Source organism: Chiloscyllium plagiosum, unplaced genomic scaffold (genome assembly GCF_037043375.1).
Source record: "Chiloscyllium plagiosum isolate Xiang-an unplaced genomic scaffold, Cpla_swu_hap1 HiC_scaffold_37, whole genome shotgun sequence".
NCBI classification, from domain to species: domain Eukaryota; kingdom Metazoa; phylum Chordata; class Chondrichthyes; order Orectolobiformes; family Hemiscylliidae; genus Chiloscyllium; species Chiloscyllium plagiosum.
Window position 1 is genome coordinate 49,403,167 of NW_028270175.1, and position 72,089 is coordinate 49,475,255.

Genomic DNA, 72,089 nt, shown 5'->3' on the forward strand with positions numbered 1-72,089 from the left:
ATTCAATCCCAGTTACTGACTGATGGTCATTCCCTGTCACAGATTGAGAATCAATTGCTGTCACTGACTGTGGGTCAATCCCTGTTATTGTCTGAGATTCAATCCCTGTCACAGACTGAGTTTGAATTCCAGTCTCTGACTGTGATTCAATCCCTGTCACTGACTGATTGTCAATCCATGACACTGTGTGAGGGTCAATCCCAGTCACTGACTGAGATTCAATTCCTGTCACTGACTGATTGTCAAGCCCTGTCACTGTCTGACGGACAATTCCTGTCACTGACTGAGGTTCAAACCAAGTCACTGTCTGAGATTCAATTCCTGTCACTGACTGAGGTTCAACCTCTGTCACTGTCTGAGGTTCAATTCCTGTCACAAATTGTGATTCAATCCCTGTCACAGAGTGAGATTCAATCCCTGTTACTGACTGAGATTCAATCCCTGGCACTGACTGAGATTCAACGCCTGTCACTGACTGTGATTAAATTCATGTCACTGAGGGAGATCAATGACTGGCACTGACTAAGATACAATCCCTGTCACTGACTGAGATTCAACCCCTGTGCCTGACTGATTGTCAATCCCTGTCACTGAATGAGAATTAATGCCTGTCACTGACTGAGATTCAATTCCTGTCACTGACTGAGATTCAATCCCTGTCAATGTTTGAGGTCAATCCCTGTCCCTGACTGAATCTCCATCACGGTCACTGACTGAGATTGACTGCCTGTCACTGACTGAGATTCAATCCCTGTCATTGACAGAGTTTAAATTACTGTCATTGACTGAGATTGGATCCCTGTCACTGACTGAGATTCAATCCCTGTCACTGACTGAGGTTCAATCCCTGTCACTGACTGAGATTCAATTCCTGTCACTGTCTGAGGGTCAATCCTAGTCACTGACTGATTGTCAATCCCTGTCACTGACTGAGGGTCAATCCCTGTCACTGACTGTGATTCAATGCCTGTCACTGACTGAGATTCAATGCCTGTCCCTGAATGAGATTCAATCCCTGTCACTGTCTGAGGGTCAATCCCTGTCACTGACTGAATCTCCATCCGGGTCCCTGACTGAGATTCAATGCCTGTCACTGACAGAGTTTAAATTGCTGTCACTGACTGAGATTCAATCCCTGTCACTGACGGAGTTTAAATTGCTGTCACTGACTGAAATTCAATCCCTGTAACTGACTGAGATTCAATACCTGTCGCTGACTGAGATTCAATCCCTGACATTGAATGAGATTCGATCTCGATCACTGACTGAGGTTCAATCCCTGTCACTGACTGAGATTCAATTCCTGTCACTGTCTGAGGGTCAATCCTTGTCACTGACTGATTGTCAATCCCTGTCACTGACTGAGGGTCATTCCCTGTCACTGACTGATTTTCAATCCCTGTCCCTGACTGAGATTCAATTCCTGTCACTGACTGATTTTCAATCCCTGTCACAGACTGAGTTTCAATTCCAGTCACTGACTGAGATTCAATCCCTGTAACTGACTGAGATTCAATGCCTGTCACTGACTGAGATTCAATTCCTGTCATTGACTGAGATTTAGTTGCTGTCACTGACTGAGATTCAATTCCTGTCACTGACTGAGGTTCAATTCCTGTCACTGACTGAGATTCAATCCCTGTCACTGACTGAGATTCAATCCCTGTCACAGACTGAGTTTCAATTCCAGTCACTGACTGAGATTCAATCCCTGTAACTGACTGATTGTCAATCCATGACACTGTGTGAGGGTCAATCCCAGTCACTGACTGAGATTCAATTCCTGTCATTGACTGAGATTCAATCCCTGTCACTGACTGAGATTCAATTCCTGTCACTGACTGAGGTTCAATTCCTGTCACTGACTGAGATTCAATCCCTGTCACTGACTGAGATTCAATCCCTGTCACAGACTGAGTTTCAATTCCAGTCTCTGACTGTGATTCAATCCCTGTCACTGACTGATTGTCAATCCATGACACTGTGTGAGGGTCAATCCCAGTCACTGACTGAGATTCAATTCCTGTCATTGACTGAGAATTAATTGCTGTCACTGACTGAGATTCAATTCCTGTCACTGACTGAGAATCAATCCCTGTCACTGACTGATTGTCAAGCCCTGTCACTGTCTGACGGACAATTCCTGTCACTGACTGAGGTTCAAACCCAGTCACTGTCTGAGATTCAATTCCTGTCACTGACTGAGGTTCAACCTCTGTCACTGTCTGAGGTTCAATTCCTGTCACAAATTGAGATTCAATCCCTGTCACAGAGTGAGATTCAATCCCTGTTACTGACTGAGATTCAATCCCTGGCACTGACTGAGATTCAACGCCTGTCACTGACTGTGATTAAATTAATGTCACTGAGGGAGATCAATCACTGGCACTGACTAAGATACAATCCCTGTCACTGACTGAGATTCAACCCCTGTGCCTGACTGATTGTCAATCCCTGTCACTGAATGAGAATTAATGCCTGTCACTGACTGAGATTCAATTCCTGTCACTGACTGAGATTCAATCCCTGTCACTGTTTGAGGTCAATCCCTGTCCCTGACTGAATCTCCATCCCGGTCACTGACTGAGATTGACTGCCTGTCACTGACTGAGATTCAATCCCTGTCATTGACAGAGTTTAAATTGCTGTCATTGACTGAGATTGGATCCCTGTCACTGACTGAGATTCAATCCCTGTCACTGACTGAGGTTCAATCCCTGTCACTGACTGAGATTCAATTCCTGTCACTGTCTGAGGGTCAATCCTAATCACTGACTGATTGTCAATCCCTGTCACTGACTGAGGGTCAATCCCTGTCACTGACTGTGATTCAATGCCTGTCATTGACTGAGATTCAATGCCTGTCCCTGAATGAGATTCAATCCCTGTCACTGTCTGAGGGTCAATCCCTGTCACTGACTGAATCTCCATCCGGGTCCCTGACTGAGATTCAATGCCTGTCACTGACAGAGTTTAAATTGCTGTCACTGACTGAGATTCAATCCCTGTCACTGACGGAGTTTAAATTGCTGTCACTGACTGAATTTCAATCCCTGTAACTGACTGAGATTCAATACCTGTCACTGACTGAGATTCAATCCCTGACATTGAATGAGATTCGATCTCGATCACTGACTGACTTTCAATCCCTGTCACTGACTGAGATTCAATTTCTGTCACTGACTGAGGTTCAATCCCTGTCACTGACTGATTTTCAATCCCTGTCACAGAATGAGTTTCAATTCCAGTCACTGACTGAGATTCAATCCCTGTAACTGACTGAGATTCAATGCCTGTAACTGACTGAGATTCAATTCCTGTCATTGACTGAGATTTAGTTGCTGTCACTGACTGAGATTCAATTCCTGTCACTGACTGAGGTTCAATCCCTGTCACTGGTCGAGATTCGATCCCTGTCACTGACGGAGGTTCAATCCCTGTCACTGACTGAGGCTCAATCCCTGTCACTGACTGAGGTTCAATCCCTGTCACTTAATGAGTCTCAATCCCTGTCACTGACTGGTGTTCAATCCCTGTCACTGGCTGAGATTCAATCCCTGTCACAGATTGAGGTTCAATCCCTGTCACTGACTGAGCCACAATCCATGTCACTGACTGAGGTTCAAACTCTGTCACTGAATATGATTCAATCCCTGCCACTGACTGATATTCAATCCCTGTCACTGACTGATGCTCAATTCCTGTCACTGACTGAGTTTCAATCGCTGTCACTGACTGAGGTTCAATCTGTGTCATTGACTGAGATTCAATATCTGTCACTGACTGAGGTTCAATCCCTGTCACTTACTGAGGCTCAATCCCTGTCACGAACTGAGGCTCGATCCCTGTCACTGACTGAGGTTCAATCTGTGTCACTGACTGAGATTCAATCCCAGCCACTGACTGATATTCAATCCCTGTCACTGACTGAGGCTTAATTCATGTCACTGACTGAGATTCAATCCCTATCACTGAATGAGGTTCAATCCCAGTCACTGATTTAGATTCAATCCATGTCACTGACTGAAATTTAATCCCAGTCACTGACTGAGGTTCAATCCCAGTCACTGATTTAGATTCAATTCCTGTCCCTGACGGAGGTTCAATTCCTGTCACTTACTGAGATTCAATCCCTGTCGCTGTCTGAGCCTCAATCCCCGTCACTGACTGAGGTTCAATCTCTGTCACTGAATATGATTCAATCCCTGCCATTGACTGACATTCAATCCCTGTCACTGGCTGAGGCTCAATTCCTGTCACTGACTGAGGTTCAATCACTGTCACTGACTGAGGTTCAAACTGTGTCACTGACTGAGATTCAATATCTGTCACTGACTGAGGTTCAATCCCTGTCACATACTGACGCTAAATCCCTGTCACTGACTGAGGCTCAATCCATGTCACTGACTGGGTTTCAATCCCTGTCACTGACAGAGGTTCAATCCCAGTCACTGATTTAGATTCAATTCATGTCACTGACTGAATTTCAACCCCAGTCAATGACTGAGGTTCAATCCCAGTCACTGATTTAGATTCAATTCCTGTCACTGACTGAGGCTCAATCCCTGTCACTGACTGAGATTCAATCCCTGTCATTGACTGAGGTTCAATCCCTGTCACTGATTGAGATTCAATTCCTGTCACAGACTGAGGTACAATCCCAGTCACTGGCTGAGATTCAATCCCTGTCACTGACTGAGTTTCAATCCCTGTCACTGATTGAGATTCAATCCCTGTCCCTGACTGTGGTTCAATCCCTGTCACTGACTGAGATTCAATTCCTGTCACTGGTTGAGATACAATCCCTGTCACTGACTGAGGTTCAATCCCTGTCACTAACTGAGGCTCAATCCCTGTCACTGACTGAGGCTCAATCCCTGTCACTGACTCAGTTTCGATCCCTGTCACTGACTGAGGCTCAATTCCTGTCACTGACTGAGATTCAATTCCTGTCACTGAATGAGATTCAATCCCTGTCACTGACTGAGGGTCAATCCCTGTCACTAATTGAGATTCAATCCGTTTCACTGACTGCGAGTCACTCCCTGTCACAGTCTGAGATTCAATCCCTGCCACTGACTGAGGTTCAATCCCTGCCACTGACTGATATTCAATCCCTGTCACTGACTGAGGCTCAATTCCTGTCACTGACTGAGGTTCAATCGCTGTCACTGACTGAGGTTCAATCTGTGTCTCTGACTGAGATTCAATCCCTGTCATTGACTGAGGCTCAATCCATGTCACTGACTGAGTTTCAATCCCTGTCTTGGACTGAGGTTCAATCCCTGTCACTGATGTAGTTTCAATCCCTGTCCGTGACTGAGGTTCAATCCCTGTCACTTACTGAGATTCAATCCCTGCCACTGGCTGAGATTCAATCCCTGTCACTGACTGAGTTTCAATCCCAGTCACTGATTGAGATTCAATCCCGGTCCCAGACTGTGGTTCAATCCCTGTCACTGACTGAGATTCAATTCCTGTCACTGACTGAGATACAATCCCTGTCACTGACTGAGGTTCAATCCCTGTCACTAACTGAGATGCAATTCCTACCATTTACAAAGATTCAATCCCTGGCATTGACTGAGGTTCACTTCTTGTCACTGATTGAGATTAATTCCCTGTCACTGACTGAGGCTCAATCCCTGTCACTGACTCAGTTTCGATCCCTGTCACTGACTGAGGCTCAATCCCTGTCACTGACTGAGATTCAATCCGTGTCACTAACTGAGATTCAACCCCTGTCAATGACTGAAGTTCAATCCCTGTCACTGACTGAGATTAAATTCCTGTCACTTACTGAGATTCAATTCCTGTCACTGACTGAGATACAATACCTTTCAATGACTCAGATTCAATCCCTGTCACTGACTAAGATTCAATCCCTGTCACTGAATGAGATTCAATCTCTGTCACTGACTGAGGCTCAATCCCTGTCACTGACTAAGGTTGAATCCCTGTCACTGATTGAGATTTAATTCCTGTCACTTACTGAGATTCAATTCCTGTCACTGACTGAGATTCAATTCCTGTCACTGACTGAGATACAATCCCTGTCACTGACTGAGGTTCAATCCCTGTCACTAACTGAGATGCAATTCCTACCATTTACAAAGATTCAATCCCTGGCATTGACTGAGGTTCACTTCTTGTCACTGATTGAGATTAAATCCCTGTCACTGACTGAGGCTCAATCCCTGTCACTGACTCAGTTTCGATCCCTGTCACTGACTGAGGCTCAATCCCTGTCACTGACTGAGATTCAATCCGTGTCACTAACTGAGATTCAACCCCTGTCAATGACTGAAGTTCAATCCCTGTCACTGACTGAGATTAAATTCCTGTCACTTACTGAGATTCAATTCCTGTCACTGACTGAGATACAATACCTTTCAATGACTCAGATTCAATCCCTGTCACTGACTAAGATTCAATCCCTGTCACTGAATGAGATTCAATCTCTGTCACTGACTGAGGCTCAATCCCTGTCACTGACTAAGGTTGAATCCCTGTCACTGATTGAGATTTAATTCCTGTCACTTACTGAGATTCAATTCCTGTCACTGACTGAGATTCAATTCCTGTCACTGACTGAGATACAATCCCTGTCACTGACTGAGGTTCAATCCCTGTCACTAACTGAGATGCAATTCCTACCATTTACAAAGATTCAATCCCTGGCATTGACTGAGGTTCACTTCTTGTCACTGATTGAGATTAAATCCCTGTCACTGACTGAGGCTCAATCCCTGTCACTGACTCAGTTTCGATCCCTGTCACTGACTGAGGCTCAATCCCTGTCACTGACTGAGATTCAATCCGTGTCACTAACTGAGATTCAACCCCTGTCACTGACTAAGATTCAATCCCTGTCACTGAATGAGATTCAATCTCTGTCACTGACTGAGGCTCAATCCCTGTCACTGACTAAGGTTGAATCCCTGTCACTGATTGAGATTTAATTCCTGTCACTTACTGAGATTCAATTCCTGTCACTGACTGAGATACAAGCCCTGTTACTGACTGAGATACAATCCCTGTCACTGACTGAGGTTCAATCCCTGTAACTGACTGAGATTCAATTCCTGTCACTGACTGAGTTTCAATCCCTGTTACTGACTGAGATTCAATCCCTGTCAATGAATGAGATTAAATCCCTGTTACTGACTGTGATTCAATCCCTTTCACTGTCTGAGGGTCAATCCCTGTCCCTGACTGAATCTCCATCCCGGTCACTGACTGAGGTTCAATGCCTGTCACTGACTGAGGGTCAATCCCTGTCACTGACTGAGATTCAATTCCTGTCACTGACTGAGATTCAATTACTGTCACTGAATGACATTCAATCTCTGTCACTGACTGAGGCTCAATCCCTGTCACTGACTGAGGTACAATCCCTGTCACTGAATGAGATTCAATCTATGTCACTGACTGAGGCTCAATCCCTGTTACTGAATGAGGCTCAATCCCTGTCACTGACTGAGATTCAATTCCTGTCACTGAATGAGATTCAATCCCTGTCACTGACTGAGGTTCAATCCCTGTCACTAATTGAGATGCAATTCCTACCACTGACTGAGATTCAATCCCTGGCACTGACTGAGAATCACTTCTTGACAATGATTGAGATTCAATCCCTTTCACTGACTGCGAGTCAATCACTGTCACAGTCTGAGATTCAATCCCTGTCACAGACTGAGGTTCAATCCCTGTCACTGACTGAACCTCAATCCATGTCACTGACTGAGATTCAATCTCTGTCACTGAATATGATTCAATCCCTGCCACTGACTGATATTCAATCCCTGTCACTGACTGAGGCTCAATTCCTGTCACTGACTGAGGTTCAATCGCTGTCACTGACTGAGGTTCAATTCCTGTCACTGACTGAGGTTCAATTGCTGTCACTGACTGAGGTTCAATATCCGTCACTGACTGAGGTTCAATCCCTGTCACTTACTGAGGCTCAATCCCTGTCACTGATTTAGTTTCAATCCATGTCACTGAGTGAGATTCAATCCCTGTCACTGACTGAGGTACAATCCCAGTCACTGATTTAGTTTCAATCCATGTCACTGACTGAAATTCAATCCCAGTCACTGACTGAGGTTCAATCCCAGTCACTGATTTAGATTCAATCCATGTCACTGACTGAAATTCAATCCCAGTCACTGACTGAGGTTTAATCCCAGTCACTGATTTAGATTCAATTCCTGTCACTGACGGAGGTTCAATCCCTGTAACTGACTGAGGTTAAATCCCTGTCACTTAGTGAGTCTCAATCCCTGTCACTGACTGAGGCTCAATTCCTGTCACTGACTGAGGTTCAATCGCTGTCACTGACTGAGGTTCAATCTGTGTCTCTGACTGAGGTTCAATCCCTGTCATTGACTGAGGCTCAATCCATGTCACTGACTGAGATTCAATCCCTGTCATTGACTGAGGTTCAATCCCAGTCACTGATTTAGTTTCAATCCCTGTCCGTGACTGCGGTTCAATCCCTATCACTTACTGAGATTCAATCCCTGCCACTGGCTGAGATTCATTCCCTGTCACTGACTGAGTTTCAATCCCAGTCACTGATTGAGATTCAATCCCTGTCCCAGACTCTGGTTCAATCCCTGTCACTGACTGAGATTCAATTCCTGTCACTGACTGAGATACAATCCCTGTCACTGTCTGAGATTCAATCCCTGTCACTGACTGAGATTCAATTCCTGTCACTGACTGAGATTCAATTACTGTCACTGAATGACATTCAATCTCTGTCACTGACTGAGGCTCAATCCCTGTCACTGACTGAGGTACAATCCCTGTCACTGAATGAGATTCAATCTATGTCACTGACTGAGGCTCAATCCCTGTTACTGAATGAGGCTCAATCCCTGTCACTGACTGAGATTCAATTCCTGTCACTGAATGAGATTCAATCCCTGTCACTGACTGAGGTTCAATCCCTGTCACTAATTGAGATGCAATTCCTACCACTGACTGAGATTCAATCCCTGGCACTGACTGAGAATCACTTCTTGACAATGATTGAGATTCAATCCCTTTCACTGACTGCGAGTCAATCACTGTCACAGTCTGAGATTCAATCCCTGTCACAGACTGAGGTTCAATCCCTGTCACTGACTGAACCTCAATCCATGTCACTGACTGAGATTCAATCTCTGTCACTGAATATGATTCAATCCCTGCCACTGACTGATATTCAATCCCTGTCACTGACTGAGGCTCAATTCCTGTCACTGACTGAGGTTCAATCGCTGTCACTGACTGAGGTTCAATTCCTGTCACTGACTGAGGTTCAATTGCTGTCACTGACTGAGGTTCAATATCCGTCACTGACTGAGGTTCAATCCCTGTCACTTACTGAGGCTCAATCCCTGTCACTGATTTAGTTTCAATCCATGTCACTGAGTGAGATTCAATCCCTGTCACTGACTGAGGTACAATCCCAGTCACTGATTTAGTTTCAATCCATGTCACTGACTGAAATTCAATCCCAGTCACTGACTGAGGTTCAATCCCAGTCACAGATTTAGATTCAATCCATGTCACTGACTGAAATTCAATCCCAGTCACTGACTGAGGTTTAATCCCAGTCACTGATTTAGATTCAATTCCTGTCACTGACGGAGGTTCAATCCCTGTAACTGACTGAGGTTAAATCCCTGTCACTTAGTGAGTCTCAATCCCTGTCACTGACTGAGGCTCAATTCCTGTCACTGACTGAGGTTCAATCGCTGTCACTGACTGAGGTTCAATCTGTGTCTCTGACTGAGGTTCAATCCCTGTCATTGACTGAGGCTCAATCCATGTCACTGACTGAGATTCAATCCCTGTCATTGACTGAGGTTCAATCCCAGTCACTGATTTAGTTTCAATCCCTGTCCGTGACTGCGGTTCAATCCCTATCACTTACTGAGATTCAATCCCTGCCACTGGCTGAGATTCATTCCCTGTCACTGACTGAGTTTCAATCCCAGTCACTGATTGAGATTCAATCCCTGTCCCAGACTCTGGTTCAATCCCTGTCACTGACTGAGATTCAATTCCTGTCACTGACTGAGATACAATCCCTGTCACTGTCTGAGATTCAATCCCTGTCACTGACTGAGATTCAATTCCTGTCACTGACTGAGATACAATCCCTGTCACTGTCTGAGATTCAATCCCTGTCACTGACTGAGATTCAATCCCGATCACTGACTAAGGTTCAATCCCTGTCACTGACTGAGATACAATCCCTGTCACTGTCTGAGATTCAATCCCTGTCCCAGACTCTGGTTCAATCCCTGTCACTGACTGAGATTCAATTCCTGTCACTGACTGAGATACAATTCCTGTCACTGTCTGAGATTCAATCCCTGTCACTGACTGAGATTCAATCCCGATCACTGACTAAGGTTCAATCCCTGTCACTGACTGACATACAATCCCTGTCACTGACTGAGATTCAATCGGCAGCGGCCGAGTAAAGGCGAACCCGGGAGACTACAGCTAAGGTAAAACAGTTTGTTTCAAATTTACTTACCTGTAGCGGGCAGCGGTGTTTTTTATTCTCTCTTCACAAAAAGAGCGGGAGCAGCAGAGGAAGTGACGGCAAGCAGAGGGGCAGCCGGGAAGGAGAACTGTGAGTATAAATACTCACCCTTTAATCACCAACGGTCATTTGAGTGGGAGCAGCGGAAGTGAGGTTGGAGCGCATAGCTGGGCGGGAAGGTAAGTGATTAGTATTTGAGTGGGTGTGGTTTGTTGCCTCCCGGGTGCTAGGGTCCGAGACGTCTCAGACCGTGTCTTCAGAATCCTTAAGGGGCAGGGTGTGCAGCCAGAAGTCGTGGTGCACATTGGTACCAACGACATAAGTAGGAAGAGGGGTGGGGAGGTCATTCAAGAGCCCAAGGAGTTAGGCTGGAAGCTAAAAGCTAGGACAGACAGAGTCGTCATCTCTGAGTTGTTGCCGGTGCCACGTGACAGTGAGGCAAAGAATAGGGAGAGAGTGCAGTTGAACACGTGGCTGCAAGGCTGGTGTAGGAGGGAGGGCTTCAGATATTTGGACAATTGGACTGCATTCTGGGGAAGGTGGGACCTGTACAAACAGGACGGGTTGCACCTGAACCAGAAGGGCACCAATATCCTGGGGGGTAGGTTTGCTAGCACTCTTCGGGGGGGTTTAAACTAATTTGGCAGGGGGATGGGATCCGGACTTGTAGTCCAGCAAGTAGGTTAGCTGTGTGTCAGGATGCCCAAGACTGTAGGGAGGCTGTGGAGAAGGTAGCACTGACAGGGACTACTAGCGGACACAGAGATGGGCTCAAGTGCGTATACATCAACGCAAGGAGTATCAGAAATAAGGTGGGTGAACTTAAGGCGTGGATCGGTACCTGGGACTACGATGTTGTGGCCATCACGGAAACGTGGATAGATGAGGGACAGGAATGGCTGTTGGAGGTTCCTGGTTACAGGTGTTTCAGTAAGATTAGGGAGGGTGGGAAAAAAGGAGGGGGGGTGGCATTGCTAATTAGAAATGGTATAACGGCTGCAGAAAGGAAGTTTGAGGGGGATCTGCCTCTGGAGGTAGTATGGGCTGAAGTCAGAAATAGGAAAGGTGCAGTCACCTTGTTGGGTGTTTACGATAGGCCCCCCAATAGCAGCAGAGATGTGGAGAAACAGATTGGGAAACAGATTTTGGAAAGGTGCAGAAGCCACAGGGTCGTAGTCATGGGCGACTTCAACTTCCCAAATATTGATTGGAAGCTCTTTAGATCAAGTAGATTGGATGGGGCGGTGTTTGTGCAGTGTGTCCAGGAAGCTTTTCTAACGCAGTATGTAGATTGTCCAACCAGAGGGGAGGCCATATTGGATTTGGTACTCGGTAATGAACCGGGACAAGTGATGGGCTTGTTAGTGGGTGAGCATTTTGGTGATGGTGACCACAATTCTGTGACTTTCACCTTGGTTATGGAGAGAGATAGGTGCGCACAACAAGGTAGATTTTATAATTGGGGGAAGGGAAATTACGATGCTGTAAGGCAGGATTTGAGGAGCATACGTTGGGAGCATAGGCTGTCAGGGAAGGATGTGGTGGAAATGTGGAACTTTTTCAAAGAGCAGATACGACGTGTCCATGATATGTATGTACCTATCAGGCAGGAAAGAAATGGTCGTGTGAAGGAGCCTTGGTTGACGAGAGAGGTTGAATGTCTGGTAAAGAGGAAGAAGGAGGCTTACATAAGGTTGAGGAAACAGGATTCAGACAGAGCAGTGGAGGGATACAGGATAGCCAGAAGGGACCTGAAGAAAGGGATTAGGAGAGCTAAGAGAGGGCATGAAAAATCGTTGGCGGATAGGATCAAGGATAACCCCAAGGCATTTTATGCGTATGTGAGAAACCAGAGAATGACGAGAACGAGGGTAGGTCCGATCAAGGACAGTAGTGGGAGACTGTGTATTGAGTCGGAAGAGATAGGAGAGGTCTTGAACAAGTACTTCTCTTCAGTATTTACGAACGAGAGGGACCGTATTGTAGAAGAGGAGAGTGTGAAATGGACTGGTAAGCTAGAAGAGATACCTGTTAGAAAGGAAGATGTGTTGGACATTTTGAACAACTTGAGGATAGACAAGTCCCCCGGGCCTGACGGGATATATCCTAGGATTATGTGGGAAGCTAGAGAGGAAATTGCAGTACCGTTGGCAATGATCTTCTCGTCTTCACTGGCAAAGGGGGTGGTACCAGGGGACTGGAGAGTAGCGAATGTTGTGCCCCTGTTCAAAAAAGGGAATAGGGATAACCCCGGGAATTACAGGCCTGTTAGTCTTACTTCGGTGGTAGGCAAAGTAATGGAAAGGGTACTGAGGGATAGGATTTATGAGTATCTGGAAAGACACTGCTTGATTAGGGACAGCCAGCACGGATTTGTGAAGGGTAGGTCTTGCCTTACAAGTCTTATTGAATTCTTCGAGGAGGTGACCAAGCATGTGGATGAGGGAAGAGCAGTGGATGTAGTGTACATGGATTTTAGTAAGGCATTTGATAAGGTTCCCCATGGTAGGCTTATGCGGAAAGTCAGGAGGCATGGGATAGAGGGAAATTTGGCCAATTGGATAGAAAACTGGCTAACCGGTCGAAGGCAGAGAGTGGTGGTAGATGGTAAATATTCAGCCTGGAGCCCAGTTACAAGTGGAGTTCCGCAGGGATCAGTTCTGGGTCCTCTGCTGTTTGTAATTTTTATTAATGACTTAGATGAGGGAGTCGAAGGGTGGGTCAGTAAATTTGCAGATGATACGAAGATAGGTGGAGTTGTGGACAGTGAGGAGGGCTGTTGTCGGCTGCAGAGGGACTTAGATATGATGCAGAGCTGGGCTGAGGAGTGGCAGATGGAGTTCAACCCTGCCAAGTGTGAGGTTGTCCATTTTGGAAGAACAAATAAGAATGCGGAATACAGGGTTAATGGTAGGGTTCTTAGTCAGGTGGAGGAACAGAGGGATCTTGGGGTCTATGTACATAGATCTTTGAAGGTTGCCACTCAGGTGGATAGAGTTTGTAAGAAGGCCTATGGAGTATTATCGTTCATTAGCAGAGGGATTGAATTCAAGAGTCGTGAAGTGATGTTGCAGCTGTACAGGACTTTGGTTAGGCCACAGTTGGAGTACTGTGTGCAGTTCTGGTCGCCTCACTATAGGAAAGATGTGGAAGCTTTGGAGAGGGTGCAGAGAAGATTTACCAGGATGTTGCCTGGAATGGAGAGGAAGTCGTACGAGGATAGGTTGAGAGTTCTCGGTCTTTTCTCGTTGGAACGGCGAAGGATGAGGGGTGACTTGATAGAGGTTTATAAGATGATCAGAGGAATAGATAGAGTAGACAGTCAGAAACTTTTTCCCCAGGTACAACAGAGTGTTACAAGGGGACATAAATTTAAGGTGAAGGGTGGAAGGTATAGGGGAGATGTCAGGGGTGGGTTCTTTACCCAGAGGGTGGTGGGGGCATGGAATGCGCTGCCTGTGGGAGTGGTGGAGTCGGAATCATTGGCGACCTTTAAGCGGCATTTGGATAGGTACATGGATGGGTACTTAATCTAGGTTAGAAGTTCGGCACAACATCGTGGGCCGAAGGGCCTGTTCTGTGCTGTATTGTTCAATGTTCTATGTTCTATGTTCTATAATCCCTGTCACTAACTGAGATGCAATTCCTACCATTTACTAAGATTCAATCCCTGGCATTGACTGAGGTTCAATCGCTGTCACTGACTGAGGTTCAATCTGTGTCTCTGACTGAGGTTCAATCCCTTTCATTGACTGAGGCTCAATCCCTGTCACTCACTCAGTTTCGATCCCTGTCACTGACTGAGGCTCAATCCCTGTCACTGACTGAGATTCAATCCGTGTCACTAACTGAGATTCAACCCCTGTCACTGACTGAAGTTCAATTCCTGTCACTGACTGAGATTCAATTCCTGTCACTGACTGAGATACAATACCTTTCAATGACTCAGATTCAATCCCTGTCACTGAATGAGATTCAATCTCTGTCACTGACTGAGGCTCAATCCCTGTCACTGACTAAGGTTGAATCCCTGTCACTGATTGAGATTTAATTCCTGTCACTAACTGAGATTCAATTCCTGTCACTGACTGAGATACAATCCCTGTCACTGACTGAGATACAATCCCTGTCACTGACGGAGGTTCAATCCCTGTTACTGACTGAGATTCAATCCCTTTCACTGTCTGAGGGTCAATCCCTGTCCCTGACTGAATCTCCATCCCGGTCACTGACTGAGATACAATGCCTGTCACTGACTGAGGGTCAATCCCTGTCACTGACTGCGGCTCAATCTCTGTCACTGACTGAGGTACAATCCCTGTCACTGAATGAGATTCAATCTATGTCACTGACTGAGGCTCAATCCCTGTCACTGAATGAGGCTCAATCCCTGTCACTGACTGAGATTCAATTCCTGTCACTGAATGAGATTCAATCCCTGTCACTGACTGACGTTCAATCCCTCTCACTGACAGAGATTCAATCCCTGTCACTGACTGAGATTCAATCCCTGGCACTGACTGAGAATCACTTCTTGACAATGATTGAGATTCAATCCCTTTCACTGACTGCGAGTCAATCACTGTCACAGTCTGAGATTCAATCCCTGTCACAGACTGAGGTTCAATCCCTGTCACTGACTGAACCTCAATCCATGTCACTGACTGAGGTTCAATCTCTGTCCCAGACTGTGGTTCAATGCCTGCCACTAACTGATATTCAATCCCTGTCACTGACTGAGGCTCAATTCCTGTCACTGACTGAGGTTCAATCGCTGTCACTGACTGAGGTTCAATCTGTGTCACTGACTGAGATTCAATAACTGTCACAGACTGACGTTCAATCCCTGTCACTTACGGAATCTCAATTCCTGTCACTGACTGAGGCTCAATCCATGTCACTGACTGAGATTCAATCCCTATCACTGACTGAGGATCAATCCCAGTCGCTGATTGAGATTCAATCCATGTCACTGACTGAAATTCAATCCCAGTCACTGACTGAGGTTCAATCCCAGTCACTGATTTAGATTCAATTCCTGTCACTGATGGAGGTTCGATCCCTGTAACTGACTGAGGTTAAATCCCTGTCACTTACTGAGTCTCAATCCCTGTCACTGACTGAGGCTCAATACCTGTCACTGACTGAGATTCAATCCCTGTCATTGACTGAGGTTCAATCCCAGTCACTGATTGAGATTCAATCCCTCTCCCTGACTGAGGTTCAATCCCTGTCACTGACTGAGATTCAATCTCTGGCACTGACTGAGAATCACTTCTGGTCACTGATTGAGATTCAATCCGTTTCACTGACTGCGAGTCAATCCCTGTCACAGTCTGAGATTCAATCCCTGTCACAGACTGAGGTTCAATCCCTGTCACTGACTGAGGTTCAATCTCTGTCACTGAATATGATTCAATCCCTGCCACTGACTGATATTCAATCCCTGTCACTGACTGAGGCTCAATTCCTGTTACTGACTGAGGTTCAATCGCTGTCCCTGACTGAGGTTCAATTCCTGTCACTCACTGAGTTTCAATCGCTGTCACTGACTGAGGTTCAATCTGTGTCACTGACTGAGATTCAATATCCGTCACTGACTGAAGTTCAATCACTGTCACTTACTGAGGTTCAATCCCTGTTATTGACTGAGGCTCAATCCCTGTCACTGATTTAGTTTCAATCCATGTCACTGACTGAGATTCAATCCCTGTCACTGACTGAGGTACAATCCCAGTCACTGATTTAGTTTCAATCCATGTCACTGACTGAAATTCAATCCCAGTCACTGACTGTGATTCAATCCCAGTCACTGTTTTTGATTCAATTCCAGTCACTAACGGAGGTTCAATCCTTGTCACTGACTGAGGTTAAATCCCTGTCACTTACTGAGATTCAATTCCTGTCACTAACTGAGATTCAATCCCTGTCACTAACTAAGATTCAATCCCTGTCACTGACTGAGGCTCAATCCATTTCACTGACTGAGATTAAATTCCTGTCACTGACAGAGATTCAATTCCTGTCACTGACTGAGATACAATCCTAGCCACTGACTGAGGTTCAATCCCTGTCACTGACTGAGATTCAACCCCTGTCACTGAATGAGTTTCAATCCCTGTCACTGACTGAGATTCAATCCCTGTCACTGAATGAGGCTCAATCCCTGTCACAGACTGAGATTCAACTCCTGTCACTGAATGAGATTTAATCCCTGTCACAGACTGAGATTTAATCCCTGTCACAGACTGAGATTCAATCCCTGTCACTGACTGAGATTAAATCCCTGTCACGAACTGAGATTCAATCCCTGTCACTGACTGAGATTCATTCCCTGTCACTGTCTGAGGGTCAATCCCAGTCACTGACTGAGATTCAATCCCTGTCACTAACGGAGATACAATCCCTGTCACTGACTGAGATTCAATCCCTGTCACGAACTGAGATTCAACCCCTGTCACTGACTGAGGTTCAATCCCTGTCACAGACTGAGATTCAATCACTGTCACTGACTGAGGTTTACTCCCTGTCACTGATTGAGATTCAATCCCTCTCCCTGACTGAGGTTCAATCCCAGTCACTGACTGAGATTCAATCTCTGGCACTGACTGAGAATCACGTCTTGTCACTGATTGAGATTCAATCCGTTTCACTGACTGCGAGTCAATCCCTGTCACTGACTGAGGTTCAATCTCTGCCACTGACTGAGATTCAATCCCTGTCACTGACTGAGGGTCAATCCCTTTCACTGGCTGAGATTCAATCCCTGTCACTGACTGAGATTCAATCCCTGTCACTGACTGAGATTCAATCCCTGTCACTGTCTGAGATTCAATCCCTGTCACGAACTGAGATTCAATCCCTGTCACTGACTGAGATTCATTCCCTGTCACTGTCTGAGGGTCAATCCCAGTCACTGACTGAGATTCAATCCCTGTCACTAACGGAGATACAATCCCTGTCACTGACTGAGATTCAATCCCAGTCACTGATTTAGATTCAATTCCTGTCACTGATGGAGGTTCGATCCCTGTAACTGACTGAGGTTAAATCCCTGTCACTTACTGAGTCTCAATCCCTGTCACTGACTGAGGCTCAATACCTGTCACTGACTGAGATTCAATCCCTGTCATTGACTGAGGTTCAATCCCAGTCACTGATTGAGATTCAATCCCTCTCCCTGACTGAGGTTCAATCCCTGTCACTGACTGAGATTCAATCTCTGGCACTGACTGAGAATCACTTCTGGTCACTGATTGAGATTCAATCCGTTTCGCTGACTGCGAGTCAATCCCTGTCACAGTCTGAGATTCAATCCCTGTCACAGACTGAGGTTCAATCCCTGTCACTGACTGAGGTTCAATCTCTGTCACTGAATATGATTCAATCCCTGCCACTGACTGATATTCAATCCCTGTCACTGACTGAGGCTCAATTCCTGTTACTGACTGAGGTTCAATCGCTGTCCCTGACTGAGGTTCAATTCCTGTCACTCACTGAGTTTCAATCGCTGTCACTGACTGAGGTTCAATCTGTGTCACTGACTGAGATTCAATATCCGTCACTGACTGAAGTTCAATCACTGTCACTTACTGAGGTTCAATCCCTGTTATTGACTGAGGCTCAATCCCTGTCACTGATTTAGTTTCAATCCATGTCACTGACTGAGATTCAATCCCTGTCACTGACTGAGGTACAATCCCAGTCACTGATTTAGTTTCAATCCATGTCACTGACTGAAATTCAATCCCAGTCACTGACTGTGATTCAATCCCAGTCACTGTTTTTGATTCAATTCCAGTCACTAACGGAGGTTCAATCCTTGTCACTGACTGAGGTTAAATCCCTGTCACTTACTGAGATTCAATTCCTGTCACTAACTGAGATTCAATCCCTGTCACTAACTAAGATTCAATCCCTGTCACTGACTGAGGCTCAATCCATTTCACTGACTGAGATTAAATTCCTGTCACTGACAGAGATTCAATTCCTGTCACTGACTGAGATACAATCCTAGCCACTGACTGAGGTTCAATCCCTGTCACTGACTGAGATTCAACCCCTGTCACTGAATGAGTTTCAATCCCTGTCACTGACTGAGATTCAATCCCTGTCACTGAATGAGGCTCAATCCCTGTCACAGACTGAGATTCAACTCCTGTCACTGAATGAGATTTAATCCCTGTCACAGACTGAGATTTAATCCCTGTCACAGACTGAGATTCAATCCCTGTCACTGACTGAGATTAAATCCCTGTCACGAACTGAGATTCAATCCCTGTCACTGACTGAGATTCATTCCCTGTCACTGTCTGAGGGTCAATCCCAGTCACTGACTGAGATTCAATCCCTGTCACTAACGGAGATACAATCCCTGTCACTGACTGAGATTCAATCCCTGTCACGAACTGAGATTCAACCCCTGTCACTGACTGAGGTTCAATCCCTGTCACAGACTGAGATTCAATCACTGTCACTGACTGAGGTTTACTCCCTGTCACTGATTGAGATTCAATCCCTCTCCCTGACTGAGGTTCAATCCCAGTCACTGACTGAGATTCAATCTCTGGCACTGACTGAGAATCACGTCTTGTCACTGATTGAGATTCAATCCGTTTCACTGACTGCGAGTCAATCCCTGTCACTGACTGAGGTTCAATCTCTGCCACTGACTGAGATTCAATCCCTGTCACTGACTGAGGGTCAATCCCTTTCACTGGCTGAGATTCAATCCCTGTCACTGACTGAGATTCAATCCCTGTCACTGACTGAGATTCAATCCCTGTCACTGTCTGAGATTCAACCCCTGTCACTGACTGAGGTTCAATCACTGTCACTGACTGAGGGTCAATCACTGTCACTGACTGAGGGTCAATCCCTGTCACTGACGGAGGATCAATCCCTGTCACTGACTGAGGCTCAATCCCTGTCACTGACTAAGGTTGAATCCCTGTCACTGATTGAGATTTAATTCCTGTCACTAACTGAGATTCAATTCCTGTCACTGACTGAGATACAATCCCTGTCACTGACTGAGATACAATCCCTGTCACTGACTGAGGTTCAATCCCTGTTACTGACTGAGATTCAATCCCTTTCACTGTCTGAGGGTCAATCCCTGTCCCTGACTGAATCTCCATCCCGGTCACTGACTGAGATACAATGCCTGTCACTGACTGAGGGTCAATCCCTGTCACTGACTGCGGCTCAATCCCTGTCACTGACTGAGGTACAATCCCTGTCACTGAATGAGATTCAATCTATGTCACTGACTGAGGCTCAATCCCTGTCACTGAATGAGGCTCAATCCCTGTCACTGACTGAGATTCAATTCCTGTCACTGAATGAGATTCAATCCCTGTCACTGACTGACGTTCAATCCCTCTCACTGACAGAGATTCAATCCCTGTCACTGATTGAACCTCAATCCATGTCACTGACTGAGGTTCAATCTCTGTCACTGACTGTGGTTCAATGCCTGCCACTAACTGATATTCAATCCCTGTCACTGACTGAGGCTCAATTCCTGTCACTGACTGAGGTTCAATCGCTGTCACTGACTGAGGTTCAATCTGTGTCACTGACTGAGATTCAATAACTGTCACAGACTGACGTTCAATCCCTGTCACTTACGGAATCTCAATTCCTGTCACTGACTGAGGCTCAATCCATGTCACTGACTGAGATTCAATCCCTATCACTGACTGAGGTTCAATCCCAGTCGCTGATTGAGATTCAATCCATGTCACTGACTGAAATTCAATCCCAGTCACTGACTGAGGTTCAATCCCAGTCACTGATTTAGATTCAATTCCTGTCACTGACGGAGGTTCGATCCCTGTAACTGACTGAGGTTAAATCCCTGTCACTTACTGAGTCTCAATCCCTGTCACTGACTGAGGCTCAATACCTGTCACTGACTGAGATTCAATCCCTGTCACTGACTGAGATTCAATCTCTGGCACTGACTGAGAATCACTTCTGGTCACTGATTGAGATTCAATCCGTTTCACTGACTGCGAGTCAATCCCTGTCACAGTCTGAGATTCAATCCCTGTCACAGACTGAGGTTCAATCCCTGTCACTGACTGAGGTTCAATCTCTGTCACTGAATATGATTCAATCCCTGCCACTGACTGATATTCAATCCCTGTCACTGACTGAGGCTCAATTCCTGTTACTGACTGAGGTTCAATCGCTGTCCCTGACTGAGGTTCAATTCCTGTCACTCACTGAGTTTCAATCGCTGTCACTGACTGAGGTTCAATCTGTGTCACTGACTGAGATTCAATATCCGTCACTGACTGAGGTTCAATCACTGTCACTTACTGAGGCTCAATCCCTGTTATTGACTGAGGCTCAATCCCTGTCACTGATTTAGTTTCAATCCATGTCACTGACTGAGATTCAATCCCTGTCACTGACTGAGGTACAATCCCAGTCACTGATTTAGTTTCAATCCATGTCACTGACTGAAATTCAATCCCAGTCACTGACTGTGATTCAATCCCAGTCACTGTTTTTGATTCAATTCCAGTCACTGACGGAGGTTCAATCCTTGTCACTGACTGAGGTTAAATCCCTGTCACTTACTGAGATTCAATCCCTGTCACTAACTGAGATTCAATCCCTGTCACTAACTAAGATTCAATCCCTGTCACTGACTGAGGCTCAATCCATTTCACTGACTGAGATTAAATTCCTGTCACTGACAGAGATTCAATTCCTGTCACTGACTGAGATTCAATCCCTGTCACTGACTGAGATTCAACCACTGTCACTGAATGAGTTTCAATCCCTGTCACTAACTGAGATTCAATCCCTGTCACTGAATGAGGCTCAATCCCTGTCACAGACTGAGATTCAACTCCTGTCACTGAATGAGATTTAATCCCTGTCACAGACTGAGATTTAATCCCTGTCACAGACTGAGATTCAATCCCTGTCACTGACTGAGATTCAATCCCTGTCACGAACTGAGATTCAACCCCTGTCACTGACTGAGGTTCAATCCCTGTCACAGACTGAGATTCAATCACTGTCACTGACTGAGGTTTACTCCCTGTCACTGATTGAGATTCAATCCCTCTCCCTGACTGAGATTCAATCCCTGTTACTGACTGAGATTCAATCTCTGGCACTGACTGAGAATCACTTCTTGTCACTGATTGAGATTCAATCCGTTTCACTGACTGCGAGTCAATCCCTGTCACTGACTGAGGTTCAATCCCTGTCACTGACTGAGATTCTATCCCTGTCACTGACTGAGGGTCAATCCCTTTCACTGGCTGAGATTCAATCCCTGTCACGAACTGAGATTCAATCCCTGTCACTGACTGAGATTCATTCCCTGTCACTCTCTGAGGGCCAATCGCAGTCACTGACTGAGATTCAATCCCTGTCACTAACGGAGATACAATCCCTGTCACTGACTGAGATTCAATCCCTGTCACTGACTGAGATTCAATCCCTGTCACTGTCTGAGATTCAACCCCTGTCACTGACTGAGGTTCAATCCCTGTCACTGACGGAGGATCAATCCCTGTCACTGACTGAGGTTCAATCCCTGTCACTGACTGAGATTCAATCCCTGTCACTGACTGAGGGTCAATCCCTGTCACTGGCTGAGATTCATTCCCTGTCACTGACTGAGGTTCAATCACTGTCACTGACTGAGGGTCAATCCCTGTCACTTACTGAGGTTCAATCCTTGTCACTAACTGAGATTCAATCCCTGTCACTAACTGAGGTTCATTCCCAGTCACTGACTGAGATTCAATCACTGTCACTGACTGAGATTCAATCCCTGTCACTGACTGAGGTTCAATCCCTGTCACAGACTGAGATTCAATCACTGTCACTGACTGAGGTTCAATCCCTGACACTGATTGAGGTTCAATCCCTGTCACTGACTGAGATTCAATCACTGTCACTGTCTGAGATTCAATCCCTGTCACTGACTGAGGTTCAATCCCTGTCACAGACTGAGATTCAATCACTGTCACTGACTGAGGTTCAATCCCTGTCACTGACGGAGGTTCAATCCCTGTCACTGATTGAGATTCAATTCCTCTCACTGTCTGAGTTTCAATCCCAGTCACTGACTGAGATTCAATCCCATTTAACTGACTGAGATTCAATAGCGGACACTGACTGAGGTTCAATCCCTGTCACTGATGGAGGTTCAATCCCTGTCACTGACTGAGATTCAATCTCTGTCACTGACTGATTTTCAATCCCTGTCACTGTCTGAGGGTCAATCCTTTTCACTGACTGAGATTCAATTCCTGTCACTGACAGACGTTCAAATCCAGGCACTGTCTGAGATTCAATTCCTGTCACTGACTGAGATTCAATCCCAGTCACTGACTGAGATTCAATCCTTGTCACTGCCTGAGATTCAATCCCTGTCACTGAATGAGATTCAATCCCAGTTACTGACTGATGGTCATTCCCTGTCACAGATTGAGAATCAATTGCTGTCACTGACTGTGGGTCAATCCCTGTTATTGTCTGAGATTCAATCCCTGTCACAGACTGAGTTTGAATTCCAGTCTCTGACTGTGATTCAATCCCTGTCACTGACTGATTGTCAAGCCCTGTCACTGTCTGACGGACAATTCCTGTCACTGACTGAGGTTCAAACCAAGTCACTGTCTGAGATTCAATTCCTGTCACTGACTGAGGTTCAACCTCTGTCACTGTCTGAGGTTCAATTCCTGTCACAAATTGTGATTCAATCCCTGTCACAGAGTGAGATTCAATCCCTGTTACTGACTGAGATTCAATCCCTGGCACTGACTGAGATTCAACGCCTGTCACTGACTGTGATTAAATTCATGTCACTGAGGGAGATCAATGACTGGCACTGACTAAGATACAATCCCTGTCACTGACTGAGATTCAACCCCTGTGCCTGACTGATTGTCAATCCCTGTCACTGAATGAGAATTAATGCCTGTCACTGACTGAGATTCAATTCCTGTCACTGACTGAGATTCAATCCCTGTCAATGTTTGAGGTCAATCCCTGTCCCTGACTGAATCTCCATCACGGTCACTGACTGAGATTGACTGCCTGTCACTGACTGAGATTCAATCCCTGTCATTGACAGAGTTTAAATTACTGTCATTGACTGAGATTGGATCCCTGTCACTGACTGAGATTCAATCCCTGTCACTGACTGAGGTTCAATCCCTGTCACTGACTGAGATTCAATTCCTGTCACTGTCTGAGGGTCAATCCTAGTCACTGACTGATTGTCAATCCCTGTCACTGACTGAGGGTCAATCCCTGTCACTGACTGTGATTCAATGCCTGTCACTGACTGAGATTCAATGCCTGTCCCTGAATGAGATTCAATCCCTGTCACTGTCTGAGGGTCAATCCCTGTCACTGACTGAATCTCCATCCGGGTCCCTGACTGAGATTCAATGCCTGTCACTGACAGAGTTTAAATTGCTGTCACTGACTGAGATTCAATCCCTGTCACTGACGGAGTTTAAATTGCTGTCACTGACTGAAATTCAATCCCTGTAACTGACTGAGATTCAATACCTGTCACTGACTGAGATTCAATCCCTGACATTGAATGAGATTCGATCTCGATCACTGACTGAGGTTCAATCCCTGTCACTGACTGAGATTCAATTCCTGTCACTGTCTGAGGGTCAATCCTTGTCACTGACTGATTGTCAATCCCTGTCACTGACTGAGGGTCATTCCCTGTCACTGACTGATTTTCAATCCCTGTCCCTGACTGAGATTCAATTCCTGTCACTGACTGATTTTCAATCCCTGTCACAGACTGAGTTTCAATTCCAGTCACTGACTGAGATTCAATCCCTGTAACTGACTGAGATTCAATGCCTGTCACTGACTGAGATTCAATTCCTGTCATTGACTGAGATTTAGTTGCTGTCACTGACTGAGATTCAATTCCTGTCACTGACTGAGGTTCAATTCCTGTCACTGACTGAGATTCAATCCCTGTCACTGACTGAGATTCAATCCCTGTCACAGACTGAGTTTCAATTCCAGTCACTGACTGAGATTCAATCCCTGTAACTGACTGATTGTCAATCCATGACACTGTGTGAGGGTCAATCCCAGTCACTGACTGAGATTCAATTCCTGTCATTGACTGAGATTCAATCCCTGTCACTGACTGAGATTCAATCCCTGTCACTGACTGAGATTCAATCCCTGTCACAGACTGAGTTTCAATTCCAGTCTCTGACTGTGATTCAATCCCTGTCACTGACTGATTGTCAATCCATGACACTGTGTGAGGGTCAATCCCAGTCACTGACTGAGATTCAATTCCTGTCATTGACTGAGATTCAATCCCTGTCACTGACTGAGATTCAATTCCTGTCACTGACTGAGAATCAATCCCTGTCACTGACTGATTGTCAAGCCCTGTCACTGTCTGACGGACAATTCCTGTCACTGACTGAGGTTCAAACCCAGTCACTGTCTGAGATTCAATTCCTGTCACTGACTGAGGTTCAACCTCTGTCACTGTCTGAGGTTCAATTCCTGTCACAAATTGAGATTCAATCCCTGTCACAGAGTGAGATTCAATCCCTGTTACTGACTGAGATTCAATCCCTGGCACTGACTGAGATTCAACGCCTGTCACTGACTGTGATTAAATTAATGTCACTGAGGGAGATCAATCACTGGCACTGACTAAGATACAATCCCTGTCACTGACTGAGATTCAACCCCTGTGCCTGACTGATTGTCAATCCCTGTCACTGAATGAGAATTAATGCCTGTCACTGACTGAGATTCAATTCCTGTCACTGACTGAGATTCAATCCCTGTCACTGTTTGAGGTCAATCCCTGTCCCTGACTGAATCTCCATCCCGGTCACTGACTGAGATTGACTGCCTGTCACTGACTGAGATTCAATCCCTGTCATTGACAGAGTTTAAATTGCTGTCATTGACTGAGATTGGATCCCTGTCACTGACTGAGATTCAATCCCTGTCACTGACTGAGGTTCAATCCCTGTCACTGACTGAGATTCAATTCCTGTCACTGTCTGAGGGTCAATCCTAATCACTGACTGATTGTCAATCCCTGTCACTGACTGAGGGTCAATCCCTGTCACTGACTGTGATTCAATGCCTGTCATTGACTGAGATTCAATCCCTGTCACTGTCTGAGGGTCAATCCCTGTCACTGACTGAATCTCCATCCGGGTCCCTGACTGAGATTCAATGCCTGTCACTGACAGAGTTTAAATTGCTGTCACTGACTGAGATTCAATCCCTGTCACTGACGGAGTTTAAATTGCTGTCACTGACTGAATTTCAATCCCTGTAACTGACTGAGATTCAATACCTGTCACTGACTGAGATTCAATCCCTGACATTGAATGAGATTCGATCTCGATCACTGACTGACTTTCAATCCCTGTCACTGACTGAGATTCAATTTCTGTCACTGACTGAGGTTCAATCCCTGTCACTGACTGATTTTCAATCCCTGTCACAGACTGAGTTTCAATTCCAGTCACTGACTGAGATTCAATCCCTGTAACTGACTGAGATTCAATGCCTGTAACTGACTGAGATTCAATTCCTGTCATTGACTGAGATTTAGTTGCTGTCACTGACTGAGATTCAATTCCTGTCACTGACTGAGATTCAATCCCTGTCACAGACTGAGATTCAATCCCTGTCACAGACTGAGTTTCAATTCCAGTCACTGACTGAGATTCAATCCCTGTCACTGACTAAGATTCAATCCCTCTCACAGACTGAGATTCAATCTCTGTCACTGACTGATTTTCAATCCCTGTCACTGTCTGAGGGTCAATCCTTGTCAGTGACTGAGATTCAATTCCTGTCACTGACAGACGTTCAAATCCAGGCACTGTCTGAGATTCAATTCCTGTCACTGACTGAGATTCAATCCCAGTCACTGACTGAGATTCAATCCTTGTCACTGCCTGAGATTCAATCCCTGTCACTGACTGAGATTCAATCCCTGACATTGAATGAGATTCGATCTCTATCACTGACTGACTTTCAATCCCTGTCACTGACTGAGATTCAATTTCTGTCACTGACTGATTTTTAATCCCTGTCACTGACTGAGATTCAATCCCTGTAACTGACAGAGATTCAATGCCTGTCACTGACTGAGATTCAATTCCTGTCATTGACTGAGAATTAATTGCTGTCACTGACTGAGATTCAATTCCTGTCACTGACTGAGGTTCAATTCCTGTCACTGACTGAGATTCAATCCCTGTCACTGACTGAGATTCAATCCCTGTCACAGACTGAGTTTCAATCCCAGTCACTGACTGAGATTCAATCCCTGTAACTGACTGAGGTTCAATCCCGATCACTTACTGAGATTCAATGCCTGTCACTGACTGAGATTCAATGCCTGTCACTGACTGAGATTCAATGCCTGTCACCGACTGAGATTCAATCCCTGTCATTGACTGAAATTTAATTGCTGTCACTGACTGAGATTCAATCCCTGTCTCTGACTGAGGTTCAATTCCTGTCACAGACTGAGATTCAATCCCTGTCACTGACTGAGATTCAATCCCTGTCACAGACTGACTTTCAATTCCAGTCACTGACTGAGATTCAATCCCTGTAACTGACCGAGGTTCAATCCCGATCACTGACTGAGATTCAATCCCTGTCAATGACTAAGATTCAATCCCTGTCACAGACTGAGATTCAATCTCTGTCACTGACTGATTTTCAATCCCTGTCACTGTCTGAGGGTCAATCCTTGTCACTGACTGAGATTCAATTCCTGTCACTGACAGACGTTCAAATCCAGGCACTGTCTGAGATTCAATTCCTGTCACTGACTGAGATTCAATCCCAGTCACTGACTGAGATTCAATCCTTGTCACTGCCTGAGATTCAATCCCTGTCACTGAATGAGATTCAATCCCAGTTACTGACTGATGGTCATTCCCTGTCACAGATTGAGAATCAATTGCTGTCACTGACTGTGGGTCAATCCCTGTTATTGTCTGTGATTCAATCCCTGTCACTGACTGAGGGTCAATGCCTGTCACAGACTGAGGTTCAATCCCAGTCACTGACTGTGATTCAATCCCTGTCACTGAGTGATTGTCAATCCATGACACTGTGTGAGGGTCAATCCCAGTCACTGACTGAGATTCAATTCCTGTCATTGACTGAGATTCAATCCCTGTCACTGACTGAGATTCAATTCCTGTCACTGACTGAGAATCAATCCCTGTCACTGACTGATTGTCAAGCCCTGTCATTGTCTGACGGACAATTCCTGTCACTGACTGAGATTCAATTCCTGTCACTGACTGAGGTTCAAACCCAGTCACTGTCTGAGATTCAATTCCTGTCACTGACTGAGGTTCAACCTCTGTCACTGACTGAGATTCAATTCCTGTCACAAATTGAACTTCAATCTCTGTCACAGAGTGAGATTCAATCCCTGTCACTGACTGAGATTCAATCACTGGCACTGACTAAGATACAATCCCTGTCACTGTCTGAGGGTCAATCCCTGTCACTGACTGAAACTCCATCCGGGTCCCTGACTGAGATTCAATGCCTGTCACTGACAGAGTTTAAATTGCTGTCACTGACTGAGATTCAATCCCTGTCACTGACAGAGTTTAAATTGCTGTCACTGACTGAAATTCAATCCCTGTAACTGACTGAGATTCAATACCTGTCACTGACTGAGATTCAATCCCTGACATTGAATGAGATTCGATCTCTATCACTGACTGACTTTCAATCCCTGTCACTGACTGAGATTCAATTTCTGTCACTGACTGATTTTTAATCCCTGTCACTGACTGAGATTCAAGCCCTGTAACTGACAGAGATTCAATGCCTGTCAGTGACTGAGATTCAATTCCTGTCATTGACTGAGAATTAATTGCTGTCACTGACTGAGATTCAATTCCTGTCACTGACTGAGGTTCAATTCCTGTCACTGACTGAGATTCAATCCCTGTCACTGACTGAGATTCAATCCCTGTCACAGACTGAGTTTCAATCCCAGTCACTGACTGAGATTCAATCCCTGTAACTGACTGAGGTTCAATCCCGATCACTTACTGAGATTCAATGCCTGTCACTGACTGAGATTCAATGCCTGTCACTGACTGAGATTCAATGCCTGTCACTGACTGAGATTCAATCCCTGTCACTGACTGAAAATTAATTGCTGTCACTGACTGAGATTCAATCCCTGTCTCTGACTGAGGTTCAATTCCTGTCACTGACTGAGATTCAATCCCTGTCACTGACTGAGATCCAATCCCTGTCAGAGACTGACTTTCAATTCCAGTCACTGACTGAGATTCAATCCCTGTCACTGACCGAGGTTCAAACCTGATCACTGAATGAGATTCAATCCCTGTCAATGACGAGGTTTCAATCCCTCTCACAGACTGAGATTCAATCTCTGTCACTGACTGATTTTCAATGCCTGTCACTGTCTGAGATTCAATTCCTGTCACTGACTGAGATTCAATGCCTGTCACTGACTGAGATTCAATGCCTGTCACTGACTGAGATTCAATCCCTGTCACTGACTGAAATTTAATTGCTGTCACTGACTGAGATTCAATCCCTGTCTCTGACTGAGGTTCAATTCCTGTCACTGACTGAGATTCAATCCCTGTCACTGACTGAGATCCAATCCCTGTCAGAGACTGACTTTCAATTCCAGTCACTGACTGAGATTCAATCCCTGTCACTGACCGAGGTTCAAACCTGATCACTGACTGAGATTCAATCCCTGTCAATGACGAGGTTTCAATCCCTCTCACAGACTGAGATTCAATCTCTGTCACTGACTGATTTTCAATGCCTGTCACTGTCTGAGATTCAATTCCTGTCACTGACTGAGATTCAATCCCAGTCACTGACTGAGATTCAATCCTTGTCACTGCCTGAGATTCAATCCCTGTCACTGAATGAGATTCAATCCCAGTTACTGACTGATGGCCATTCCCTGTCACAGATTGAGAATCAATTGGTGTCACTGACTGTGGGTCAATCCCTGTTATTGTCTGTGATTCAATCCCTGTCACTGACTTAGGGTCAATCCCTGTCACAGACTGAGGTTCAATCCCAGTCACTGACTGTGATTCAATCCCTGTCACTGACTGATTGTCAATCCGTGACACTGTGTCAGGGTCAATCCCAGTCACTGACTGAGATACAATTCCTGTCAATGACTGAGATTCAATCCCTGTCACTGACTGAGATTCAATTCCTGTCACTGACTGAGAATCAATCCCTGTCACTGACTGATTGTCAAGGCCTGTCACTGTCTGACGGACAATTCCTGTCACTGACTGAGGTTCAAACCCAGTCACTGTCTGAGATTCAATTCCTGTCACTGACTGAGGTTCAACCTCTGTCACTGTCTGAGGTTCAATTCCTGTCACTGACTGAGATTCAATTCCTGTCACAGAGTGAGATTCAATCCCTGTCACTGACTGAGATTCAATCCCTGGCACTGACTGAGATTCAACGCCTGTCACTGACTGTGATTAAATTCATGTCACTGAGGGAGATCAATCACTGGCACTGACTAAGATACAATCCCTGTCACTGACTGAGATTCAATCACTGGCACTGACTAAGATACAATCCCTGTCACTGACTGAGATTCAACCCCTGTGCCTGACTGATTGTCAATCCCTGTCACTGAATGAGAATTAATGCCTGTCACTGACTGAGATTCAATTACTGTCACTGACTGAGATTCAATCCCTGTCACTGTTTGAGGTCAATCCCTGTCCCTGACTGAATCTCCTCCCGGTCACTGACTGAGATTCACTGCCTGTCACTGACTGAGATTCAATCCCTGTCATTGACAGAGTTTAAATTGCTGTCAATGACTGAGATTCAATCCCTGTCATTGACTGAGATTCAATCCCTGTCACTGACTGAGATTCAATCCCTGTCACTGACTGTGGTTCAATCCCTGTCACTGACTGAGATTCAATTCCTGTCACTGAATGAGATTCAATCCCTGTTACTGACTGAGATTCAATTCCTGTCACTGACTGAGATTCAATCCCTGTCACTGAATGCGATTCAATCCCTTTTACTGACTGAGGTTCAATCCCTATCCCTGACTGAATCACAATCCCGGTCACTGACTGAGATTCAATGACTGTCACTGAACGAGTTTGAATTCCTGTCACTGACAGACGTTCAAATCCAGTCACTGTCTGAGATTCAATTCCTGTCACTGACTGAGATTCAATCCCAGTCACTGACTGAGATTCAATGCCTGTCACAGATTGAGAATCAATTGCTGTCACTGACTGTGGATCAATCCCTGTTATTGTCTGTGATTCAATCCCTGTCTCTGACTGAGGGCCAATGCCTGTCACAGACTGAGGTTCATTCCCAGTCACTGACTGTGATTCAATCCCTGTCACTGACTGATTGTCAATCCATGACACTGTGTGAGGGTCAATCCCAGTCACTGACTGAGATTCAATTCCTGTCATTGACTGAGATTCAATCCCTGTCACTGACTGAGATTCAATTCCTGTCACTGACTGAGAATCCATCCCTGTCACTGACTGATTGTCAAGCCCTGTCACTGTCTGACGGACAATTCCTGTCACTGACTGAGGTTCAAACCCAGTCACTGTCTGAGATTCAATTCCTGTCACTGACTGAGGTTCAACCTCTGTCACTGACTGAGATTCAATTCCTGTCACAAATTGAGATTCAATCCCTGTCACAGAGTGAGATTCAATCCCTGTTACTGACTGAGATTCAATCCCTGGCACTGACTGAGATTCAACGCCTGTCACTGACTGTGATTAAATTCATGTCACTGAGGGAGATCAATCACTGGCACTGACTAAGGTACAATCCCTGTCACTGACTGAGATTCAACCCCTGTGCCTGACTGATTGTCAATCCCTGTCACTGTATGAGAATTAATGCCTGTCACTGACTGAGATTCAATTCCTGCCACTGATTGAGATTCAATCCCTGTCACTGTATGAGGGTCAATCCCTGTCCCTGACTGAATCTCCATCCCGGTCACTGACTGAGATTCACAGCCTGTCACTGACTGAGATTCAATCCCTGTCATTGAGTGAGATTCAATCCCTGTCACTGACTGAGATTCAATCCCTGTCACTGACTGAGGTTCAATCCCTGTCACTGACTGAGATTCAATTCCTGTCACTGAATGAGATTCAATTCCTGTTACTGAGTGAGATTCAATTCCTGTGACTGACTGAGATTCAATCCCTGTCACTGAATGCGATTCAATCCCTTTTACTGACTGAGGTTCAATCCCTATCCCTGACTGAATCTCAATCCCGGTCACTGACTGAGATTCAATTACTGTCACTGACCGAGTTTGAATTCCTGTCATTGACTGAGTTTCAAACCCTGACACTGAATGAGATTCAATCTCTATCACTTACTGAGGTTCAATCCCTGTCACTGACTGAGATTCTATTCCTGTCACTGACTCAAGTGCAATCCCTGTCACTGACTGAGGTTCAATCCCTGTCATCCACTGAGATTCAATGTCTGTCACTGTCTGAGATTCAATCCCTGTCACTGACTGAGATTCAATGCCTGTCACTGACAGAGATTCAGTACCTGTCACTGACTGAGATTCAATGCCTGTCACTGACTGAGGTACAATCCCTGTCACTGACTGAGATTCAATCCCTGTCACTGAATAAGATTCAATACCTGTCACTGACTGAGATTCAAGCCCAGTCACTGACTGAGATTCAATGCCTGTAACTGACTGAGGTTCAATCCCAATCAATGACTGAGATTCAATTCCTCTCACTGACTGAGATTCAATCCCTGTCCCTGACTGAGATTCAATCCCTGTCACTGACTGATTGTCAATCCCTGTCACTGTCTCAGGGTCAATCCCTGTCACTGACTGAGATTCAATTCCTGTCACTGACTGAGATTCAATCCCTGTCACTGACTGAGATTCAATCTCTGTCACTGACTGATTGTCAATTCCTGTCACTGTCTGAGGGTCAATCCTTGTCACTGACTGAGATTCAATTCCTTTCACTGACAGAGGTTCAAATCCAGTCACTGTCTGAGATTCAATTCCTGTCACTGACTGAGATTCAATCCCAGTCACTGACTGAGGTTCAATCCCTGTCACTGACTGAGATTCAATTCCTGTTACTGACTGAGATTCAATCCGAGTCACTGACTGAGATTCAATCCCCGTCACAGAATGTGATTCAATCCCACTTACTGACTGATGGTCATTCCCTGCCACTGATTGAGAATCAATTGCTGTCACGGACTGTGGGTCAATCCCTGTCATTGACTGAGATTCAATCTGTCACTGTCTGAGCGTCAATCCCTGTCCCTGACTGAATCTCCATCCCGGTCACTGACTGAGAATCACTGCCTGTCACTGACTGAGATTCAATCCCTGTCATTGACAGAGTTTAAATTGCTGTCAATGACTGAGATTCAATCCCTGTCATTGACTGAGATTCAATCCCTGTCACTGAGTGAGATTCAATCCCTGTCACTGACTGAGGTTCAATCCCTGTGACTGACTGAGATTCAATTCCTGTCACTGAATGAGATTCAATCCCTGTTACTGATTGAGATTCAATTCCTGTCACTGACTGAGATTCAATCCCTGTCACTGAATGAGATTCAATCCCTTTTACTGACTGAGGTTCAATCCCTATCCCTGACTGAATCTCAATCCCGGTCACTGACTGAGATTCAATTACTGTCACTGACCGAGTTTGAATTCCTGTCACTGACTGAGATTCAAACCCTGACACTGAATGAGATTCAATCTCTAACACTTTCTGAGGTTCAATCCCTGTCACTGACTGAGATTCTATTCCTGTCACTGACTGAGTTGCAATCCCTGTCACTGACTGGGGTTCAATCACTGTCATCCACTGAGATTCAATGCCTGTCACTGTCTGAGATTCAATCCCTGTCACTGACTGAGATTCAATGCCTGTCACTGACTGAGATTCAATCCCTGTCACTGAATAAGATTCAATTCCTGTCACTGACTGAGATTCAATCCCTGTCCCTGACTGAATCTCCATCCGGGTCACTGACTGAGATTCAATGCCTGTCACTGACTGAGATTCAGTACCTGTCACTGACTGAGATTCAATGCCTGTCACTGACTGAGATTCAATCCCTGTCACTGAATAAGTTTCAATTCCTGTCACTGACTGAGATTCAATGCCTGTCACTGACTGAGGTACAATCCCTGTCACTGACTGAGATTCAATCCCTGTCACTGAATAAGATTCAATCCCTGTCACTGACTGAGATTCAATCCCTGTCACTGAATAAGATTCAATCCCTGTCACTGACTGAGATTCAATCCCAGTCACTGACTGAGATTCAATGCCTGTAACTGACTGAGATTCAATCCCTGTCCCTGACTGAATCTCCATCCGGGTCACTGACTGAGATTCAATGCCTGTCACTGACTGAGATTCAGTACCTGTCACTGACTGAGATTCAATGCCTGTCACTGACTGAGATTCAATCCCTGTCACTGAATAAGTTTCAATTCCTGTCACTGACTGAGATTCAATGCCTGTCACTGACTGAGGTACAATCCCTGTCACTGACTGACATTCAATGCCTGTCACTGACTGAGGTACAATCCCTGTCACTGACTGAGATTCAATCCCTGTCACTGAATAAGATTCAATCCCTGTCACTGACTGAGATTCAATGCCTGTAACTGACTGAGGTTCAATCCCAATCAATGACTGAGATTCAATCCCTGTCACTAACTGAGATTCAATCCCTGTCCCTGACTGATTGTCAATCCCTGTCACTGACTGATTGTCAATCCCTGTCACTGTCTGAGGGTCAATCCCTGTCACTGACTGAGATTCAATCCCTGTCACTGACTGAGATTCAATCCCTGTCACAGACTGAGTTTCAATCCCAGTCACTGAATGAGATTCAATCCCTGTAACTGACTGAGGTTCAATCCCGATCACTGACTGATATTCAATGCCTGTCACTGACTGAGATTCAATGCCTGTCACTGACTGAAATTTAATTGCTGTCACTGACTGAGATTCAATCCCTGTCTCTGACTGAGGTTCAATTCCTGTCACAGACTGAGATTCAATCACTGTCACTGACTGAGGTTTACTCCCTGTCACTGACTGAGATTCAATCCCTGTCACGAACTGAGATTCAACCCCTGTCACTGACTGAGGTTCAATCCCTGTCACAGACTGAGATTCAATCACTGTCACTGACTGAGGTTTACTCCCTGTCACTGATTGAGATTCAATCCCTCTCCCTGACTGAGATTCAATCCCTGTTACTGACTGAGATTCAATCTCTGGCACTGACTGAGAATCACTTCTTGTCACTGATTGAGATTCAATCCGTTTCACTGACTGCGAGTCAATCCCTGTCACTGACTGAGGTTCAATCCCTGTCACTGACTGAGATTCTATCCCTGTCACTGACTGAGGGTCAATCCCTTTCACTGGCTGAGATTCAATCCCTGTCACGAACTGAGATTCAATCCCTGTCACTGACTGAGATTCATTCCCTGTCACTCTCTGAGGGCCAATCGCAGTCACTGACTGAGATTCAATCCCTGTCACTAACGGAGATACAATCCCTGTCACTGACTGAGATTCAATCCCTGTCACTGACTGAGATTCAATCCCTGTCACTGTCTGAGATTCAACCCCTGTCACTGACTGAGGTTCAATCCCTGTCACTGACGGAGGATCAATCCCTGTCACTGACTGAGGTTCAATCCCTGTCACTGACTGAGATTCAATCCCTGTCACTGACTGAGGGTCAATCCCTGTCACTGGCTGAGATTCATTCCCTGTCACTGACTGAGGTTCAATCACTGTCACTGACTGAGGGTCAATCCCTGTCACTTACCGAGGTTCAATCCTTGTCACTAACTGAGATTCAATCCCTGTCACTAACTGAGGTTCATTCCCAGTCACTGACTGAGATTCAATCACTGTCACTGACTGAGATTCAATCCCTGTCACTGACTGAGGTTCAATCCCTGTCACAGACTGAGATTCAATCACTGTCACTGACTGAGGTTCAATCCCTGACACTGATTGAGGTTCAATCCCTGTCACTGACTGAGATTCAATCACTGTCACTGTCTGAGATTCAATCCCTGTCACTGACTGAGGTTCAATCCCTGTCACAGACTGAGATTCAATCACTGTCACTGACTGAGGTTCAATCCCTGTCACTGACGGAGGTTCAATCCCTGTCACTGATTGAGATTCAATTCCTCTCACTGTCTGAGTTTCAATCCCAGTCACTGACTGAGATTCAATCCCATTTAACTGACTGAGATTCAATAGCGGACACTGACTGAGGTTCAATCCCTGTCACTGATGGAGGTTCAATCCCTGTCACTGACTGAGATTCAATCTCTGTCACTGACTGATTTTCAATCCCTGTCACTGTCTGAGGGTCAATCCTTTTCACTGACTGAGATTCAATTCCTGTCACTGACAGACGTTCAAATCCAGGCACTGTCTGAGATTCAATTCCTGTCACTGACTGAGATTCAATCCCAGTCACTGACTGAGATTCAATCCTTGTCACTGCCTGAGATTCAATCCCTGTCACTGAATGAGATTCAATCCCAGTTACTGACTGATGGTCATTCCCTGTCACAGATTGAGAATCAATTGCTGTCACTGACTGTGGGTCAATCCCTGTTATTGTCTGAGATTCAATCCCTGTCACAGACTGAGTTTGAATTCCAGTCTCTGACTGTGATTCAATCCCTGTCACTGACTGATTGTCAAGCCCTGTCACTGTCTGACGGACAATTCCTGTCACTGACTGAGGTTCAAACCAAGTCACTGTCTGAGATTCAATTCCTGTCACTGACTGAGGTTCAACCTCTGTCACTGTCTGAGGTTCAATTCCTGTCACAAATTGTGATTCAATCCCTGTCACAGAGTGAGATTCAATCCCTGTTACTGACTGAGATTCAATCCCTGGCACTGACTGAGATTCAACGCCTGTCACTGACTGTGATTAAATTCATGTCACTGAGGGAGATCAATGACTGGCACTGACTAAGATACAATCCCTGTCACTGACTGAGATTCAACCCCTGTGCCTGACTGATTGTCAATCCCTGTCACTGAATGAGAATTAATGCCTGTCACTGACTGAGATTCAATTCCTGTCACTGACTGAGATTCAATCCCTGTCAATGTTTGAGGTCAATCCCTGTCCCTGACTGAATCTCCATCACGGTCACTGACTGAGATTGACTGCCTGTCACTGACTGAGATTCAATCCCTGTCATTGACAGAGTTTAAATTACTGTCATTGACTGAGATTGGATCCCTGTCACTGACTGAGATTCAATCCCTGTCACTGACTGAGGTTCAATCCCTGTCACTGACTGAGATTCAATTCCTGTCACTGTCTGAGGGTCAATCCTAGTCACTGACTGATTGTCAATCCCTGTCACTGACTGAGGGTCAATCCCTGTCACTGACTGTGATTCAATGCCTGTCACTGACTGAGATTCAATGCCTGTCCCTGAATGAGATTCAATCCCTGTCACTGTCTGAGGGTCAATCCCTGTCACTGACTGAATCTCCATCCGGGTCCCTGACTGAGATTCAATGCCTGTCACTGACAGAGTTTAAATTGCTGTCACTGACTGAGATTCAATCCCTGTCACTGACGGAGTTTAAATTGCTGTCACTGACTGAAATTCAATCCCTGTAACTGACTGAGATTCAATACCTGTCACTGACTGAGATTCAATCCCTGACATTGAATGAGATTCGATCTCGATCACTGACTGAGGTTCAATCCCTGTCACTGACTGAGATTCAATTCCTGTCACTGTCTGAGGGTCAATCCTTGTCACTGACTGATTGTCAATCCCTGTCACTGACTGAGGGTCATTCCCTGTCACTGACTGATTTTCAATCCCTGTCCCTGACTGAGATTCAATTCCTGTCACTGACTGATTTTCAATCCCTGTCACAGACTGAGTTTCAATTCCAGTCACTGACTGAGATTCAATCCCTGTAACTGACTGAGATTCAATGCCTGTCACTGACTGAGATTCAATTCCTGTCATTGACTGAGATTTAGTTGCTGTCACTGACTGAGATTCAATTCCTGTCACTGACTGAGGTTCAATTCCTGTCACTGACTGAGATTCAATCCCTGTCACTGACTGAGATTCAATCCCTGTCACAGACTGAGTTTCAATTCCAGTCACTGACTGAGATTCAATCCCTGTAACTGACTGATTGTCAATCCATGACACTGTGTGAGGGTCAATCCCAGTCACTGACTGAGATTCAATTCCTGTCATTGACTGAGATTCAATCCCTGTCACTGACTGAGATTCAATCCCTGTCACTGACTGAGATTCAATCCCTGTCACAGACTGAGTTTCAATTCCAGTCTCTGACTGTGATTCAATCCCTGTCACTGACTGATTGTCAATCCATGACACTGTGTGAGGGTCAATCCCAGTCACTGACTGAGATTCAATTCCTGTCATTGACTGAGATTCAATCCCTGTCACTGACTGAGATTCAATTCCTGTCACTGACTGAGAATCAATCCCTGTCACTGACTGATTGTCAAGCCCTGTCACTGTCTGACGGACAATTCCTGTCACTGACTGAGGTTCAAACCCAGTCACTGTCTGAGATTCAATTCCTGTCACTGACTGAGGTTCAACCTCTGTCACTGTCTGAGGTTCAATTCCTGTCACAAATTGAGATTCAATCCCTGTCACAGAGTGAGATTCAATCCCTGTTACTGACTGAGATTCAATCCCTGGCACTGACTGAGATTCAACGCCTGTCACTGACTGTGATTAAATTAATGTCACTGAGGGAGATCAATCACTGGCACTGACTAAGATACAATCCCTGTCACTGACTGAGATTCAACCCCTGTGCCTGACTGATTGTCAATCCCTGTCACTGAATGAGAATTAATGCCTGTCACTGACTGAGATTCAATTCCTGTCACTGACTGAGATTCAATCCCTGTCACTGTTTGAGGTCAATCCCTGTCCCTGACTGAATCTCCATCCCGGTCACTGACTGAGATTGACTGCCTGTCACTGACTGAGATTCAATCCCTGTCATTGACAGAGTTTAAATTGCTGTCATTGACTGAGATTGGATCCCTGTCACTGACTGAGATTCAATCCCTGTCACTGACTGAGGTTCAATCCCTGTCACTGACTGAGATTCAATTCCTGTCACTGTCTGAGGGTCAATCCTAATCACTGACTGATTGTCAATCCCTGTCACTGACTGAGGGTCAATCCCTGTCACTGACTGTGATTCAATGCCTGTCATTGACTGAGATTCAATGCCTGTCCCTGAATGAGATTCAATCCCTGTCACTGTCTGAGGGTCAATCCCTGTCACTGACTGAATCTCCATCCGGGTCCCTGACTGAGATTCAATGCCTGTCACTGACAGAGTTTAAATTGCTGTCACTGACTGAGATTCAATCCCTGTCACTGACGGAGTTTAAATTGCTGTCACTGACTGAATTTCAATCCCTGTAACTGACTGAGATTCAATACCTGTCACTGACTGAGATTCAATCCCTGACATTGAATGAGATTCGATCTCGATCACTGACTGACTTTCAATCCCTGTCACTGACTGAGATTCAATTTCTGTCACTGACTGAGGTTCAATCCCTGTCACTGACTGATTTTCAATCCCTGTCACAGACTGAGTTTCAATTCCAGTCACTGACTGAGATTCAATCCCTGTAACTGACTGAGATTCAATGCCTGTAACTGACTGAGATTCAATTCCTGTCATTGACTGAGATTTAGTTGCTGTCACTGACTGAGATTCAATTCCTGTCACTGACTGAGATTCAATCCCTGTCACAGACTGAGATTCAATCCCTGTCACAGACTGAGTTTCAATTCCAGTCACTGACTGAGATTCAATCCCTGTCACTGACTAAGATTCAATCCCTCTCACAGACTGAGATTCAATCTCTGTCACTGACTGATTTTCAATCCCTGTCACTGTCTGAGGGTCAATCCTTGTCAGTGACTGAGATTCAATTCCTGTCACTGACAGACGTTCAAATCCAGGCACTGTCTGAGATTCAATTCCTGTCACTGACTGAGATTCAATCCCAGTCACTGACTGAGATTCAATCCTTGTCACTGCCTGAGATTCAATCCCTGTCACTGACTGAGATTCAATCCCTGACATTGAATGAGATTCGATCTCTATCACTGACTGACTTTCAATCCCTGTCACTGACTGAGATTCAATTTCTGTCACTGACTGATTTTTAATCCCTGTCACTGACTGAGATTCAATCCCTGTAACTGACAGAGATTCAATGCCTGTCACTGACTGAGATTCAATTCCTGTCATTGACTGAGAATTAATTGCTGTCACTGACTGAGATTCAATTCCTGTCACTGACTGAGGTTCAATTCCTGTCACTGACTGAGATTCAATCCCTGTCACTGACTGAGATTCAATCCCTGTCACAGTCTGAGTTTCAATCCCAGTCACTGACTGAGATTCAATCCCTGTAACTGACTGAGGTTCAATCCCGATCACTTACTGAGATTCAATGCCTGTCACTGACTGAGATTCAATGCCTGTCACTGACTGAGATTCAATGCCTGTCACCGACTGAGATTCAATCCCTGTCATTGACTGAAATTTAATTGCTGTCACTGACTGAGATTCAATCCCTGTCTCTGACTGAGGTTCAATTCCTGTCACAGACTGAGATTCAATCCCTGTCACTGACTGAGATTCAATCCCTGTCACAGACTGACTTTCAATTCCAGTCACTGACTGAGATTCAATCCCTGTAACTGACCGAGGTTCAATCCCGATCACTGACTGAGATTCAATCCCTGTCAATGACTAAGATTCAATCCCTGTCACAGACTGAGATTCAATCTCTGTCACTGACTGATTTTCAATCCCTGTCACTGTCTGAGGGTCAATCCTTGTCACTGACTGAGATTCAATTCCTGTCACTGACAGACGTTCAAATCCAGGCACTGTCTGAGATTCAATTCCTGTCACTGACTGAGATTCAATCCCAGTCACTGACTGAGATTCAATCCTTGTCACTGCCTGAGATTCAATCCCTGTCACTGAATGAGATTCAATCCCAGTTACTGACTGATGGTCATTCCCTGTCACAGATTGAGAATCAATTGCTGTCACTGACTGTGGGTCAATCCCTGTTATTGTCTGTGATTCAATCCCTGTCACTGACTGAGGGTCAATGCCTGTCACAGACTGAGGTTCAATCCCAGTCACTGACTGTGATTCAATCCCTGTCATTGACTGAGATTCAATCCCTGTCACTGACTGAGATTCAATTCCTGTCACTGACTGAGAATCAATCCCTGTCACTGACTGATTGTCAAGCCCTGTCATTGTCTGACGGACAATTCCTGTCACTGACTGAGATTCAATTCCTGTCACTGACTGAGGTTCAAACCCAGTCACTGTCTGAGATTCAATTCCTGTCACTGACTGAGGTTCAACCTCTGTCACTGACTGAGATTCAATTCCTGTCACAAATTGAACTTCAATCTCTGTCACAGAGTGAGATTCAATCCCTGTCACTGACTGAGATTCAATCACTGGCACTGACTAAGATACAATCCCTGTCACTGTCTGAGGGTCAATCCCTGTCACTGACTGAAACTCCATCCGGGTCCCTGACTGAGATTCAATGCCTGTCACTGACAGAGTTTAAATTGCTGTCACTGACTGAGATTCAATCCCTGTCACTGACAGAGTTTAAATTGCTGTCACTGACTGAAATTCAATCCCTGTAACTGACTGAGATTCAATACCTGTCACTGACTGAGATTCAATCCCTGACATTGAATGAGATTCGATCTCTATCACTGACTGACTTTCAATCCCTGTCACTGACTGAGATTCAATTTCTGTCACTGACTGATTTTTAATCCCTGTCACTGACTGAGATTCAAGCCCTGTAACTGACAGAGATTCAATGCCTGTCAGTGACTGAGATTCAATTCCTGTCATTGACTGAGAATTAATTGCTGTCACTGACTGAGATTCAATTCCTGTCACTGACTGAGGTTCAATTCCTGTCACTGACTGAGATTCAATCCCTGTCACTGACTGAGATTCAATCCCTGTCACAGACTGAGTTTCAATCCCAGTCACTGACTGAGATTCAATCCCTGTAACTGACTGAGGTTCAATCCCGATCACTTACTGAGATTCAATGCCTGTCACTGACTGAGATTCAATGCCTGTCACTGACTGAGATTCAATGCCTGTCACTGACTGAGATTCAATCCCTGTCACTGACTGAAATTTAATTGCTGTCACTGACTGAGATTCAATCCCTGTCTCTGACTGAGGTTCAATTCCTGTCACTGACTGAGATTCAATCCCTGTCACTGACTGAGATCCAATCCCTGTCAGAGACTGACTTTCAATTCCAGTCACTGACTGAGATTCAATCCCTGTCACTGACCGAGGTTCAAACCTGATCACTGACTGAGATTCAATCCCTGTCAATGACGAGGTTTCAATCCCTCTCACAGACTGAGATTCAATCTCTGTCACTGACTGATTTTCAATGCCTGTCACTGTCTGAGATTCAATTCCTGTCACTGACTGAGATTCAATCCCAGTCACTGACTGAGATTCAATCCTTGTCACTGCCTGAGATTCAATCCCTGTCACTGAATGAGATTCAATCCCAGTTACTGACTGATGGCCATTCCCTGTCACAGATTGAGAATCAATTGGTGTCACTGACTGTGGGTCAATCCCTGTTATTGTCTGTGATTCAATCCCTGTCACTGACTTAGGGTCAATCCCTGTCACAGACTGAGGTTCAATCCCAGTCACTGACTGTGATTCAATCCCTGTCACTGACTGATTGTCAATCCGTGACACTGTGTCAGGGTCAATCCCAGTCACTGACTGAGATACAATTCCTGTCAATGACTGAGATTCAATCCCTGTCACTGACTGAGATTCAATTCCTGTCACTGACTGAGAATCAATCCCTGTCACTGACTGATTGTCAAGGCCTGTCACTGTCTGACGGACAATTCCTGTCACTGACTGAGGTTCAAACCCAGTCACTGTCTGAGATTCAATTCCTGTCACTGACTGAGGTTCAACCTCTGTCACTGTCTGAGGTTCAATTCCTGTCACTGACTGAGATTCAATTCCTGTCACAGAGTGAGATTCAATCCCTGTCACTGACTGAGATTCAATCCCTGGCACTGACTGAGATTCAACGCCTGTCACTGACTGTGATTAAATTCATGTCACTGAGGGAGATCAATCACTGGCACTGACTAAGATACAATCCCTGTCACTGACTGAGATTCAATCACTGGCACTGACTAAGATACAATCCCTGTCACTGACTGAGATTCAACCCCTGTGCCTGACTGATTGTCAATCCCTGTCACTGAATGAGAATTAATGCCTGTCACTGACTGAGATTCAATTACTGTCACTGACTGAGATTCAATCCCTGTCACTGTTTGAGGTCAATCCCTGTCCCTGACTGAATCTCCTTCCGGTCACTGACTGAGATTCACTGCCTGTCACTGACTGAGATTCAATCCCTGTCATTGACAGAGTTTAAATTGCTGTCAATGACTGAGATTCAATCCCTGTCATTGACTGAGATTCAATCCCTGTCACTGACTGAGATTCAATCCCTGTCACTGACTGTGGTTCAATCCCTGTCACTGACTGAGATTCAATTCCTGTCACTGAATGAGATTCAATCCCTGTTACTGACTGAGATTCAATTCCTGTCACTGACTGAGATTCAATCCCTGTCACTGAATGCGATTCAATCCCTTTTACTGACTGAGGTTCAATCCCTATCCCTGACTGAATCACAATCCCGGTCACTGACTGAGATTCAATGACTGTCACTGAACGAGTTTGAATTCCTGTCACTGACAGACGTTCAAATCCAGTCACTGTCTGAGATTCAATTCCTGTCACTGACTGAGATTCAATCCCAGTCACTGACTGAGATTCAATGCCTGTCACAGATTGAGAATCAATTGCTGTCACTGACTGTGGATCAATCCCTGTTATTGTCTGTGATTCAATCCCTGTCTCTGACTGAGGGCCAATGCCTGTCACAGACTGAGGTTCATTCCCAGTCACTGACTGTGATTCAATCCCTGTCACTGACTGATTGTCAATCCATGACACTGTGTGAGGGTCAATCCCAGTCACTGACTGAGATTCAATTCCTGTCATTGACTGAGATTCAATCCCTGTCACTGACTGAGATTCAATTCCTGTCACTGACTGAGAATCCATCCCTGTCACTGACTGATTGTCAAGCCCTGTCACTGTCTGACGGACAATTCCTGTCACTGACTGAGGTTCAAACCCAGTCACTGTCTGAGATTCAATTCCTGTCACTGACTGAGGTTCAACCTCTGTCACTGACTGAGATTCAATTCCTGTCACAAATTGAGATTCAATCCCTGTCACAGAGTGAGATTCAATCCCTGTTACTGACTGAGATTCAATCCCTGGCACTGACTGAGATTCAACGCCTGTCACTGACTGTGATTAAATTCATGTCACTGAGGGAGATCAATCACTGGCACTGACTAAGGTACAATCCCTGTCACTGACTGAGATTCAACCCCTGTGCCTGACTGATTGTCAATCCCTGTCACTGTATGAGAATTAATGCCTGTCACTGACTGAGATTCAATTCCTGCCACTGATTGAGATTCAATCCCTGTCACTGTATGAGGGTCAATCCCTGTCCCTGACTGAATCTCCATCCCGGTCACTGACTGAGATTCACAGCCTGTCACTGACTGAGATTCAATCCCTGTCATTGAGTGAGATTCAATCCCTGTCACTGACTGAGATTCAATCCCTGTCACTGACTGAGGTTCAATCCCTGTCACTGACTGAGATTCAATTCCTGTCACTGAATGAGATTCAATTCCTGTTACTGAGTGAGATTCAATTCCTGTGACTGACTGAGATTCAATCCCTGTCACTGAATGCGATTCAATCCCTTTTACTGACTGAGGTTCAATCCCTATCCCTGACTGAATCTCAATCCCGGTCACTGACTGAGATTCAATTACTGTCACTGACCGAGTTTGAATTCCTGTCATTGACTGAGTTTCAAACCCTGACACTGAATGAGATTCAATCTCTATCACTTACTGAGGTTCAATCCCTGTCACTGACTGAGATTCTATTCCTGTCACTGACTCAAGTGCAATCCCTGTCACTGACTGAGGTTCAATCCCTGTCATCCACTGAGATTCAATGTCTGTCACTGTCTGAGATTCAATCCCTGTCACTGACTGAGATTCAATGCCTGTCACTGACAGAGATTCAGTACCTGTCACTGACTGAGATTCAATGCCTGTCACTGACTGAGGTACAATCCCTGTCACTGACTGAGATTCAATCCCTGTCACTGAATAAGATTCAATACCTGTCACTGACTGAGATTCAAGCCCAGTCACTGACTGAGATTCAATGCCTGTAACTGACTGAGGTTCAATCCCAATCAATGACTGAGATTCAATTCCTCTCACTGACTGAGATTCAATCCCTGTCCCTGACTGAGATTCAATCCCTGTCACTGACTGATTGTCAATCCCTGTCACTGTCTCAGGGTCAATCCCTGTCACTGACTGAGATTCAATTCCTGTCACTGACTGAGATTCAATCCCTGTCACTGACTGAGATTCAATCTCTGTCACTGACTGATTGTCAATTCCTGTCACTGTCTGAGGGTCAATCCTTGTCACTGACTGAGATTCAATTCCTTTCACTGACAGAGGTTCAAATCCAGTCACTGTCTGAGATTCAATTCCTGTCACTGACTGAGATTCAATCCCAGTCACTGACTGAGGTTCAATCCCTGTCACTGACTGAGATTCAATTCCTGTTACTGACTGAGATTCAATCCGAGTCACTGACTGAGATTCAATCCCCGTCACAGAATGTGATTCAATCCCACTTACTGACTGATGGTCATTCCCTGCCACTGATTGAGAATCAATTGCTGTCACGGACTGTGGGTCAATCCCTGTCATTGACTGAGATTCAATCTGTCACTGTCTGAGCGTCAATCCCTGTCCCTGACTGAATCTCCATCCCGGTCACTGACTGAGAATCACTGCCTGTCACTGACTGAGATTCAATCCCTGTCATTGACAGAGTTTAAATTGCTGTCAATGACTGAGATTCAATCCCTGTCATTGACTGAGATTCAATCCCTGTCACTGAGTGAGATTCAATCCCTGTCACTGACTGAGGTTCAATCCCTGTGACTGACTGAGATTCAATTCCTGTCACTGAATGAGATTCAATCCCTGTTACTGATTGAGATTCAATTCCTGTCACTGACTGAGATTCAATCCCTGTCACTGAATGAGATTCAATCCCTTTTACTGACTGAGGTTCAATCCCTATCCCTGACTGAATCTCAATCCCGGTCACTGACTGAGATTCAATTACTGTCACTGACCGAGTTTGAATTCCTGTCACTGACTGAGATTCAAACCCTGACACTGAATGAGATTCAATCTCTAACACTTTCTGAGGTTCAATCCCTGTCACTGACTGAGATTCTATTCCTGTCACTGACTGAGTTGCAATCCCTGTCACTGACTGGGGTTCAATCACTGTCATCCACTGAGATTCAATGCCTGTCACTGTCTGAGATTCAATCCCTGTCACTGACTGAGATTCAATGCCTGTCACTGACTGAGATTCAATCCCTGTCACTGAATAAGATTCAATTCCTGTCACTGACTGAGATTCAATCCCTGTCCCTGACTGAATCTCCATCCGGGTCACTGACTGAGATTCAATGCCTGTCACTGACTGAGATTCAGTACCTGTCACTGACTGAGATTCAATGCCTGTCACTGACTGAGATTCAATCCCTGTCACTGAATAAGTTTCAATTCCTGTCACTGACTGAGATTCAATGCCTGTCACTGACTGAGGTACAATCCCTGTCACTGACTGAGATTCAATCCCTGTCACTGAATAAGATTCAATCCCTGTCACTGACTGAGATTCAATCCCTGTCACTGAATAAGATTCAATCCCTGTCACTGACTGAGATTCAATCCCAGTCACTGACTGAGATTCAATGCCTGTAACTGACTGAGATTCAATCCCTGTCCCTGACTGAATCTCCATCCGGGTCACTGACTGAGATTCAATGCCTGTCACTGACTGAGATTCAGTACCTGTCACTGACTGAGATTCAATGCCTGTCACTGACTGAGATTCAATCCCTGTCACTGAATAAGTTTCAATTCCTGTCACTGACTGAGATTCAATGCCTGTCACTGACTGAGGTACAATCCCTGTCACTGACTGACATTCAATGCCTGTCACTGACTGAGGTACAATCCCTGTCACTGACTGAGATTCAATCCCTGTCACTGAATAAGATTCAATCCCTGTCACTGACTGAGATTCAATCCCAGTCACTGACTGAGATTCAATGCCTGTAACTGACTGAGGTTCAATCCCAATCAATGACTGAGATTCAATCCCTGTCACTAACTGAGATTCAATCCCTGTCCCTGACTGATTGTCAATCCCTGTCACTGACTGATTGTCAATCCCTGTCACTGTCTGAGGGTCAATCCCTGTCACTGACTGAGATTCAATCCCTGTCACTGACTGAGATTCAATCCCTGTCACAGACTGAGTTTCAATCCCAGTCACTGAATGAGATTCAATCCCTGTAACTGACTGAGGTTCAATCCCGATCACTGACTGATATTCAATGCCTGTCACTGACTGAGATTCAATGCCTGTCACTGACTGAAATTTAATTGCTGTCACTGACTGAGATTCAATCCCTGTCTCTGACTGAGGTTCAATTCCTGTCTCTGACTGAGATTCAATCCCTGTCACTGACTGAGATTCAATCCCTGTCACAGACTGAGTTTCAATTCCAGTCACTGACTGAGATTCAATCCCTGTAACTGACCGAGGTTCAATCCCGATCACTGACTGAGATTCAATCCCTGTCAATGACTAAGATTCAATTCCTCTCACAGACTGAGATTCAATCGCTGTCACTGACTGATTTTCAATGCCTGTCACTGTCTAAGATTCAATCCTTGTCACTGCCTGAGATTCAATCCCTGTCACTGAATGAGATTCAATCCCAGTTACTGACTGATGGCCATTCCCTGTCACAGATTGAGAATCAATTGGTGTCACTGACTGTGGGCCAATCCCTGTTATTGTCTGTGATTCAATCCCTGTCACTGACTGAGGGTCAATCCATGTCACAGACTGAGGTTCAATCCCAGTCACTGACTGTGATTCAATCCCTGTCACTGAGTGATTGTCAATCCATGACACTGTGTGAGGGTCAATCCCAGTCACTGACTGAGATTCAATTCCTGTCATTGACTGAGATTCAATCCCTGTCACTGACTGAGATTCAATTCCTGTCACTGACTGAGAATCAATCCCTGTCACTGACTGATTGTCAAGCCCTGTCATTGTCTGACGGACAATTCCTGTCACTGACTGAGATTCAATTCCTGTCACTGACTGAGGTTCAAACCCAGTCACTGTCTGAGATTCAATTCCTGTCACTGACTGAGGTTCAACCTCTGTCACTGACTGAGATTCAATTCCTGTCACAAATTGAACTTCAATCTCTGTCACAGAGTGAGATTCAATCCCTGTCACTGACTGAGATTCAATCCCTGGCACTGACTTAGATTCAACGCCTGTCACTGACTGTGATTAAATTCATGTCACTGAGGGAGATCAATCACTGGCACTGACTAAGATACAATCCCTGTCACTGTCTGTGGGTCAATCCCTGTCACTGACTGAATCTCCATCCGGGTCCCTGACTGAGATTCAATGCCTGTCACTGACAGAGTTTAAATTGCTGTCACTGACTGAGATTCAATCCCTGTCACTGACAGAGTTTAAATTGCTGTCACTGACTGAAATTCAATCCCTGTAACTGACTGAGATTCAATACCTGTCACTGACTGAGATTCAATCCCTGACATTGAATGAGATTCGATCTCTATCACTGACTGACTTTCAATCCCTGTCACTGACTGAGATTCAATTTCTGTCACTGACTGATTTTTAATCCCTGTCACTGACTGAGATTCAAGCCCTGTAACTGACAGAGATTCAATGCCTGTCAGTGACTGAGATTCAATTCCTGTCATTGACTGAGAATTAATTGCTGTCACTGACTGAGATTCAATTCCTGTCACTGACTGAGGTTCAATTCCTGTCACTGACTGAGATTCAATCCCTGTCACTGACTGAGATTCAATCCCTGTCACAGACTGAGTTTCAATCCCAGTCACTGACTGAGATTCAATCCCTGTAACTGACTGAGGTTCAATCCCGATCACTTACTGAGATTCAATGCCTGTCACTGACTGAGATTCAATGCCTGTCACTGACTGAGATTCAATGCCTGTCACTGACTGAGATTCAATCCCTGTCACTGACTGAAATTTAATTGCTGTCACTGACTGAGATTCAATCCCTGTCTCTGACTGAGGTTCAATTCCTGTCACTGACTGAGATTCAATCCCTGTCACTGACTGAGATCCAATCCCTGTCAGAGACTGACTTTCAATTCCAGTCACTGACTGAGATTCAATCCCTGTAACTGACCGAGGTTCAATCCTGATCACTGACTGAGATTCAATCCCTGTCAATGACGAGGATTCAATCCCTCTCACAGACTGAGATTCAATCTCTGTCACTGACTGTTTTTCAATGCCTGTCACTGTCTGAGATTCAATTCCTGTCACTGACTGAGATTCAATCCCAGTCACTGACTGAGATTCAATCCTTGTCACTGCCTGAGATTCAATCCCTGTCACTGAATGAGATTCAATCCCAGTTACTGACTGATGGCCATTCCCTGTCACAGATTGAGAATCAATTGGTGTCACTGACTGTGGGTCAATCCCTGTTATTGTCTGTGATTCAATCCCTGTCACTGACTTCGGGTCAATCCCTGTCACAGACTGAGGTTCAATCCCAGTCACTGACTGTGATTCAATCCCTGTCACTGACTGATTGTCAATCCGTGACACTGTGTCAGGGTCAATCCCAGTCACTGACTGAGAAACAATTCCTGTCAATGACTGAGATTCAATCCCTGTCACTGACTGAGATTCAATTCCTGTCACTGACTGAGAATCAATCCCTGTCACTGACTGATTGTCAAGGCCTGTCACTGTCTGACGGACAATTCCTGTCACTGACTGAGGTTCAAACCCAGTCACTGTCTGAGATTCAATTCCTGTCACTGACTGAGGTTCAACCTCTGTCACTGTCTGAGGTTCAATTCCTGTCACTGACTGAGATTCAATTCCTGTCACAGAGTGAGATTCAATCCCTGTCACTGACTGAGATTCAATCCCTGGCACTGACTGAGATTCAACGCCTGTCACTGACTGTGATTAAATTCATGTCACTGAGGGAGATCAATCACTGGCACTGACTAAGATACAATCCCTGTCACTGACTGAGATTCAACCCCTGTGCCTGACTGATTGTCAATCCCTGTCACTGAATGAGAATTAATGCCTGTCACTGACTGAGATTCAATTACTGTCACTGACTGAGATTCAATCCCTGTCACTGTTTGAGGTCAATCCCTGTCCCTGACTGAATCTCCTCCCGGTCACTGACTGAGATTCACTGCCTGTCACTGACTGAGATTCAATCCCTGTCATTGACAGAGTTTAAATTGCTGTCAATGACTGAGATTCAATCCCTGTCATTGACTGAGATTCAATCCCTGTCACTGACTGAGATTCAATCCCTGTCACTGACTGTGGTTCAATCCCTGTCACTGACTGAGATTCAATTCCTGTCACTGAATGAGATTCAATCCCTGTTACTGACTGAGATTCAATCCCTGTCACTGAATGCGATTCAATCCCTTTTACTGACTGAGGTTCAATCCCTATCCCTGACTGAATCACAATCCCGGTCACTGACTGAGATTCAATGACTGTCACTGAACGAGTTTGAATTCCTGTCACTGACAGACGTTCAAATCCAGTCACTGTCTGAGATTCAATTCCTGTCACTGACTGAGATTCAATCCCAGTCACTGACTGAGATTCAATGCCTGTCACAGATTGAGAATCAATTGCTGTCACTGACTGTGGATCAATCCCTGTTATTGTCTGTGATTCAATCCCTGTCTCTGACTGAGGGCCAATGCCTGTCACAGACTGAGGTTCATTCCCAGTCACTGACTGTGATTCAATCCCTGTCACTGACTGATTGTCAATCCATGACACTGTGTGAGGGTCAATCCCAGTCACTGACTGAGATTCAATTCCTGTCATTGACTGAGATTCAATCCCTGTCACTGACTGAGATTCAATTCCTGTCACTGACTGAGAATCCATCCCTGTCACTGACTGATTGTCAAGCCCTGTCACTGTCTGACGGACAATTCCTGTCACTGACTGAGGTTCAAACCCAGTCACTGTCTGAGATTCAATTCCTGTCACTGACTGAGGTTCAATGTCTGTCACTGACTGAGATTCAATTCCTGTCACAAATTGAGATTCAATCCCTGTCACAGAGTGAGATTCAATCCCTGTTACTGACTGAGATTCAATCCCTGGCACTGACTGAGATTCAACGCCTGTCACTGACTGTGATTAAATTCATGTCACTGAGGGAGATCAATCACTGGCACTGACTAAGGTACAATCCCTGTCACTGACTGAGATTCAACCCCTGTGCCTGACTGATTGTCAATCCCTGTCACTGTATGAGAATTAATGCCTGTCACTGACTGAGATTCAATTCCTGCCACGGATTGAGATTCAATCCCTGTCACTGTATGAGGGTCAATCCCTGTCCCTGACTGAATCTCCATCCCGGTCACTGACTGAGATTCACAGCCTGTCACTGACTGAGATTCAATCCCTGTCATTGAGTGAGATTCAATCCCTGTCACTGACTGAGATTCAATCCCTGTCACTGACTGAGGTTCAATCCCTGTCACTGACTGAGATTCAATTCCTGTCACTGAATGAGATTCAATTCCTGTTACTGAGTGAGATTCAATTCCTGTGACTGACTGAGATTCAATCCCTGTCACTGAATGCGATTCAATCCCTTTTACTGACTGAGGTTCAATCCCTATCCCTGACTGAATCTCAATCCCGGTCACTGACTGAGATTCAATTACTGTCACTGACCGAGTTTGAATTCCTGTCACTGACTGAGTTTCAAACCCTGACACTGAATGAGATTCAATCTCTATCACTTACTGAGGTTCAATCCCTGTCACTGACTGAGATTCTATTCCTGTCACTGACTCAAGTGCAATCCCTGTCACTGACTGAGGTTCAATCCCTGTCATCCACTGAGATTCAATGTCTGTCACTGTCTGAGATTCAATCCCTGTCACTGACTGAGATTCAATGCCTGTCACTGACAGAGATTCAGTACCTGTCACTGACTGAGGTACAATCCCTGTCACTGACTGAGATTCAATCCCTGTCACTGAATAAGATTCAATACCTGTCACTGACTGAGATTCAAGCCCAGCCACTGACTGAGATTCAATGCCTGTAACTGACTGAGGTTCAATCCCAATCAATGACTGAGATTCAATTCCTCTCACTGACTGAGATTCAATCCCTGTCCCTGACTGAGATTCAATCCCTGTCACTGACTGATTGTCAATCCCTGTCACTGTCTCAGGGTCAATCCCTGTCACTGACTGAGATTCAATTCCTGTCACTGACTGAGATTCAATCCCTGTCACTGACTGAGATTCAATCTCTGTCACTGACTGATTGTCAATTCCTGTCACTGTCTGAGGATCAATCCTTGTCACTGACTGAGATTCAATTCCTTTCACTGACAGAGGTTCAAATCCAGTCACTGTCTGAGATTCAATTCCTGTCACTGACTGAGATTCAATCCCAGTCACTGACTGAGGTTCAATCCCTGTCACTGACTGAGATTCAATTCCTGTTACTGACTGAGATTCAATCCGAGTCACTGACTGAGATTCAATCCCAGTCACAGAATGTGATTCAATCCCACTTACTGACTGATGGTCATTCCCTGCCACTGATTGAGAATCAATTGCTGTCACGGACTGTGGGTCAATCCCTGTCATTGACTGAGATTCAATCTGTCACTGTCTGAGCGTCAATCCCTGTCCCTGACTGAATCTCCATCCCGGTCACTGACTGAGATTCACTGCCTGTCACTGACTGAGATTCAATCCCTGTCATTGACAGAGTTTAAATTGCTGTCAATGACTGAGATTCAATCCCTGTCATTGACTGAGATTCAATCCCTGTCACTGAGTGAGATTCAATCCCTGTCACTGACTGAGGTTCAATCCCTGTGACTGACTGAGATTCAATTCCTGTCACTGAATGAGATTCAATCCCTGTTACTGATTGAGATTCAATTCCTGTCACTGACTGAGATTCAATCCCTGTCACTGAATGAGATTCAATCCCTTTTACTGACTGAGGTTCAATCCCTATCCCTGACTGAATCTCAATCCCGGTCACTGACTGAGATTCAATTACTGTCACTGACCGAGTTTGAATTCCTGTCACTGACTGAGATTCAAACCCTGACACTGAATGAGATTCAATCTCTAACACTTTCTGAGGTTCAATCCCTGTCACTGACTGAGATTCTATTCCTGTCACTGACTGAGTTGCAATCCCTGTCACTGACTGGGGTTCAATCACTGTCATCCACTGAGATTCAATGCCTGTCACTGTCTGAGATTCAATCCCTGTCACTGACTGAGATTCAATGCCTGTCACTGACTGAGATTCAATCCCTGTCACTGAATAAGATTCAATTCCTGTCACTGACTGAGATTCAATCCCTGTCCCTGACTGAATCTCCATCCGGGTCACTGACTGAGATTCAATGCCTGTCACTGACTGAGATTCAGTACCTGTCACTGACTGAGATTCAATGCCTGTCACTGACTGAGATTCAATCCCTGTCACTGAATAAGATTCAATTCCTGTCACTGACTGAGATTCAATGCCTGTCACTGACTGAGGTACAATCCCTGTCACTGACTGAGATTCAATCCCTGTCACTGAATAAGATTCAATCCCTGTCACTGACTGAGATTCAATCCCAGTCACTGACTGAGATTCAATGCCTGTAACTGACTGAGGTTCAATCCCAATCAATGACTGAGATTCAATCCCTGTCACTAACTGAGATTCAATCCCTGTCCCTGACTGATTGTCAATCCCTGTCACTGACTGATTGTCAATCCCTGTCACTGTCTGAGGGTCAATCCCTGTCACTGACTGAGATTCAATCCCTGTCACTGACTGAGATTCAATCCCTGTCACAGACTGAGTTTCAATCCCAGTCACTGAATGAGATTCAATCCCTGTAACTGACTGAGGTTCAATCCCGATCACTGACTGATATTCAATGCCTGTCACTGACTGAGATTCAATGCCTGTCACTGACTGAAATTTAATTGCTGTCACTGACTGAGATTCAATCCCTGTCTCTGACTGAGGTTCAATTCCTGTCTCTGACTGAGATTCAATCCCTGTCACTGACTGAGATTCAATCCCTGTCACAGACTGAGTTTCAATTCCAGTCACTGACTGAGATTCAATCCCTGTAACTGACCGAGGTTCAATCCCGATCACTGACTGAGATTCAATCCCTGTCAATGACTAAGATTCAATTCCTCTCACAGACTGAGATTCAATCGCTGTCACTGACTGATTTTCAATGCCTGTCACTGTCTAAGATTCAATCCTTGTCACTGCCTGAGATTCAATCCCTGTCACTGAATGAGATTCAATCCCAGTTACTGACTGATGGCCATTCCCTGTCACAGATTGAGAATCAATTGGTGTCACTGACTGTGGGTCAATCCCTGTTATTGTCTGTGATTCAATCCCTGTCACTGACTGAGGGTCAATCCATGTCACAGACTGAGGTTCAATCCCAGTCACTGACTGTGATTCAATCCCTGTCACTGACTGATTGTCAATCCATGACACTGTGTGAGGGTCAATCCCAGTCACTGACTGAGATTCAATTCCTGTCATTGACTGAGATTCAATCCCTGTCACTGACTGAGATTCAATTCCTGTCACTGACTGAGAATCCATCCCTGTCACTGACTGATTGTCAAGCCCTGTCACTGTCTGACGGACAATTCCTGTCACTGACTGAGGTTCAAACCCAGTCACTGTCTGAGATTCAATTCCTGTCACTGACTGAGGTTCAACCTCTGTCACTGTCTGAGGTTCAATTCCTGTCACTGACTGAGATTCAATTCCTGTCACAGAGTGAGATTCAATCCCTGTCACTGACTGAGATTCAATCCCTGGCACTGACTGAGATTCAACGCCTGTCACTGACTGTGATTAAATTCATGTCACTGAGGGAGATCAATCCCTGTCACTGACTGAGATTCAACCCCTGTGCCTGACTGATTGTCAATCCCTGTCACTGAATGAGAATTAATGCCTGTCACTGACTGAGATTCAATCCCTGTCATTGACTGAGATTCAATCCCTGTCACTGACTGAGGTTCAATCCCTGTCACTGACTGAGATTCAATTCCAGTCACTGAATGAGATTCAATCCCTGTTACTGACTGAGATTCAATTCCTGTCACTGACTGAGTTCAATCCCTGTCACTGAATGAGATTCAATCCCTGGCACTGACTTAGATTCAACACCTGTCACTGACTGTGATTAAATTCATGTCACTGAGGGAGATCAATCACTGGCACTGACTAAGATACAATCCCTGTCACTGTCTGAGAGTCAATCCCTGTCACTGACTGAATCTCCATCCGGGTCCCTGTCTGAGATTCAATGCCTGTCACTGACAGAGTTTAAATTGCTGTCACTGACTGAAATTCAATCCCTGTAACTGACTGTGATTCAATACCTGTCACTGACTGAGATTGAATCCCTGACATTGAATGAGATTCGATCTCTATCACTGACTGACTTTCAATCCCTGTCACTGACTGAGATTCAATTTCTGTCACTGACTGATTTTTAATCCCTGTCACTGACTGAGATTCAATCCCTGTAACTGACAGAGATTCAATGCCTGTCAATGACTGAGATTCAATTCCTGTCATTGACTGAGAATTAATTGCTGTCACTGACTGAGATTCAATTCCTGTCACTTACTGATGTTCAATTCCTGTCACTGACTGAGATTCAATCCCTGTCACTAACTGAGATTCAATCCCTGTCACAGACTGAGTTTCAATCCCAGTCACTGACTGAGATTCAATCCCTGTAACTGACTGAGGTTCAATCCCGATCACTTACTGAGATTCAATGCCTGTCACTGACTGAGATTCAATGCCTGTCACTGACTGAGATTCAATGCCTGTCACTGACTGAGATTCAATTCCTGTCACTGACTGAAATTTAATTGCTGTCACTGACTGAGATTCAATCCCTGTCACTGACTGAGGTTCAATTCCTGTCACTGACTGAGATTCAATCCCTGTCACTGACTGAGATTCAATCCCTGTAACTGACCGAGGTTCAATCCCGATCACTGACTGAGATTCAATCCCTGTCAATGACTAAGATTCAATCCCTCTCACAGACTGAGATTCAATCTCTGTCACTGACTGATTTTCAATGCCTGTCACTGTCTGAGATTCAATTCCTGTCACTGACTGAGATTCAATCCCAGTCACTGACTGAGATTCAATCCTTGTCACTGCCTGAGATTCAATCCCTGTCACTGAATGAGATTCAATCCCAGTTACTGAATGATGGCCATTCCCTGTCACAGATTGAGAATCAATTGGTGTCACTGACTGTGGGTCAATCCCTGTTATTGTCTGTGATTCAATCCCTGTCACTGACTGAGGGTCAATCCCTGTCACAGAATGAGGTTCAATCCCAGTCACTGACTGTGATTCAATCCCTGTCACTGACTGATTGTCAATCCATGACACTGTGTGAGGGTTAATCCCAGTCACTGACTGAGATTCAATTCCTGTCATTGACTGAGATTCAATCCCTGTCACTGACTGAGATTCAATTCCTGTCACTGACTGAGAATCAATCCCTGTCACTGACTGATTGTCTAGGCCTGTCACTGTCTGACGGACAATTTCTGTCACTGACTGAGGTTCAAACCCAGTCACTGTCTGAGATTCAATTCCTGTCACTGACTGAGGTTCAACCTCTGTCACTGACTGAGATTCAATTCCTGTCACAAATTGAGATTCAATCCCTGTCACAGAGTGAGATTCAATCCCTGTCACTGACTGAGATTCAATCCCTGGCACTGACTGAGATTCAACGCCTGTCACTGACTGTGATTAAATTCATGTCACTGAGGGAGATCAATCACTGGCACTGACTAAGATACAATCCCTGTCACTGTCTGAGGGTCAATCCCTGTCACTGACTGAATCACCATCCGGGTCCCTGACTGAGATTCAATGCCTGTCACTGACAGAGTTTAAATTGCTGTCACTGACTGAGATTCAGTCCCTGTCACTGACAGAGTTTAAATTGCTGTCACTGACTGAAATTCAATCCCTGTAACTGACTGAGATTCAATCCCAGTTACTGACTGATGGTCATTCCCTGTCACAGATTGAGAATCAATTGCTGTCACTGACTGTGGGTCAATCCCTGTTATTGTCTGTGATTCAATCCCTGTCACTGACAGAGGGTCAATGCCTGTCACAGACTGAGGTTCAATCCCAGTCACTGACTGTGATTCAATCCCTGTCACTGACTGAGAATCAATCCCTGTCACTGACTGATTGTCAAGCCCTGTCATTGTCTGACGGACAATTCCTGTCATTGACTGAGATTCAATTCCTGTCACTGACTGAGGTTCAAACCCAGTCACTGTCTGAGATTCAATTCCTGTCACTGACTGAGGTTCAACCTCTGTCACTGACTGAGATTCAATTCCTGTCACAAATTGAGATTCAATCCCTGTCACAGAGTGAGATTCAATCCCTGTCACTGACTGAGATTCAATCCCTGGCACTGACTGAGATTCAACGCCTGTCACTGACTGTGATTAAATTCATGTCACTGAGGGAGATCAATCACTGGCACTGACTAAGATACAATCCCTGTCACTGTCTGAGGGTCAATCCCTGTCACTGACTGAATCACCATCCGGGTCCCTGACTGAGATTCAATGCCTGTCACTGACAGAGTTTAAATTGCTGTCACTGACTGAGATTCAGTCCCTGTCACTGACAGAGTTTAAATTGCTGTCACTGACTGAAATTCAATCCCTGTAACTGACTGAGATTCAATACCTGTCACTGACTGAGATTCAGTCCCTGACATTGAATGAGATTCGATCTCTATCACTGACTGACTTTCAATCCCTGTCACTGACTGAGATTCAATTTCTGTCACTGACTGATTTTTAATCCCTGTCACTGACTGAGATTCAATCCCTGTAACTGACAGAGATTCAATGCCTGTCAATGACTGAGATTCAATTCCTGTCATTGACTGAGAATTAATTGCTGTCACTGACTGAGATTCAATTCCTGTCACTTACTGATGTTCAATTCCTGTCACTGACTGAGATTCAATCCCTGTCACTAACTGAGATTCAATCCCTGTCACAGACTGAGTTTCAATCCCAGTCACTGACTGAGATTCAATCCCTGTAACTGACTGAGGTTCAATCCCGATCACTTACTGAGATTCAATGCCTGTCACTGACTGAGATTCAATGCCTGTCACTGACTGAGATTCAATGCCTGTCACTGACTGAGATTCAATTCCTGTCACTGACTGAAATTTAATTGCTGTCACTGACTGAGATTCAATCCCTGTCACTGACTGAGGTTCAATTCCTGTCACTGACTGAGATTCAATCCCTGTCACTGACTGAGATTCAATCCCTGTAACTGACCGAGGTTCAATCCCGATCACTGACTGAGATTCAATCCCTGTCAATGACTAAGATTCAATCCCTCTCACAGACTGAGATTCAATCTCTGTCACTGACTGATTTTCAATGCCTGTCACTGTCTGAGATTCAATTCCTGTCACTGACTGAGATTCAATCCCAGTCACTGACTGAGATTCAATCCTTGTCACTGCCTGAGATTCAATCCCTGTCACTGAATGAGATTCAATCCCAGTTACTGAATGATGGCCATTCCCTGTCACAGATTGAGAATCAATTGGTGTCACTGACTGTGGGTCAATCCCTGTTATTGTCTGTGATTCAATCCCTGTCACTGACTGAGGGTCAATCCCTGTCACAGAATGAGGTTCAATCCCAGTCACTGACTGTGATTCAATCCCTGTCACTGACTGATTGTCAATCCATGACACTGTGTGAGGGTTAATCCCAGTCACTGACTGAGATTCAATTCCTGTCATTGACTGAGATTCAATCCCTGTCACTGACTGAGATTCAATTCCTGTCACTGACTGAGAATCAATCCCTGTCACTGACTGATTGTCTAGGCCTGTCACTGTCTGACGGACAATTTCTGTCACTGACTGAGGTTCAAACCCAGTCACTGTCTGAGATTCAATTCCTGTCACTGACTGAGGTTCAACCTCTGTCACTGACTGAGATTCAATTCCTGTCACAAATTGAGATTCAATCCCTGTCACAGAGTGAGATTCAATCCCTGTCACTGACTGAGATTCAATCCCTGGCACTGACTGAGATTCAACGCCTGTCACTGACTGTGATTAAATTCATGTCACTGAGGGAGATCAATCACTGGCACTGACTAAGATACAATCCCTGTCACTGTCTGAGGGTCAATCCCTGTCACTGACTGAATCACCATCCGGGTCCCTGACTGAGATTCAATGCCTGTCACTGACAGAGTTTAAATTGCTGTCACTGACTGAGATTCAGTCCCTGTCACTGACAGAGTTTAAATTGCTGTCACTGACTGAAATTCAATCCCTGTAACTGACTGAGATTCAATCCCAGTTACTGACTGATGGTCATTCCCTGTCACAGATTGAGAATCAATTGCTGTCACTGACTGTGGGTCAATCCCTGTTATTGTCTGTGATTCAATCCCTGTCACTGACAGAGGGTCAATGCCTGTCACAGACTGAGGTTCAATCCCAGTCACTGACTGTGATTCAATCCCTGTCACTGACTGAGAATCAATCCCTGTCACTGACTGATTGTCAAGCCCTGTCATTGTCTGACGGACAATTCCTGTCATTGACTGAGATTCAATTCCTGTCACTGACTGAGGTTCAAACCCAGTCACTGTCTGAGATTCAATTCCTGTCACTGACTGAGGTTCAACCTCTGTCACTGACTGAGATTCAATTCCTGTCACAAATTGAGATTCAATCCCTGTCACAGAGTGAGATTCAATCCCTGTCACTGACTGAGATTCAATCCCTGGCACTGACTGAGATTCAACGCCTGTCACTGACTGTGATTAAATTCATGTCACTGAGGGAGATCAATCACTGGCACTGACTAAGATACAATCCCTGTCACTGTCTGAGGGTCAATCCCTGTCACTGACTGAATCACCATCCGGGTCCCTGACTGAGATTCAATGCCTGTCACTGACAGAGTTTAAATTGCTGTCACTGACTGAGATTCAGTCCCTGTCACTGACAGAGTTTAAATTGCTGTCACTGACTGAAATTCAATCCCTGTAACTGACTGAGATTCAATACCTGTCACTGACTGAGATTCAGTCCCTGACATTGAATGAGATTCGATCTCTATCACTGACTGACTTTCAATCCCTGTCACTGACTGAGATTCAATTTCTGTCACTGACTGATATTTAATCCCTGTCACTGACTGAGATTCAATCCCTGTAACTGACAGAGATTCAATGCCTGTCACTGACTGAGATTCAATTCCTGTCATTGACTGAGAATTAATTGCTGTCACTGACTGAGATTCAATTCCTGTCACTGACTGAGGTTCAATTCCTGTCACTGACTGAGATTCAATCCCTGTCACTGACTGAGATTCAATTCCTGTCACTGAATGAGATTCAATTCCTGTTACTGAGTGAGATTCAATTCCTGTGACTGACTGAGATTCAATCCCTGTCACTGAATGCGATTCAATCCCTTTTACTGACTGAGGTTCAATCCCTATCCCTGACTGAATCTCAATCCCGGTCACTGACTGAGATTCAATTACTGTCACTGACCGAGTCTGAATTCCTGTCACTGACTGAGTTTCAAACCCTGACACTGAATGAGATTCAATCTCTAACACTTACTGAGGTTCAATCCCTGTCACTGACTGAGATTCTATTCCTGTCACTGACTCAAGTGCAATCCCTGTCACTGACTGAGGTTCAATCCCTGTCATCCACTGAGATTCAATGTCTGTCACTGTCTGAGATTCAATCCCTGTCACTGACTGAGATTCAATTCCTGTCATTGACTGAGATTCAATCCCTGTCACTGACTGAGATTCAATTCCTGTCACTGACTGAGAATCAATCCCTGTCACTGACTGATTGTCTAGGCCTGTCACTGTCTGACGGACAATTTCTGTCACTGACTGAGGTTCAAACCCAGTCACTGTCTGAGATTCAATTCCTGTCACTGACTGAGGTTCAACCTCTGTCACTGTCTGAGGTTCAATTCCTGTCACTGACTGAGATTCAATTCCTGTCACAGAGTGAGATTCAATCCCTGTTACTGACTGAGATTCAATCCCTGGCACTGACTGAGATTCAACGCCTGTCACTGACTGTGATTAAATTCATGTCACTGAGGGAGATCAATGACTGGCACTGACTAAGATACAATCCCTGTCACTGACTGAGATTCAACCCCTGTGCCTGACTGATTGTCAATCCCTGTCACTGAATGAGAATTAATGCCTGTCACTGACTGAGATTCAATTCCAGTCACTGACTGAGATTCAATCCCTGTCACTGTTTGAGGTCAATCCCTGTCCCTGACTGAATCTCCATCCCGGTCACTGACTGAGATTGACTGCCTGTCACTGACTGAGATTCAATCCCTGTCATTGACAGAGTTTAAATTGCTGTCAATGACTGAGATTCAAACCCTGTCATTGACTGAGATTCGATCCCTGTCACTGACTGAGATTCAATCCCTGTCACTGACTGAGGTTCAATCCCTGTCACTGACTGAGATTCAATTCCTGTCACTGTCTGAGGGTCAATCCTTGTCACTGACTGATTGTCAATCCCTGTCACTGACTGAGGGTCAATCCCTGTCACTGACTGATTTTCAATCCCTGTTCCTGACTGAGATTCAATTCCTGTCACTGACTGATTTTCAATCCCTGTCACAGACTGAGTTTCAATTCCAGTCACTGACTGAGATTCAATCCCTGTAACTGACTGAGATTCAATGCCTGTCACTGACTGAGATTCAATTCCTGTCATTGACTGAGATTTAGTTGCTGTCACTGACTGAGATTCAATTCCTGTAACTGACTGAGGTTCAATCCCTGTCACTGACTGAGATTCAATCCCTGTCACTGACTGAGATTCAATCCCTGTCACAGACTGAGTTTCAATTCCAGTCACTGACTGAGATTCAATCCCTGTAACTGACTGAGGTTCAATCCCGATCACTGACTGAGATTCAATGCCTGTCACTGACTGAGATTCAATCCCTGTAACTGACTGATTTTCAATCCCTGTCACTGTCTGAGGGTCAATCCTTGTCACTGACTGAGATTCAATTCCTGTCACTGACAGACGTTCAAATCCAGGCACAGTCTGAGATTCAATTCCTGTCACTGACTGAGATTCAATCCCAGTCACTGACTGAGATTCAATCCTTGTCACTGACTGAGATTCAATCCCTGTCACTGAATGAGATTCAATCCCAGTTACTGACTGATGGTCATTCCCTGTCACAGATTGAGAATCAATTGCTGTCACTGACTGTGGGTCAATCCCTGTTATTGTCTGTGATTCAATCCCTGTCACTGACTGAGGGTCAATGCCTGTCACAGACTGAGGTTCAATCCCAGTCACTGACTGTGATTCAATCCCTGTCACTGACTGAGAATCAATCCCTGTCACTGACTGATTGTCAAGCCCTGTCATTGTCTGACGGACAATTCCTGTCACTGACTGAGATTCAATTCCTGTCACTGACTGAGGTTCAAACCCAGTCACTGTCTGAGATTCAATTCCTGTCACTGACTGAGGTTCAACCTCTGTCACTGACTGAGATTCAATTCCTGTCACAAATTGAGATTCAATCCCTGTCACAGAGTGAGATTCAATCCCTGTCACTGACTGAGATTCAATCCCTGGCACTGACTGAGATTCAACGCCTGTCACTGACTGTGATTAAATTCATGTCACTGAGGGAGATCAATCACTGGCACTGACTAAGATACAATCCCTGTCACTGTCTGAGGGTCAATCCCTGTCACTGACTGAATCACCATCCGGGTCCCTGACTGAGATTCAATGCCTGTCACTGACAGAGTTTAAATTGCTGTCACTGACTGAGATTCAGTCCCTGTCACTGACAGAGTTTAAATTGCTGTCACTGACTGAAATTCAATCCCTGTAACCGACTGAGATTCAATACCTGTCACTGACTGAGATTCAATCCCTGACATTGAATGAGATTCGATCTCTATCACTGACTGACTTTCAATCCCTGTCACTGACTGAGATTCAATTTCTGTCACTGACTGATTTTTAATCCCTGTCACTGACTGAGATTCAATCCCTGTAACTGACAGAGATTCAATGCCTGTCACTGACTGAGATTCAATTCCTGTCATTGACTGAGAATTAATTGCTGTCACTGACTGAGATTCAATTCCTGTCACTGACTGAGGTTCAATTCCTGTCACTGACTGAGATTCAATCCCTGTCACTGACTGAGATTCAATTCCTGTCACTGACTGAGGTTCAACCTCTGTCACTGACTGAGATTCAATTCCTGTCACAAATTGAGATTCAATCCCTGTCACAGAGTGAGATTCAATCCCAGTCACTGACTGAGGTTCAATCCCTGTCACTGACTGAGATTCAATTCCTGTTACTGACTGAGATTCAATCCGAGTCACTGACTGAGATTCAATCCCAGTCACAGAATGTGATTCAATCCCACTTACTGACTGATGGTCATTCCCTGCCACTGATTGAGAATCAATTGCTGTCACGGACTGTGGGTCAATCCCTGTCATTGACTGAGATTCAATCTGTCACTGTCTGAGCGTCAATCCCTGTCCCTGACTGAATCTCCATCCCGGTCACTGACTGAGATTCACTGCCTGTCACTGACTGAGATTCAATCCCTGTCATTGACAGAGTTTAAATTGCTGTCAATGACTGAGATTCAATCCCTGTCATTGACTGAGATTCAATCCCTGTCACTGAGTGAGATTCAATCCCTGTCACTGACTGAGGTTCAATCCCTGTGACTGACTGAGATTCAATTCCTGTCACTGAATGAGATTCAATCCCTGTTACTGATTGAGATTCAATTCCTGTCACTGACTGAGATTCAATCCCTGTCACTGAATGAGATTCAATCCCTTTTACTGACTGAGGTTCAATCCCTATCCCTGACTGAATCTCAATCCCGGTCACTGACTGAGATTCAATTACTGTCACTGACCGAGTTTGAATTCCTGTCACTGACTGAGATTCAAACCCTGACACTGAATGAGATTCAATCTCTAACACTTTCTGAGGTTCAATCCCTGTCACTGACTGAGATTCTATTCCTGTCACTGACTGAGTTGCAATCCCTGTCACTGACTGGGGTTCAATCACTGTCATCCACTGAGATTCAATGCCTGTCACTGTCTGAGATTCAATCCCTGTCACTGACTGAGATTCAATGCCTGTCACTGACTGAGATTCAATCCCTGTCACTGAATAAGATTCAATTCCTGTCACTGACTGAGATTCAATCCCTGTCCCTGACTGAATCTCCATCCGGGTCACTGACTGAGATTCAATGCCTGTCACTGACTGAGATTCAGTACCTGTCACTGACTGAGATTCAATGCCTGTCACTGACTGAGATTCAATCCCTGTCACTGAATAAGATTCAATTCCTGTCACTGACTGAGATTCAATGCCTGTCACTGACTGAGGTACAATCCCTGTCACTGACTGAGATTCAATCCCTGTCACTGAATAAGATTCAATCCCTGTCACTGACTGAGATTCAATCCCAGTCACTGACTGAGATTCAATGCCTGTAACTGACTGAGGTTCAATCCCAATCAATGACTGAGATTCAATCCCTGTCACTAACTGAGATTCAATCCCTGTCCCTGACTGATTGTCAATCCCTGTCACTGACTGATTGTCAATCCCTGTCACTGTCTGAGGGTCAATCCCTGTCACTGACTGAGATTCAATCCCTGTCACTGACTGAGATTCAATCCCTGTCACAGACTGAGTTTCAATCCCAGTCACTGAATGAGATTCAATCCCTGTAACTGACTGAGGTTCAATCCCGATCACTGACTGATATTCAATGCCTGTCACTGACTGAGATTCAATGCCTGTCACTGACTGAAATTTAATTGCTGTCACTGACTGAGATTCAATCCCTGTCTCTGACTGAGGTTCAATTCCTGTCTCTGACTGAGATTCAATCCCTGTCACTGACTGAGATTCAATCCCTGTCACAGACTGAGTTTCAATTCCAGTCACTGACTGAGATTCAATCCCTGTAACTGACCGAGGTTCAATCCCGATCACTGACTGAGATTCAATCCCTGTCAATGACTAAGATTCAATTCCTCTCACAGACTGAGATTCAATCGCTGTCACTGACTGATTTTCAATGCCTGTCACTGTCTAAGATTCAATCCTTGTCACTGCCTGAGATTCAATCCCTGTCACTGAATGAGATTCAATCCCAGTTACTGACTGATGGCCATTCCCTGTCACAGATTGAGAATCAATTGGTGTCACTGACTGTGGGTCAATCCCTGTTATTGTCTGTGATTCAATCCCTGTCACTGACTGAGGGTCAATCCATGTCACAGACTGAGGTTCAATCCCAGTCACTGACTGTGATTCAATCCCTGTCACTGACTGATTGTCAATCCATGACACTGTGTGAGGGTCAATCCCAGTCACTGACTGAGATTCAATTCCTGTCATTGACTGAGATTCAATCCCTGTCACTGACTGAGATTCAATTCCTGTCACTGACTGAGAATCCATCCCTGTCACTGACTGATTGTCAAGCCCTGTCACTGTCTGACGGACAATTCCTGTCACTGACTGAGGTTCAAACCCAGTCACTGTCTGAGATTCAATTCCTGTCACTGACTGAGGTTCAACCTCTGTCACTGTCTGAGGTTCAATTCCTGTCACTGACTGAGATTCAATTCCTGTCACAGAGTGAGATTCAATCCCTGTCACTGACTGAGATTCAATCCCTGGCACTGACTGAGATTCAACGCCTGTCACTGACTGTGATTAAATTCATGTCACTGAGGGAGATCAATCCCTGTCACTGACTGAGATTCAACCCCTGTGCCTGACTGATTGTCAATCCCTGTCACTGAATGAGAATTAATGCCTGTCACTGACTGAGATTCAATCCCTGTCATTGACTGAGATTCAATCCCTGTCACTGACTGAGGTTCAATCCCTGTCACTGACTGAGATTCAATTCCAGTCACTGAATGAGATTCAATCCCTGTTACTGACTGAGATTCAATTCCTGTCACTGACTGAGTTCAATCCCTGTCACTGAATGAGATTCAATCCCTGGCACTGACTTAGATTCAACACCTGTCACTGACTGTGATTAAATTCATGTCACTGAGGGAGATCAATCACTGGCACTGACTAAGATACAATCCCTGTCACTGTCTGAGAGTCAATCCCTGTCACTGACTGAATCTCCATCCGGGTCCCTGTCTGAGATTCAATGCCTGTCACTGACAGAGTTTAAATTGCTGTCACTGACTGAAATTCAATCCCTGTAACTGACTGTGATTCAATACCTGTCACTGACTGAGATTCAATCCCTGACATTGAATGAGATTCGATCTCTATCACTGACTGACTTTCAATCCCTGTCACTGACTGAGATTCAATTTCTGTCACTGACTGATTTTTAATCCCTGTCACTGACTGAGATTCAATCCCTGTAACTGACAGAGATTCAATGCCTGTCAATGACTGAGATTCAATTCCTGTCATTGACTGAGAATTAATTGCTGTCACTGACTGAGATTCAATTCCTGTCACTTACTGATGTTCAATTCCTGTCACTGACTGAGATTCAATCCCTGTCACTAACTGAGATTCAATCCCTGTCACAGACTGAGTTTCAATCCCAGTCACTGACTGAGATTCAATCCCTGTAACTGACTGAGGTTCAATCCCGATCACTTACTGAGATTCAATGCCTGTCACTGACTGAGATTCAATGCCTGTCACTGACTGAGATTCAATGCCTGTCACTGACTGAGATTCAATTCCTGTCACTGACTGAAATTTAATTGCTGTCACTGACTGAGATTCAATCCCTGTCACTGACTGAGGTTCAATTCCTGTCACTGACTGAGATTCAATCCCTGTCACTGACTGAGATTCAATCCCTGTAACTGACCGAGGTTCAATCCCGATCACTGACTGAGATTCAATCCCTGTCAATGACTAAGATTCAATCCCTCTCACAGACTGAGATTCAATCTCTGTCACTGACTGATTTTCAATGCCTGTCACTGTCTGAGATTCAATTCCTGTCACTGACTGAGATTCAATCCCAGTCACTGACTGAGATTCAATCCTTGTCACTGCCTGAGATTCAATCCCTGTCACTGAATGAGATTCAATCCCAGTTACTGAATGATGGCCATTCCCTGTCACAGATTGAGAATCAATTGGTGTCACTGACTGTGGGTCAATCCCTGTTATTGTCTGTGATTCAATCCCTGTCACTGACTGAGGGTCAATCCCTGTCACAGAATGAGGTTCAATCCCAGTCACTGACTGTGATTCAATCCCTGTCACTGACTGATTGTCAATCCATGACACTGTGTGAGGGTTAATCCCAGTCACTGACTGAGATTCAATTCCTGTCATTGACTGAGATTCAATCCCTGTCACTGACTGAGATTCAATTCCTGTCACTGACTGAGAATCAATCCCTGTCACTGACTGATTGTCTAGGCCTGTCACTGTCTGACGGACAATTTCTGTCACTGACTGAGGTTCAAACCCAGTCACTGTCTGAGATTCAATTCCTGTCACTGACTGAGGTTCAACCTCTGTCACTGACTGAGATTCAATTCCTGTCACAAATTGAGATTCAATCCCTGTCACAGAGTGAGATTCAATCCCTGTCACTGACTGAGATTCAATCCCTGGCACTGACTGAGATTCAACGCCTGTCACTGACTGTGATTAAATTCATGTCACTGAGGGAGATCAATCACTGGCACTGACTAAGATACAATCCCTGTCACTGTCTGAGGGTCAATCCCTGTCACTGACTGAATCACCATCCGGGTCCCTGACTGAGATTCAATGCCTGTCACTGACAGAGTTTAAATTGCTGTCACTGACTGAGATTCAGTCCCTGTCACTGACAGAGTTTAAATTGCTGTCACTGACTGAAATTCAATCCCTGTAACTGACTGAGATTCAATCCCAGTTACTGACTGATGGTCATTCCCTGTCACAGATTGAGAATCAATTGCTGTCACTGACTGTGGGTCAATCCCTGTTATTGTCTGTGATTCAATCCCTGTCACTGACAGAGGGTCAATGCCTGTCACAGACTGAGGTTCAATCCCAGTCACTGACTGTGATTCAATCCCTGTCACTGACTGAGAATCAATCCCTGTCACTGACTGATTGTCAAGCCCTGTCATTGTCTGACGGACAATTCCTGTCATTGACTGAGATTCAATTCCTGTCACTGACTGAGGTTCAAACCCAGTCACTGTCTGAGATTCAATTCCTGTCACTGACTGAGGTTCAACCTCTGTCACTGACTGAGATTCAATTCCTGTCACAAATTGAGATTCAATCCCTGTCACAGAGTGAGATTCAATCCCTGTCACTGACTGAGATTCAATCCCTGGCACTGACTGAGATTCAACGCCTGTCACTGACTGTGATTAAATTCATGTCACTGAGGGAGATCAATCACTGGCACTGACTAAGATACAATCCCTGTCACTGTCTGAGGGTCAATCCCTGTCACTGACTGAATCACCATCCGGGTCCCTGACTGAGATTCAATGCCTGTCACTGACAGAGTTTAAATTGCTGTCACTGACTGAGATTCAGTCCCTGTCACTGACAGAGTTTAAATTGCTGTCACTGACTGAAATTCAATCCCTGTAACTGACTGAGATTCAATACCTGTCACTGACTGAGATTCAGTCCCTGACATTGAATGAGATTCGATCTCTATCACTGACTGACTTTCAATCCCTGTCACTGACTGAGATTCAATTTCTGTCACTGACTGATTTTTAATCCCTGTCACTGACTGAGATTCAATCCCTGTAACTGACAGAGATTCAATGCCTGTCACTGACTGAGATTCAATTCCTGTCATTGACTGAGAATTAATTGCTGTCACTGACTGAGATTCAATTCCTGTCACTGACTGAGGTTCAATTCCTGTCACTGACTGAGATTCAATCCCTGTCACTGACTGAGATTCAATTCCTGTCACTGAATGAGATTCAATTCCTGTTACTGAGTGAGATTCAATTCCTGTGACTGACTGAGATTCAATCCCTGTCACTGAATGCGATTCAATCCCTTTTACTGACTGAGGTTCAATCCCTATCCCTGACTGAATCTCAATCCCGGTCACTGACTGAGATTCAATTACTGTCACTGACCGAGTCTGAATTCCTGTCACTGACTGAGTTTCAAACCCTGACACTGAATGAGATTCAATCTCTATCACTTACTGAGGTTCAATCCCTGTCACTGACTGAGATTCTATTCCTGTCACTGACTCAAGTGCAATCCCTGTCACTGACTGAGGTTCAATCCCTGTCATCCACTGAGATTCAATGTCTGTCACTGTCTGAGATTCAATCCCTGTCACTGACTGAGATTCAATTCCTGTCATTGACTGAGATTCAATCCCTGTCACTGACTGAGATTCAATTCCTGTCACTGACTGAGAATCAATCCCTGTCACTGACTGATTGTCTAGGCCTGTCACTGTCTGACGGACAATTTCTGTCACTGACTGAGGTTCAAACCCAGTCACTGTCTGAGATTCAATTCCTGTCACTGACTGAGGTTCAACCTCTGTCACTGTCTGAGGTTCAATTCCTGTCACTGACTGAGATTCAATTCCTGTCACAGAGTGAGATTCAATCCCTGTTACTGACTGAGATTCAATCCCTGGCACTGACTGAGATTCAACGCCTGTCACTGACTGTGATTAAATTCATGTCACTGAGGGAGATCAATGACTGGCACTGACTAAGATACAATCCCTGTCACTGACTGAGATTCAACCCCTGTGCCTGACTGATTGTCAATCCCTGTCACTGAATGAGAATTAATGCCTGTCACTGACTGAGATTCAATTCCAGTCACTGACTGAGATTCAATCCCTGTCACTGTTTGAGGTCAATCCCTGTCCCTGACTGAATCTCCATCCCGGTCACTGACTGAGATTGACTGCCTGTCACTGACTGAGATTCAATCCCTGTCATTGACAGAGTTTAAATTGCTGTCAATGACTGAGATTCAAACCCTGTCATTGACTGAGATTCGATCCCTGTCACTGACTGAGATTCAATCCCTGTCACTGACTGAGGTTCAATCCCTGTCACTGACTGAGATTCAATTCCTGTCACTGTCTGAGGGTCAATCCTTGTCACTGACTGATTGTCAATCCCTGTCACTGACTGAGGGTCAATCCCTGTCACTGACTGATTTTCAATCCCTGTTCCTGACTGAGATTCAATTCCTGTCACTGACTGATTTTCAATCCCTGTCACAGACTGAGTTTCAATTCCAGTCACTGACTGAGATTCAATCCCTGTAACTGACTGAGATTCAATGCCTGTCACTGACTGAGATTCAATTCCTGTCATTGACTGAGATTTAGTTGCTGTCACTGACTGAGATTCAATTCCTGTAACTGACTGAGGTTCAATCCCTGTCACTGACTGAGATTCAATCCCTGTCACTGACTGAGATTCAATCCCTGTCACAGACTGAGTTTCAATTCCAGTCACTGACTGAGATTCAATCCCTGTAACTGACTGAGGTTCAATCCCGATCACTGACTGAGATTCAATGCCTGTCACTGACTGAGATTCAATCCCTGTAACTGACTGATTTTCAATCCCTGTCACTGTCTGAGGGTCAATCCTTGTCACTGACTGAGATTCAATTCCTGTCACTGACAGACGTTCAAATCCAGGCACAGTCTGAGATTCAATTCCTGTCACTGACTGAGATTCAATCCCAGTCACTGACTGAGATTCAATCCTTGTCACTGACTGAGATTCAATCCCTGTCACTGAATGAGATTCAATCCCAGTTACTGACTGATGGTCATTCCCTGTCACAGATTGAGAATCAATTGCTGTCACTGACTGTGGGTCAATCCCTGTTATTGTCTGTGATTCAATCCCTGTCACTGACTGAGGGTCAATCCATGTCACAGACTGAGGTTCAATCCCAGTCACTGACTGTGATTCAATCCCTGTCACTGAGTGATTGTCAATCCATGACACTGTGTGAGGGTCAATCCCAGTCACTGACTGAGATTCAATTCCTGTCACTGACTGATTTTCAATCCCTGTCACAGACTGAGTTTCAATTCCAGTCACTGACTGAGATTCAATCCCTGTAACTGACTGAGATTCAATGCCTGTCACTGACTGAGATTCAATTCCTGTCATTGACTGAGATTTAGTTGCTGTCACTGACTGAGATTCAATTCCTGTAACTGACTGAGGTTCAATCCCTGTCACTGACTGAGATTCAATCCCTGTCACTGACTGAGATTCAATCCCTGTCACAGACTGAGTTTCAATTCCAGTCACTGACTGAGATTCAATCCCTGTAACTGACTGAGGTTCAATCCCGATCACTGACTGAGATTCAATGCCTGTCACTGACTGAGATTCAATCCCTGTAACTGACTGATTTTCAATCCCTGTCACTGTCTGAGGGTCAATCCTTGTCACTGACTGAGATTCAATTCCTGTCACTGACAGACGTTCAAATCCAGGCACAGTCTGAGATTCAATTCCTGTCACTGACTGAGATTCAATCCCAGTCACTGACTGAGATTCAATCCTTGTCACTGACTGAGATTCAATCCCTGTCACTGAATGAGATTCAATCCCAGTTACTGACTGATGGTCATTCCCTGTCACAGATTGAGAATCAATTGCTGTCACTGACTGTGGGTCAATCCCTGTTATTGTCTGTGATTCAATCCCTGTCACTGACTGAGGGTCAATGCCT